Source organism: Macaca nemestrina, chromosome 18, assembly GCF_043159975.1.
Source record: "Macaca nemestrina isolate mMacNem1 chromosome 18, mMacNem.hap1, whole genome shotgun sequence".
Classification (NCBI taxonomy): Eukaryota; Metazoa; Chordata; class Mammalia; order Primates; family Cercopithecidae; genus Macaca; species Macaca nemestrina.
Genome location: NC_092142.1, coordinates 59,204,042 through 59,276,130, shown reverse-complemented (window position 1 = coordinate 59,276,130; position 72,089 = coordinate 59,204,042).

Sequence of the window (72,089 nt, the reverse complement as noted above, 5' to 3'; positions counted from 1 at the left end):
GAAAGAATTCAAGGGCAAGCTGGTGGTGTTAATCCGTAACTTGTATTGAAGCAGCAGAGTGTACAGCAGCGCACGGGTACTTACCACTCCTTGTTAAGCAGGACTACCCCATAGGCAGTGTGCCCACAGTAGCAACTCAGAGGGAGTTCTGTACTCCTATTTATACCCACATTTAATTACACGCAAATTAAGGAGTAGCTGACGCAGAAATTTCTAGAATAAGGATGGTAACTTCCAGGTTGTCAGGTCATTGCCATGAAAAGGGGTGGTAACTTCCAGGTGTTGCCATGGCAATGGTAAACTGATATGGCACACTGGTGGGCATATCTTGTGGGGCGGTGCTTCCACCCCTGACCTGTTTTAGCTACTCTTCAGTTTGGTCCAGTGTCCAGGCCCTACCTCTGGAGTCAAGTCCTGCCTCCTACCTCAAGATCATCATTAGATAACGAGTAAGAAAATACCAATGACGCTTTAGGATACGAGAGGGGCTATGTTAGCATCAGGTTATTAAAGAAAACAATATACAATATTAGGTGATCAAACAGGGAAATTCAGACCAGAAAACTGCATTTCTTACAGACACTAAAGAAGGAAAATTGTTCCAAAGTCACGATCTCTGTGTTTGCTGTATGACAGGTGTTGGTTCAATGGTCCTGAAGTCCATTTACTGGCAGAACAGCAGGCATGCTGGAAAAAGCAGTAATGTCTCCACCCCTCCACAAACCATGGCAAAGCTACTCACTAGTGACTCAAGGCCTATGAACACCCAGTGAGACTGGCAGAATCATGTATTGTAAATTGTTAAATTCAAGACTGTCCTATAGCGTGTTTTAGCCTCTGAGGCTCATTCTCTGAGGGATCCACTAAATCTAACAGCAGGGTGACAATTAGCACAATCTGTCATATGGAGACACCTGTTTATTAGGAATTGAACTAGAACTATCCATTTTACCTAGGCTACAGAATGGGAAGTAACTATTACAAAGTAATGGCTTCCAGCCGCTATTGCTGAGAGCCAGTTTTGGATTAGTGGTGAGGAACTAAAAAGGCCTTAAGTACTTTTACAAATCCCGCAAAATGTTCTCCTTAGTTAAGTATATAATGATGCATGAGGGCAGAGACCATTTGCCTACACCAGGCTTTCATCTTAGATGTGCATAGTCCTCGGTACCCTTAAAACTTGTAGACACTCATGTAAGAAATATTTGAAGTTATTTTCTCATGAAGTATAGCCACTTCATAGTACACATAGTTTCTTTTTGCTTTAAAAAATTTATTTGATCTGTACATTTAATGTGGTTCTATTCCTTATTATTGCCCCTCCATTTTATTCATTTATTTATTTGTTTCATTTTTTTTTTTAGAGATGAAATGTCACTCTGTTACCCAGGCTGGAGTGCAGTGACACAAACGAGCTACAGTGGGCTCAGGTGATCCTCCCACCTTAGCTTCCTAAGGTAGCTTCCTAAGTAGCTGGAACTACAGGTGTGTGGCGCAACATTCAGTTTTTGTTTTCTTTTGTTTTGTTTGTTACTTTTTTCTGTAGAGACAAGCTGTGCTGCCTAGGCTGGTCTTGAACTCCTGGCCCCAAGTGCTTCTCTTACACTGGCCTCCCTAAGCACTGGGATTACAAGCATGAGCTGCTGGGCTCAGCCCATTTTTTTAACTTTTAAATTTATACGAGTATCTATGGGTTTGAACACCTACTTCCCTTCACATAACCACCATCACAATCAGGATACAGAACAACTGCAACTTTCAAATAATTCCATCGTGCTGAACCTTCGTATTCAAATGTTCTCCTCACTTCAAACTGTGACAATACTTAACTGTTCTTTGTTCCTATAGCTTTGCCTATTTCTGGAATGTCACATAAATGAATTCATGCAGTTTGTAATCTTTTAAGTCTGACTTTCTTCACTTAGCATAATGCAGTTGAAATCTATCAGCATTGTGTATCAATAGCTCATTCTTCTTGATTACTGAGTAGTAACCTCATTGCATGGAGGAATGACAGTTTGTCATTAAAAGACATTTTGGTGGATTTCAGTTTGGTCTATAATGAATAATACCATTATAAACATTTCTATATAGAAGTTCACATTTTTTTTCTTGGATAAAGACCTAGGAGTAAGATTTTTGGGGTTATATAACTTTTGGATGTTTACTACTTGCTCTTATTTAGAGTTGACCATATGGTTAGATTCTGACTGTGTCTATACATAATCAATATATCAGTATTTTGTTATGAAGTATGTATTACATTCCAATAGTGCTAGGTACTGATGACTTAGAGATGAATAATGCATAGTATATTAAAAGAATGCACTTAGGTGTAAACAGTGTATTAGTTTTATAGGGCTGCTCTAACAAAGTACCACAAACTGAGTGGCTTATTGTTTCACAGTTCTGCAAGATGAAAAGTCCAAAATCAAGGTGTCAGAAGAACCATGCTCCCTCTAAGACTCCAGGTAGAATTCTTCCTTGTCTCTTCATAGCTTTCAGGGGTAGCCGTCAATCCTTGGTTCTCCTTGGCTTTCAGACATAGCACGTCAATCTCTGCCTCCCTCTTCATATGACTTTCTTCCCTTGTAGCTTCCATTGTCTTCTTTTATGGACAAAGATCATATTGGACTAAGGGCCCAGCCTTCTTAAGTATGACCTTAATCTGCAACAACATTATTTCTAACAAAGCTCACCTTCCAACATTGTGGAAGTTAGGATCTCAATATATCTTTTTGGCAGACACAATTCACCCCATAAAAAATAGTGACAATGACTTTCTTCATAGAATTGGAAAAAACTGCTTTAAAGTTAATACGGAACCAAAAAAGACCCCACATTTCTAAGACAATCCTAAGCCAAAGGAATAAAGCTGGAGGCATCACGCTACCTGTCTTCAAACTATAGTACAAGGCTACAGTAACCAAAACAGCATGGTACTGGTACCAAAACAGAGATATAGACCAATGGAACAGAACAGAGCCCTCAGAAATAATACCAAACATCTACAGCCATCTGATCTTTGACAAACCTGACAAAAACAAGAAATGGGGAAAGGATTCCCTATTTAATAAATGGTGCTGGGAAAATTGGCTAGCCATAAGTAGAAAGCTGAAACTGGATCCTTTCCTTACTCCTTATACGAAAATTAATTCAAGATGGATTAGAGACTTAAATGTTAGACCTAATATCATAAAAACCCTAGAAGAAAACCTAGGTAATACCATTCAGGACATAGGCATGGGCAAGGACTTCATGTCTAAAACACCAAAAGCAATGGCAACGAACACCAAAATTGACAAATGGGATCTAATTAAACTAAAGAGCTTCTGCACAGAAAAAGAAACTACCATCAGAGTGAACAGGCAAACTACAGAATGGGAGAAAATTTTAGCAATCTACTCATCTGACAAAGGGCTAATATCCAGAACCTACAAAGAACTCAATCAAATTTACAAGAAAAAAACAAACAACCCCATCAGAAACTGGGCAAAAGATATGAACAGACACTTCTCAAAAGAAGACATTCATACAGCCAACAGACACATGAAAAAATGCCCATCATCACTGGCCATCAGAGAGATGCAAATCAGAACCACAATGAGATACCATCTCACAGCAGTTAGAATGGCAATCATTAAAAAATCAGGAAACAACCGGTGCTGGAGAGGATGTGGAGAAATAGGAACACTTTTACACTGTTGGTGGGACTGTAAACTAGTTCAACCGTTGTGGAAAACAGTGTGGCAATTCCTCAAGGATCTAGAACTAGAAATACCATTTGACCCAGCCATCCCATTACTGAGTATATACCCAAAGGATTATAAGTCATGCTGCTATAAAGACACATGCACTTGTATGTTTATTGCGGCACTATTCACAATAGCAAAGACTTGGAATCAACCCAAATGTCCACCAGTGACAGACTGGATTAAGAAAATGTGGCACATATACACCATGGAATACTATGCAGCCATAAAAAAGGATGAGTTTGTGTCCTTTGTAGGGACATGGATGCAGCTGGAAACCATTATTCTCAGCAAGCTATCGCAAGAACAGAAAACCAAATACCACATGTTCTCACTCATAGATGGGAATTGAACAATAAGATCACTTGGACACAGGAAGGGGATCATCACACACCGGATCCTATTGTGGGGAGGGGTGAAGGGATAGCATTAGGAGATATACCTAATGTAAATGATGAGTTAATGGGTACAGCACACCAACATGGCACATGTATACATATGTAACAAACCTGTACGTTATGCACATGTACCCTAGAACTTAAAGTATAATTAAAAAAAAAAAGTGACAAAAATGTATTATGTGTTGACAGTTGGTCTGGCATTGCCCTAGGTATAGAGGATAGAATGGTCAGCAGATTAGGAAAAGCTCTGCGTTTTGTAGACTTTAGAGCCTATTAGGCAAGGCTGACTTTGATACAATTATTATAAAGAATCTGTTTATAAAAGTATAGTAATTATTTTTTTGAGACAGAGCTTTGCTCTGTCTCCCAGGCTGGAGTGCAATGGTGCAATCCTGGCTCATTGCAACCTCCTCCTTCCGGGTTCAAGTGATTCTTTTGCCTCAGCCTCCTGAGTAGCTGGGATTACAGGTGTGTGCCACCACACCCTGCTCATTTTTGTATTAGTAGAGACAGGGTTTCTCCATATTGGCCAGACTGGTCTCCAACTCCTGTCCTCAGGTGATCCGCCCTCTTTGGCCTCCCAAAATGCTGGGATTACAGGCGTGAGACACTGTGCCTGACCTTAAAAGTATAGCCTTCTTAAGAGGAGCACAAGATCCTCTGAGAATGTAAATAAGGGGCCCCAATTTGGTTCAGGGTTTAGAGAATGTTTTTTTTGCAGAAGTAACATTCAAGACAAACCAAGGACTAAACAACCTTAGACAACAAAAATGGAGGAAAGAGTACCCCACACAGAGAGAAAAGAACATAGAAAGGAGGATTGCAAGTTGGAGATAATATCATGTTCCAGGAATTCAGCATAAAAGTGTGAAAGAAAAGTGTCAGATATGGCAAGAGAAGCTGGCAGGTGTTTGATGACACAGAGCTTTGTAGACCTGCCTTGGATTTCAGACCATACTTTAAAGGCAATGTGAAGTCATTAAATGGTTTTATTTCAGAGGTTGGTATGATCATAAATGCATTCCCCATTCAGTTGAGAATAAACTGAAAAGAGAAAAATAAATTGAAATGAAGAAAATTAGAATATTTAAATGTTTAAAAGAAGATACAGTTGTCAATTTGACTAAAGTGGTATCAATGGAAGTAAAGAGATAAGGTGAAGATTGAGAAGTGTGTTAGGTGTTGCATCAATAAAAATTAGATCCAGGCTGGGCACGGTGGCTCACACCTGTAATACTAGCACTTTGGGAGGCTGAGGCAGGCAGATCACGAGGTCAGGAGTTCGAAACCAGCCTAACCAATATGGTGAAACCCCGTCTCTACTGAAAATACAAAAATTAGTCAGGCGTGGTCATGCGCACCTGTAATCCCAGCTATTCAGTAGGCTTAAGCAGGAGAATTGGTTGAACCCAGGAGGCAGAGGTTGCAGTAGTGAGCCAAGATTGCGCTATTGCACTCCAGCCCAGGAGACAGAGTGAGACTCCATCTTAAAAAAAAAAAAAATACATACAATATAAAGGTGAGGGGAACAGAGATGTCAAAGAAAGCCTTCGAATTTCCGGGGTGAGACCGTAGGTGAGCGAAAGTGCCTTTTACGGACTGAAGAACCACTTGCAGACATTCCATTTGGAGTGTGGGATGTGCCAGGAGTTCCATTTGTGACACACTGAGTTTTAAATATCTGGAAAATACTCAGATGCTTCTGTCAAGCTAGGAGGTGGATGTAAGACTCTACAGCTGGAAGAGGTGTCTGGGCTAGAGACATACATTTTTGAGTCATCAGCATATAGATAGTAATTTAACTTAAAGAATGGATGAAATTATCTAGGCAAGGAGGATAGAATTAAAAGAGCTAAAATTGAGCCCTGAGGAGTTCCATCATTAAAAGGTCAGGCAAAGAGGAAGTGCTGGGGAAGGAAACTGAAGGAAGCTGACATGTTTGCCATTAGATACAACCCTAGCACAAGGGCTGGGGGTGGGAGCAAATGGCCGACTCTGGATGCAAGGGGAACAATGAAGAAAAAAGGCAAAGCTGCAAAAAAGTTAAATTCAAAACATTTTGGCACGTTGGTTAGTTTGGTTGCAAAACAGAACGCAAGAATTGACTCAATAGCAGGGAAGCCTTTAACATTAGCGATGGTTCAGATCAAGGAAAGCTTTGGCTCAAACATCTGACTTTTTATCTAATCAGTATCACTTAAAGAAAATCATTTTAGAACAGTGTTAAATGAACTGCCCTGCAATCAATCCCGGAGGTGGGGGAGTTAATTCAGACTTTATTTTAATAGTGTACTTTATTTTAATAATGTAAAACTAGATCCTAGTGTAGAGACTCTTTTTAGGGACCAGTATCTTATGCTTTCTTCCTATGCAAGTGAATAGTTTCTATTTATTCCAAATGAAGCTGACTTATACCTGATAGTGTAAATATGGCCTTCCTTCTCCCAACTGTAACAACAGTTTCTTGAAAGGCAGTCTTGGGAAAAAAACAAAACAAAGTCCGGTTAAAGAATCTTTTTAAAAAGTAAATATTGCAATCAACTGGCGATTTGATTTCTGGCAGTCACACACACTTTCTAAGTCCCTAAAGTGTGATTTTCCTATTCCACTGAGCCAGTGTAGGCCACCATGGAAATCAGTCAAGAGCTGGAAGTGACTCAGTACCCAGCACAGTGACTGGAGACATTAGCTACAGTGTCAACCTAATTGTAATGTAATTCCAGTAATATATGCAGTTAGTGCTGAGCACAATTTAGGGTTCCCTGCCTAGAGTTTCAGGAAAGCCATGCTGTTATTGTAATGAATCCACTGCTTTGCTGCTCCAGTTTTAGTCCTTAGTTTTATTACTCAGGAAGAGCAACCCAGTTATTTCCAAAACTTCTCTAAAAGAAAGAAAGGTAATGATTCTGCATACCACTATTATATTACTTAGAAAAATGTTATAAATGTTAGCTATTACAAGCTATTTCATACCTCAAGACTGTACTTTTTGCATGGATTATATAATTTAATCTACTCAACAATCTTATGGGTAGGCACTATTGTTAACTGTTAGTTTAGAGAACTTGATCAGAGTCACACAACTAGTGAGTGGAGGTGGTAGCGTTCAGACTGCCCTCAGTCTGACCCCAGACTTTACATTATTGTTAGTATCCTGCAGTTTTACATTCACCTGTAGTTGCATGTTAATTTTCTCTCTCAATTGCAGTATCAGATTCTTCAGGAGTTCTGCTTTTATCAGATACTTTGCAGACTCATAAAATACTCAGTGTTCACATAGAGAAGGAAAAAAACATTAAGAAAAGAGAATGAAAAAGAGAAAGAAGAAAGAAAGAAAGAAAGAAAGAAGGAAGGAGAGGAGAGGAAGGAAGGAAGAGGAGGAGAGGAAGGAAGGAAGGGGAGGGGAGGAAGGAAGGAAATTAAGAAAGAAAGAAAGAAAGAAAGAAAGAAAGAAAGAAAGAAAGAAAGAAAGAAAGAAAGAAAGAAAGAAAGAAAGAAAGAAAGAAAGGAAAGAAAAAATAAAGAAAGAAAGAAAAGAAGGAAGGAAGGAAATTAAGAAAGAAAGAGAAAGGAAGGAAGAAAGGAAGGAAGGAAGGAGGGAGGGAGGGAAGAAAGAGAAAGAGAAAGAGAAAGAAAGAAAGAAAGAAAGAAAGAAAGAAAGAAAGAAAGAAAGAAAGAAAGAAAGAAAGAAAGAAAGAGAAAGAAAGAAAGAAAGAAAGAAAGAAAGAAAGAAAGAAAGAAAGAGAGGAGAGGAAGGAAGAGTCGCTACCACAAAATTGGGAATGGCTAAGCTAATGTTGAGAAATCTTTATCAAGTCTTTTTTTTTTGGTAAACAGTAAAACAAATCAAAACAAAGAATTCCAAGGTAGGAGCATTTTCATTTATTTGATTATAGATTTGTGTATTTACTAGAAAAAAATGATAGCAATATTAATTTTAAATGCCTGAGCTCTTAAAATACTGAATTAAACTAATTCTGGAATATTCATCTGTATGGGAAGTTTTGTGGTATGAAATACATAGCAAAGCTTCAAATCTGGTTCCACTCTTCTTAGCTGTGCAATCTTTCATAAGTTGTTTAAACTGAACCTCAAATTCAACTTCTACAATATGCATATAATATCATGAATTTAATAAAGTTTATGTGAGAATTCTACTTTATACAGTTTTGGGGAGAGCTCTACCTTATAAAGTTTTGGTCAGGATTCCACCTTACAAAGTTTTGCTGAGGTTGCCTGCAAGAGTTAGATGATTTGGGATTTTCACCAGGTTGAGGATGATTTCACGCTAGGATATCCCCAAATCATTCCCTGTATCCATCTTTGTTTATCTGGAAAATTCATGAAATTGATGCATGAAATTCCCTGTTCACTTTTGTTCATCTATTCCACACACTGAGGAATAGCCTTTCTCAGCAAAGACTGGAGATGACCCCTTCCTTACTACCACGAATTTGGAAATCAAACCCAACAGCAACTCAGAAAGGTAGGTATTGTGGTTCTTATTTTACACATGTAGACACTGAAATTCAGGTTCACACAGAAGACTCAGAATGTAACAAAACCAAAAATAATGGTGAATATTTATTATGCACTTGTATTGTGCAAAGTTTGTTTTTTTCTCCATCACATAGAACTTAACTCCTGGAATGATTATGAGAATTTCATTATTTTTCCCATTTTATAATAGTAAAGATTAAATGTTTGAGAAGTTAATAAACTTCCTTGGAAGCAAAGCTGACAAGAGATAAAGCAGAGACTTAAATTTAAGTCCTTTTAACTCTACAGTCATACCCTTGTCCAGTATGGAATGTCTTTTCTGTGGACAGACTTGAGAAATTTGGTGACAAGGACACATTTGAAATATTGCATATTTTCCACTGATGTTTGTCTACTTCTCTGACATCCTTAAGTCTATATTTTTAGGGCACTGATTAGTAAGAACATTAGTTACCTATTGCTATGTAATACCCCAAAACAAAAAGACGTAAAGCAAAATAATCATTTATCATGGTTTCAACGGGTTGGGAGCTTAAAAGTGGCTCAAAGTCTCTCATGAGGTCGCACTCCGGATGTTGGCTGGAGCTTCAGTCTCCGAATGCTTGACTGGGATGGGAAGACCTGCTTCCAAGGTAGCTTACTCACATGGATGGCAGTTTGGGGCTGTTTTTTTAGCAAGTTAATTCAGTTTCTTCCCACACTGGACTCTCTACATTCTGTTTGAGTGTCCTTATGACACCACAACTGTCTTTCCCCAGAGAAGGTAATCTAAGAGAGACAAAGGTTGGAATCACAATTACTATTTGGACCTGGCTTCAGAAATGACACTCAGTACTTCTCTTGGACATACAGGCCAGCCATATTTCCATGTGGGAGGAGAGGCATAAGGAGGTGAGGCTCATTAGTGTCCCTCTGGACTCTGGTGTAGGGGTCAAAGAAAAATTACCCCTTTGCCGTGTGAAAGTTCACTGAAAAGTCAACTCACAAAAGACAGTCTAATTGGAGAAAAGGGATACAAATTTATTTAGCGCATATGCACAAGAACCTTCAGAATGAAAACTCAAACATACAGGGAAAATTGCCTGTTTTAATGCTTAAGTTCAATAAAGTATGAACAGCTGTGAAGAAATATAATTGGACAAAAAGGGTCTGATCTAATGTTAATAGACTGACCGGGGAAACCCAGTGAGGTTGGCCTGTCTAGCCTCTTCTTGACCTCTCTGAGTATGCATTTCTTTCTTCTGCACATGGGGCAGGACCCTCTCTTGAATAGGGGTTCTTATGACCTCGGTCAAACAAGGTATAGGTCAGATAATTTCCTTATGGCCAGTTTCTACAGAGAAAAGTGGAGGAAAGTTAAGAGTAATGTTTTTAGGCTTTTTGACTGGCTGTGGGAAAAAGAGGTTCTGGTTTCTGTGACCTACCTTGGAGAAGAAGGATTCTTCTAGTTTTTATGGGTAGCTTTGGGTGAAAATAGGACTGAAAGAGGAAAGGAGGAGGGCAGAGAGAAATTGTTGCTTCTGAGGCTGCTACTGAGGCCCTCATTTTGGGGGTGTTGTTTTCTGAGTCCCAATATTGTCTACCATAGTAAGGGTCAAACCAGGAAAAAAGAGGAGGTTCAGTATAGACAATTTGTTTCATAGGTGGTAGAAGAGATAAGCCAACAAAGGAAAATGAGACAGTCCAGATATCAGCAACAAGAAACCACTACCATCATTCCATATGCTGGAGAGACAAAGGAAGGAAGAAGTGGAATCAGCAAAGCCCACAGCTTGGGTCCCATGATGCACACTGGAACCACAGTTCATTCTAGGGGAATCCGGAGATGCAGAGGAGGTACAGCTGCTGCTAGAGTTGTTTCTGGAAGCAGAAGACTAGGGAAAACTACTTATTTCTCCCTTCCTCTAGCCCTGCAGTCACCCTGTCTCTCTGGTTGAACCAACCAGAATCTATCTGATGCAGGATCCTTACAGCATTCAAGGTTCAGCTCATCTGCTGTGCCCAGCAGAGCAGGGGAAAGTTTGGGAACGAAACAAAGGTAAAATAGGTTCAGGACTGGTCCTGGATAAAACTAAGGAATAAAACATAATATATCTATTTTCTTTTGAAAAGAAAATCAAAAGCAAACTCTTCTTACACCGTCTTGTCTAATATAGCACTAATTGCAAGAATCATTCTATAAGAACCCCAAAAGTGAGATTTGTAGACTTCAACTTGTCTTAATGGATGTGGAGGTATGAATATCTGTCATAAGTCTAGACAGGAAGGGGGGTAACTGACATACCTCAAATATCACCCTCTCCCTAACACTTGTATTTTTCTTTCCTTTTACCCTCTTTTCAACTCATATCATTTATTATTTCCTGAAAACAAATATGTATCTGTTTATTGGTTGTTAATATGTCCCATGAGGAAGCCTGTCATTTTCACCACTCGGACCTGGATCAGCATCTGCAACATAGACAATGTTCAATAAATATTTACTCATTCATTCAAAAATAATTGCCATCTCTGAAATGTAAATGTATGGGCAGAAGGAGTAGGTACTTTTAACCAAAGACCGATGGAAATCAAAATATGAAAATACCAGCTTCCTCAGATAGGACAACTCTAAGGTCTCATTTATGTCTGTAGGATGAAGCTACACTTTTCAGGATTTTGTCTGAAATCATTCCCCTGCTTAGCTCCCTCCCTTCCCTAGCCTGTTTCTTCTAGTTTCTTACTGATTTCCTTTGGGAACAATTCCTTTAATAACTTATTTGCACATAAACCCTTGTCTTTGACTTCTGCTACATATGCTGTGATGACTTACAGTTAAGAAAATCAAGACAAGGCAGAGTAAACTGTCTTTACTAATTTACCTATCTCATAGGATGACTGGGTCAATCAAAAGAGATCAAATATGATAACCTTTGCATAGAAACTGGAGTATTTAGAAGTAGTAACTAGCTTTACTAACAGCTCCTCAGCAGCATACACTTAATATGGTGCTTTTATTTATGAGCTCTCTTTTGACCATCCTAAGACTCCTCCAAACTTGAGAACATGTTGCATTGTCATGGTTATTTTAGAGATAATGCTAATAAAGTTCAAAGGAAGAGAAGCAACTTAGATTCAGGACCAGTCCTGTTAATAGTTGTGCAAATTTTTTAACAGAGGTCCTTGGTCTCCAAGGTCATGTCTTTACTCACTAGGAGATTTTTAGTTCTTTTACTTGAACAGATCATTCTCTATTTTGAAAAGCATATATAGGATTACAAACTGAAAATGTGAGAGTTCTCCAGTGCACAGCCTCCATCTACCCAGCTTATCCACGATGGACCCCAGAAGGCTCTTCCAAATTCCTAAGGCACTCCTGGACCCAGCTTAAAACTATGTCACTTCATCATGCTCAAGAAACAGCTCTGGTAGTAGCCCTGTCATCTCACAGCACAATCTAAAGGAGCTCAGCAGCTCAGGATGAAAAACTCAATCACTTCCATCCATCACTAGTGAAAGGCAGGAAAACAATTGGATGGGTGTCCTGAGCACGTTGGTCTCCGCCAACTTGCTATATTAGATGTTATTACTAATGGAAGAAGGAGTGAGTAAATGCCCTACTGTGTATAATATCACCCGCATGAGTCTCGATAGATAAATTTAACTTTTGCAAACTTTATGGATTAGCCATCAAGAAACCTCCACCGTATTTGCAGACAGGTTTTCAATGCCACCCTGGATAGCTGGGCACTAATATAAGTAAAGCAAACACCTATGCTCAAAGGAAGAGCTGCAGTTGATCTTTAATGGTCCGGCCAGAGGAGACCTTCAGTTCAAAGGATGAAGAATGAGGTTCTATAGCATTTATGGTTTCCCTTTGCCAGGTACTTTCTATCTGTTATTGCAGGCAAGGCCTTCATTGATCGTTTCTTTCAGCTGTTATTTATTCTTTTCTTTTAGCCTCAGCAAAGGAGGAAGATGAAGGGTTCAGGTACTTTGTTATTCTCCAGTACTTCTAAACAATGTGGCACTTCCTAGATAAGAAAGCCAATAGTTATTTTCTTCAGCGCTGTCCACTACAGTTTGCTACCCTCGGGAAAGGAAGGGCTGCCCCTTGGGAGTAGAGAGATTAGAAAGGGCAGGAATTGAGAATATACCTAATTTATTTTTCTTCTTTCACTTCTTTTGGGATCTGTACTCTCTTGCACATCTGAACTTAAAGCCCTAAACTTACAGTTTCCAAAAATACAGCATGCTCCTTCACCTCCAAAACGATTCCCTCACTTTTAGTATATCCATCTCTTTCTTCTTTCCCTGCTCAATTTATTCCATCATAGGGCAGGACATCTTTGTAGCAGGATAATTGGAGAAGTGCCTTTGGCATCACAAAAGACCCATGTTCTAATGCCAGTTCTATCACTTTTTAGCAGTGTGACCTAGAGACAGGTTCATAACTTCCCTGTGCCTTAGCATGCCCTCTATAAAATAACAATAACAGTACTCACTTCCTAACATTGTTGGGAGAGATAAGACGATGCATGTAAAGAAGTTGTTTTATGGTAGACAATCAATATGTCAGTAAAGACAAATAATTATTTAATGTTATTTAAATGAAATTAATAGTAATGACAATAAAAATTCAGTGCTTCTTTCTTTCCCCCTAGGGCACCTTTCTTGATCTGGCAGTAATCTGATTTAGATGTCTTTCTCAGGCCTCACTTATACCCTATACTTACTATATTAGTTTGTTCTCACATTGCTATAAAGAAATACCCGAGACCGGGTGATGTATAAAGAAAAGAGGTTTAACTGGCACACGGTTCTGCAGGCTGTACAGGAAGCATGGTAACGTCTGCTTTTGGGGAGGCCTCAGGAAGCTTCTAATCATGATGCGAGTCAAAGTGGGAGTGAAATGTCTCACATGGCAGAGCAAGAGCAAGAGAGAGTGAGAGGGCGAGGTGCCACACACTTTTAAATGACCAGATCCCATGAGAACTCACTCACTATCACCAGGACAGTACCAAGGAGGATGGTGCTAAAGCATTCATGAGAAATCCACTTCCATGATCCAATTACCTCCCACCAGACCCCACCTCCAACACTGGGGATTACAATTTGACATAAGATTTGGTGGGGACACAGATCCAAACCATATCACTTGCCTACATTACAGAATTATGATGGTCAATTTATATATCTCTCTCTTCCTCTAGATTTTAGGTATCTAGAGGCAAGGCTTACACTAGATGATTTTGTGTGCTCAACACGTAACAAAGTACCTGCAACAGGGTAAAATAAATGATTAGTGACATTGCTTCCTTTGCTTTATTCTAACACATTCATCATTTCAATAAGCATTTAACATCTTGACTATGCTCTATGGATAGCTGGGCACTAATATAAGTAAAGCAAACACCTATGCTCAAGGGAAGAGCTGCAGTTGATCTTTAATGCTCTGGTCAGAGGAGACCTCTCTCTCTTAGACGTGTTGGAGACATAGGTATGCATTAGACAGAGGTGTTGGAGATGCAGGTATGCATTAGATTTGGACTCAATAATTCATTGTCCAGATGAAGAAAGACATTTATAAACCAATAGTTTCAATTCAATGCAGTGCATTGTATGATAGAGTGATGCCCAGAGAGCCAGAGGAATAGAAAGAGAACTTGATTGTGGCTGAGAGTGAAGAGGTACAAAGAAAAGAATCATGAAGGTCACCCAGTGGAGGAGATACTCAGATGGGATCTTGGAAGAAGAGAAGTTGTTAAGCAAGTAGACAATAGGGAAAGAGCTGATTCTTACAGGCAGAAACAAAAATGACCTCTGCAAAGGAAACAGAAGAGCAAAACGGCATAGAGAATTTAGGGCATATTACACAGTTTAATATCCCCCATCACCAATATCAAGGCAGTGGCAGGAGATGAGCCTTGAGAGGTGGGCAGAGAGAGGTGGGCAGAGGCCAGATCACAGAGACCTTGAGTATGATAACGGTAAAATGCCAAAAGCCTGGGAAGTACAATGGGATACATTTTTTAAACAACTCAGCCTACAGTCTTGACCGGCTATTTAATGTAAGAGGGTGACCTATATATTAAAATCCTCCTTTTAAAGTGGCATAGATAGTATTCAGCTGGGAGAGCAATTGAAGTGTTGGTATTCAAAGTGCAGTTCCCATCATGAAACACCTTACAGGTCGGAGTCACAAAGCGGAGGAAATAACAAAGTGCATGGATAGCAAATTGCCTCAGTAGGCAGAGAAAATGGAGCATGAAGTTGGAATTGTTGCTAACCTGTCACAAAGTACATGACTAGGAAGAAAACTTACCTACGGTGAGGTTACAGGAGAATGTCAGCACATAGCAATGAAAATGAAACTCACATGGTCAAACCTAGCATCCCCATGAACCTATAATTAAGGAAGTGTGAACTCCACAGTGTCTTTGTTTAATGTGTGGCATTCATTTATAATTAGAGACGTGAACTGAATCTTCAGATCTAATTGTTATGATGAATATACCTATGGTGAGATTTTCTTCTACATTACCTCCTCCTAAAATGTCTATTATGAGCCTATTAATGAGGATTAAAATGGGCATTTTGAAATATATTGTTTCTCTGCTCGAAAATGCATACTTAATTTAAAAATTATGTTCTTTAGCTTCAATTCATATTTATTCACCTTCAAGTTTTTTTCTAGGCAGTACTCTGATACCAAAAGATCTTAGAAAGAGTACGGGCAAAATTGGAGTCATATATAGTATACCTGTTTTACCAGCTGTTGTTGTTATTTTAAAATTCAGCCAATATTTGGCAACAAACTTTGAGATAACAGACACTGTGCTGTATACATTTTTATTCAATCTTGATTTACAGTAAAGTCATGACTTAAATCTTAGTATCCCTGAGAAATCTGAGGTCCAGAGAAATTAAGTAACTAGCTCATGCTACAAAGCTAGTTAGAGGTGGAAATGTAATTTGAACTTAGGTCTGCCTGGTTTGAAAAGCTATGCTTTCCGAATATATGGCATTAGATGTCACTGTGGCAGATCCAGAAGGCAAAATTGGAACAACTGGGACAAGATGAGACTTAGAAGCCCCATTCTGAGAACTGAGCCAAGAACACATCACCCAACAGAGTGACTTTGAGATAACCTTCAGTTAGCATGAAAATCTGAATATAAACCAGATTCTATGGTTGAGAACCACTGGTTCATCAAAGCCATCATTATCGCTGACCTGGACCACTGCAATTGCATGTAAATACATTCCTGCATTCACCCTTACTCTTCCATCCCAATACATTATCTACAGAAGCCACAGTGACCCTCTCCAAATATAAAACTAATTAGGTAAAATGTTCTTCATCATATTGTATTGTTCTTTTAATAGACTTTATTTTTTAGGGCAGTTTTAGGTGCACAGCAAAATCGAGTGGGAGGTTCAGGAAATTCCCATATATCCCCTCTCCATCACTTGTACAGCCTCCTCCACTATCAACATCCCAAATCAGAGTGGTTCATTTGTTACAACTGATTAACTTACGTTGACACATCATTACCACCCAAAGCCCATAGTTCATATAAGGATTCACTCTTGCTGCTGCATCTTCTATGGGTTTTGAGAAGTGTATAATGATGAGTCCACCATTATAGCATCATACCAAGTAGTTTCTTCACTCTAAAAATCCCCTGTGCTCCACCTATTCATCCCTCAGTCTCCTCTAACCCTTGACAACCACTGATGTGTTACTGCCATCATGATTTAATTTTGCCTTTTCCAGAATAACATGTCAGTGGAATAACACAGTATGAAGCCTTCTTTGTTGTTTTTTGTTTATTTCTTGTTTTTTTTTTTTTTTTTTTTTTTTCTTTTTGAGATGGAGTTTCTCTCTCTTGTTGCCCAGGCTGGAGTGCAATGGCACGATCTCAGCTCACGGCAACCTCTGCTTCCCAGGTTCAAGCAATTCTCCTGCCTCAGCCTCCTGAGTAGCTGGGATCACAGGCATGCACTACCACACTAGCTAATTTTGTATTTTTACTAGAGATGGGGTTTCTGCATGTTGGTCAGGCTGGTCTCAACCTCTTGTCCTCAGGTGATCCACCTGCCTTGGATCCCCGAATTGCTGGGATTACAGGCATGAGCCAGCGTGCCTGACCCTTTTTTTTTTTTTTTTGAGATGGAGTCTCAGTCTGTCTCCCAGGCTGGGATGCAGTGGCGCGATCTCAGCTCACTGCAACCTCTGCCTCCTGGGTTCAAGTGATTCTCCTGCCTCCGCCTCCCGAGTAGCTGGGACTACAGGCACGTGCCAACACACCCAGCCAGCTTTTTTATTTTTAGTCGAGACGGGGTTTCTCCATGTTGGCCATTTCTGGTCTTGAACTCCTAACCTCAGGTGATCCACCCGCCTCAGCCTCCCGAAGTGCTGGGATTACTGGCGTGAGCCACCGCGCCCGGCCTCATCGTTTTTAAACAGTCATTGCTTCATAGCTCTCAGTCAAAAGACCAGATTCTTAATTAGCAGAGATCCTGAGGTCCTGCTATAATCTAGCAGTCATCTCCCCTTTCCATTTGTGTAGCAGCCCCAGTGGCTTTCTTTCCGTTTCTTGGATGTACTTTGTTTCCTCCTGTCAGAAGGTCCTTGCACATGCTATTCCTGTGTTTTTTTTGTTTGTTTGTTTTGTTTTTTTTTTTGAGACGCAGTCTCACCCTGTTGCTCAGGATGGAGTGCAATGGCGCGATCTCAGCTCACTGCAAACTCCGTCTCCCAGGTTTAAGCGATTCTCCAGCCTCAGCCTCCCAAGTAGCTGGGATTACAAGCACTGGCCACCACGCCCAGCTAATTTTTTTTTTTTAAAGTAGAGACGGGGTTTCACCATGTCGCCCAGGCTGGTCTTGAACTCCTGACCTCAGGTGATCTCAGCCTTCCAAAGTGCTGGGATTACAGGTCTGAGCCACTGCGCCGGCCATATTCCTTCTGTCTTGAAAGCTAAGTCCTACTCAGTATTCAGAGCTAACTTAAGTTGTCTCACTCTCCAGGAGTCTTTTCCTCACCTCCCAGTCTAGGTCAGTTCCTTTGATATTCAATTTCATTTACTCTGTCTTCTTCTCCTCACTGCACTAATTTCAGTTTGTATCAGTGTCTTAGCAGCATATAATACGTTTGTTGTGGTTCTCGAATCGGATTATAAATCCCTATAAATTCAATCTCTATCCTGTTTACCAATATACCATAGGCCAATTAGAGAATCTGGTACATATTTGTGAAAAATAAATAAATGAATGATTAAAAAAAAAAATCTATGCCTAGAAAGGGAATTATAGCAAAAGAACAAGATCATTGGAACCAGATCTCAGTTGAATCATCTCTGGCACTAACTAGCTATGTGCCCTTGGATACCAGTATTTATGGATTTATTTTGTTCTACGAACTTTAATTCAGCTACAACTTTTGCAAGGTGCCAGGCCAAACAGAAAAGATACAACAATGAGCAAGACCCATGCAGTCCCTGACTCACCATGTCTACATAGTAGGGATTACAGGTTTTGTTTCTTTGTTTTCAACTGAATTTTTTTTTTTTTTTTTGAGACAGAGTCTGGCTCTGCCGCCCAGGCTGGAGTGCAGTGGCCGGATCTCAGCTCACTGCAAGCTCCGCCTCCCGGGTTCACGCCATTCTCCTGCCTCAGCCTCCCGAGTAGCTGGGACTACAGGCGTCCACCGCCACGCCCGGCTAATTTTTTTTTTTTTTTTTTTTTTTTGTATTTTTAGTAGAGACGGGGTTTCACCTTGTTGGCCAGGATGGTCTCGATCTCCTGATCTTGTGATCCGCCCGTCTCAGCCTCCCAAAGTGCTGGGATTACAGGCATGAGCCACCGCGCCCGGCCTCAACTGAAATTTTTAATGAGAAATCTTTGCATATACATACAGTTGTAAAAAATAATACAAGGGATTCTGTGTATACTTTTCCCAGTTCATGCCAATAGTAACATTTTACAAAACTATGGTAGAATATCACAACCGGAAAACTGACACTAATACCGAGGTACAGATTTTAAACAAATAATTGCAAGTGCAATAAACATTAAAAAAAGGGAGGGAGGTAGAGACGAGCTCAGGAGTTCGAGACCAGCCTGGGCAACATGGCGAAACCCTTTCTCTACTAAAATACCAAAAATGAGTCAGGCATGGCGACATGTGCTTGTAGTCCTAGCTACTTGGGAGGCTTAGGTGGGACAACTGCTTGAGCCTGGAAGGCAGAGGTTGCAGTGAACAGAGATTGTGTCACTGCACTCCAGCCTGGGTGACAGAGCAAGACTCTGTTTCCAAAAAAAAAAAAGTGGGAGGAAGTTCAAAAGTGGAAAAATTCCAGAACAGTAAAAGCAGAGAGACTAAAGTGCAGAGACAAATTCCTGAGTCTGGAGTGTTAGACTCATGCTAGCTCACAAAATAGATACATATATATATATATATATTTAAACAGAATCTCACTCTGTCACCCAGGCTGGAGTGCAGTGTCGTGATCTCAGTTCATTGCAACCTCCCTTGCCCAGGTTCAAGCAATTCTCCTGCCTCAGCCTCCCAAGTAGCTGGAATTACAGGTGCGCGCCACCACACCAGCTAATTTTTTGTATTTTTACTAGAGACATGGTTTCACCGTGTTAGTCAGGCTGGTGTCAAACTCCTGACTCCGGTGATCTGCCTGCTTCAGCCTCCCAAAGTGCTGGGATTACACACGTGAGCCACTGCACCTGGCTCATGTATTATATTTTAAAAAATCAATTGGGAATACTCATCAGAAATAATAAAAGAAAAAAAAAGAATAAAATGCTGCTAGATGCCGCAACATGGATGAACCACGAAAACATTGTGCTCTGGGAAAGAAGCCAGACCAAAAGAAGCACATATGATATAATTCCATTTATATGAAATATCCACAAAAGGCAAATCTATAGAGACAGAAAGTAAATTATTGGTTTTTAGGGACTATAGATGAGAATGAAGACTATCAATAAACCAGTATAAGGGACTTTGTTGAGATGATTCAAATCTAAAACTGGGTTATACTGATTGCAGACTACAACTCAGTAAATATGCTCCCAAATCCTCAAATTACACATTTGAAATTAGTGTACTTTATGGTAAGTAAACTATACCTCAATAAATTGGTTAAAAAATAAAAATTCATCTTATTAAAAAGAACTTAGTCAAGGGGGCACCTTTTTCGTGAAATATAAAGCATCATTTGTTTTACATTCCTTACCTTAAAAATGAAAATATTTTTTCTGCTTGCCTTAAGATATACCCAACTCCAGTTTTCCTTTTCTGAAAAACAATTTGTTTATTCCCATATCCTATAGGACACGGCTGCCTTGTTGAAACTGCTTTTCTTGGGCAATTTCCGAAACATAGATTTTCTGTTGTTTGTCCATTGACTTTTTAATTCCTAAGTTCTTGACAATAGGGACTCAATATGTGCTAAAGGTTTAAAAACACCAGATGAGACGAACAGAAAATCTTTGTTTGCTAAGTTTGAGTGAAATCTAATACAGGTGGGTGTGTGGCTAACATTTTTGCCACAAGATAGAACAAATGATTTTCATCGAACTTTCTCTCAAAAGCAGTTTAGGCAGATGCTGCATAGGTTTTGCTTCCATTTCTCAAGCACGAATGAGCAAGTGGGCTCAAGGCATCACAATATTACTCTCATGTCCTCTACACTACAGACAATAAGCCTTTTCCAAAGAAGAATAACAATGCAATTAAGAACAGTCACATCCTGCAAACTAGTGGTTCTCAAAGTGAGATTTTCAGAGATGTAGTAGCAGCGGCATCTGGGAATATAGAAATGTGAAGTATTTAGCTATACTCAAGACTTACTGAATCAGAAACTCTGGAGATGAGAGCCAGAAATCTATCTGCACATTCAAAAGCCATCCAGGGGATTCTGATCCATGCTAAAGTTTCAGAACTACTGCTATGATCACAAGAATTCAAACGTGGGTGTCAGCAGATCTGGATGTGATCCATGATACTAGACTGACATTGCAAGACACGTTTGTGTGTAATATATTTAACTTCCCTGAGCCTCAATTTTCTGTAGGTTAAATGGCAATGACAAAACCTGTATTAGTTTCCTAATGCTGTTATACTACCACAAATTTAGTGGTTTAAACAACATAGATTTATTACCTCACACTTTCCATAGGTCAGAAATTCAGGCAGAGTGTGGCTAAGCTAGTTTCTTTGCTTAGAATCTCACAGGGCCAAAATTAAAGTGTCTGCCCTCTAGGTACTTGTCTGGAGGCTTTTAGGGAAGAACACACTTTCAAGCTCACTCGCATGTTATTGGCAGATTTCAATTCCTTGTGATTGTTGAAGTGAGATCCAGGGTCCCTCTACCTTCTAATCCTTTTCATGCTTTGACCCAACAGAGCATCAAATCCTTCTCATGCTTTGAATCTCTCTGGATTAATCTTCTCCTTCTACGTTTGTCTTCTACAAGCCAAAGAGTGTTCTCTGCTTTTAAGAGATCATGTGATCATTAGTGCCTCTGCAATAATTCAGAATAATCTCTTTTGTTCTTAGGACATCTGATTAGTACCTTTAATTACATATGTAAATTCTTGTTTGCTTTTTTTTCTTTCTTTGAGACAGAGGAGTCTCACTTGGTCACCTAGGTTGGAGTGCAGTGGCTCAATCTTGGCTCACTGTAACCTCTGCCTCTTGGGTTCAAGCAATTCTCCTGCCTCAGCCTCCCTAGTAGCTGGGACTACAGGCATGCGCCACCATGCCCAGCTAATTTTTGTATTTTTAATAGAGACGGGGTATCACTATATTGGCCAGGCTCGTCTCGAACTCCTGAGCTCAGGCAATCCACCCTTCTCAGCCTCCCAAAATGCTGGGATTATAGATATGAGCCATTGTTTGCCTTTTATGATAATATAATTGCAGGTATAATAGTTCCTCAAATTCCCAGTGTGAAATCCTCTTGGGCCATAGCATTGCTTATCACAGAACCTATTCTTGTAGGTCCTAAAAGAATACCCCCAAAGGTATTGGAAGGGCTGAAGTATGGGAGTGTTATTAAGCATTAACTTCAGTGATTCCTGGAGAAAAGAGTGGGGATAGACAGAGATGTCTCGCTGGGTCACCCAGTCTGGAGTGCAGTGCGGTGATCTCAGCTCACTGCAACTTCCACCTCCCAGGTTCAAGTAATTCTCTTGCCTCAGCCTTGGGAGTAGCTGGGGATACAGGTATGCACCACCACGTCTGGCTAATTTTTGTATTTTTTAGTAGAGAAGGGGTTTCGCCATGTTGGCCAGGCCGGTCTCAAACTCCTGGCCTCAACTGATCCACCCACCTCAGCCTCTCAAAGTGCTGGGAATACAGGCGTGAGCCACCGCACGTGACTTTGTCTTTTCTTAAAGTACTACAAAGTAAGACCTCTCCAGGTGACTACTACATTTCACCTACTTCTTGGAGTTCTAGAACCATTTCTCTCTAGGTGTAGTCGAATGTGTAGATACTGATGGAGCCAATGTAGCTGAATAAAACATAGCACCATGGCAAAGGATAAAATGTATTGTTTAATTAAAGATAAAGGTCACAGGATAATATCATGAGTGAGTCTAGAGAGTGTAGAACTTGCTCTCTCAAGTTTCAGGGTTAGGTTCTTACTGGCCACTAACGAGAGGTGATTTGTTCTACCCTATCTCACATAAAAACTTTTATTGCACCTTAAAACACAACTTACTGATCATTGAAATAATTTAATCTGTAGTCTTCTTTTAAAACACTTTACAATCATATTTAATCCATGCAATATACATGCATGGATAAAATACTAAAAATAAAAGATAGAATAAAGGACATATTATGAAGTATAGCATTTTCCCTCCTTTTTCAACGTACCAATGAGATACAGCCATTCTACTGAGGGAATTTTGATTTTTCTTTTTTAACTCTTCCTTCTAGTTATTTTTTGCAAGTTTTTGTTTAACCCTTGAAGTATGATACTGTTATCAAGAGAAGATGAATTTATTTTTTCAATAATGGTAGGGTCTTATGCCCTTAATCCTTTTCAATTTCCTTGCAAATCATCTTCCTTTGGTCTTCATCCTCTAACTTTTTTTTTTTTTTTTTTTTTTTTTTTTTGGAGACAGAGTTTCGCTTTTGCAGCCTAGGCTGGAGTGCAATGGTGCGATCTCGGCTCACTGCAACCTCCGCCTCCCAGGTTCAAGTTATACTCCTGCCTTAGCCTCCCGAGTAGCTGGGATTACAGGCACCTACTTTTAGATGTATTTTCAAAACATGTTACCAATGAATGAATAGGTCTTTAAATTTTCTGCCAAATACAAAACCACACAATTGGAAATTGCCTCTACATTCCACTATTGGATGGATCTTTTGAAAAAGTTCATAGAGATTGCAATATTTATATAGTTGTGTATGTTTTATATAATGTTAGCAAAAATACACAAATAAATATTGAGTTTATATTTATTAAAGTGCCTTCAACTTTGAGGCAAATGTTAAAAAACTTATCCTTGGGATTGTCTTATTTTCCCAGCATTCTGCTTCAATATGTTCTTATTTCTGATTTGAACATTTATATTTCTCTTTGCATTGACACTGTGAAATATGTACCATTTTAACAAATATTTATTGAGCACTTACTATATGCTACAAGCTTTTCTAGGCATAAGGATATAGCCACGAAAGAAACAGACAAAATTCTTGACTTCATAGGGTTTACATTCAGCATCTAAAGATATCGAGGTGTGATGGGAAACACAAAACTTTTCTGGAATCTGTTGTCTCCTAACATTTCATTCAATTCTTCAGCTGACATCCAACATTGGGTTCCTATATAAAAGGTAATTAATGTCTCTGGGCTTTTACTTCCCTGGCTGGAAAGATCCTGGGACTATCTACTTCATTTATGTAAGCATCTCACAAACAGGAAATACAACAATATTGTAGATTTTAGGGTGTTTTTAGAAAGAATGAGAATTTTAAAAGTAATCTAAGCAAATCAAGATTATCTCAAAAGCTGAGTATCAGTATATATATATATACAGAGAGACAGAGAGAGAGGAGAGATAGAGAAACAGATTGATTTTATTACAGTCTAACACCAATTCACTTTAAAGATACTAAAAGTATCTTTACTAGATACTAGCCGGGCGCAGTGGCTCACGCCTGTAATTTCAGCACTTTGGGAGGTTGAGGCGGGCAGATCACCTGAGGTCAGGAGTTCGAGACCAGCCTGGCCAACATGCCAAAACTGCGTCTCTACTAAAAATACAAAAATTAGCCAGGTGTGGTGGCGGTCACCTGTAATACCAGCTACTTAGGAGGCTGAGGCAGGAGAATTGCTTAAACCCAGGAGGCACAGGTTGCAGTGAGCCAAAATTGTGCCACTACTCCAGCCTCGGTCATAGAGTGAGACTCTGTCTCAAAAACAAAACAAAACAAACAAACAAACAAACAAAAAACAGTTGCCACTAAAGAAGGCCTGCAAGGTATGAGGCAGCTTACAGACCATCTACTGTATTGATATGGCATGGTTGCTACAAGGAGATGTACCTGCAAATCTAGTTTTGGTTTGGATATTGGCAGTATTATGGAATGTCTCAAGGCAGGTTGCCTTTGGCAAGGACTTTCTTCTTTCTACTCTATTCAAAGAAAGGATGTTTTGAGGATGGTTGTATAATTTATAAATCCAAGCCAGTATCATTTGCTTTGGGTACTATTTCCAGATCTTTGCCAATCATTATAGCTAGTCAATCATATCTTACTCACATTGCTGTGCCTTTCAATTAGTGGGTATCTGATACAGAAGAAACCATGGAGTGAAAAAGTCTTGCTCTCTTGGGGCCCTGGATATGTGAGTAGGGATCAGAGTAGTCTAGCCAGTCTGTTTTCTAGATTGTTCTCTCTTACCTTACTGAATGAATGCCTCATTTTATAGAGGTCCAGAGAAGGAAGGTGACATTCTCAAAGCACATAAAAAAGATGGAAATCTGAGACTTGATGCTAGACAGCCATGGCTTTCCGAGCTCTCCTATACGATGCCACCAAAAGAGAAATAGCGAAAAATCCATTGGCTAATTATCACTTTTACTATTGATGAGCTTTGTTTGTCCTACACATTAAAGCCTTTGTAATTGCATCGTGTGATGATAATTTTAGGAGTCAACTTAAATGGATTAAGGATTGCTTAGAGAACTGGCAAAGCACTATTTCTTGGTGTCTGTGAGGGTGTTTCCAGAGGAGATTGGCGTTAGAGTCAGTGGACTGAGTGGGGAAGGCCAACAACCATGAATATGGGCAAGCACCATCCAATCAGCTGGGGCCTAATATAACAAAAAAGGGAGAGAAAAGGTCATCTTTTCTCTCTCTCCTGCTCTTTTACGTAAGAACTACAGGCTTTTATACCAGTTTCCCCCACCCCGGGCTCTCAGGTCTTCAGTCTCAAACTGAGCATTACACTATCGTCTTCCCTAGTTCTGAGGTTTTTAGACTCCAGCTAAGCCATGATACAAGCATCCCTGGGTCTCCAGTTTACAGATGGCCCACTGTGAGATTTGTCAGCTTCCATAATCATGTCAGCAATTCCCCTAATAAATTCCTTCTCATATTCTATCTCTATCTATATCATCTCCATCCATATCATCTGTGTCTCCATCTACACATCCAATTGATTCTGTCTCTATGGAGGACTGAACAATACACATTGTTCCCTATCAGTGCTTATTTATTATTCTCGCACTGATATATTTCCAGAATACCTACATATGCCAAGGTCGTAATTTGGGGAACTGATCCTGTGAAATAAAGAAAATGTGCTATTAGTTTGTCAGAAATGGTGAAGTGCAAATCCTTCATTTACTCTGAAAAGCTCCTCTTTTCAGCTTGCATTTAATATCAGAGAAGCATCCCATCAGAGCTTGAGATCCATATTGGTGATTGCATAGTTACATTGCGTGCTCTGCTCTGCTGTTTCTTGATTATAATTGAGTCACTTACACAAATCTGAGTAAAGGCAGGAAATCAGTCATTTGTGATGAATAATTCCTGCAAATTGAATGCAAAGCTACATTTTATAAATTCAGATTAGGTAATATTTCAGATTCTCAAGAAGAACCCTACAGGTATGTATATTATATGATCTCACTCAATAACACATTCATTACACACAATTACGTTGACTGCATGCCCCATTGTCTGGGACAGTCTTGGTTTATACCTCTTGTCCTATTTACTATTTGTCTTAGGCAAAAGTAACCCACTTGGGAAGGTAAATTATATGGTCATCCTGCACAACATACATATAATGTATATGCCTCTCAATAGGCAATGCAGCCCTTTAGAAATTGCATAGGTTTTAAAGTCAGTTGGTCCTGAGCGTAAATTTTAGCTCTGCCATCCATTAGTTAAGTAATCTTAGGAAAATTTCTAAACTCTCTGGGATTCTGCTTCCTCAAAGTGAAATGTAAAAATCTAGCTCGGATTTCCATATTAAGATCATTGTGAAGATTAATTAAATCCTGTGTGCACACAATGCCTGAAATATAACCTGGTATGTGGTTTTCAGTAAAAGTTACACATCTGTGTGTGCGTATATATGCATGTATATAACTTTAATGTTTTATGTATATATAAATATGTACTTACTTTTATAACTTTACTGATATATACACACACACATACACACACACACACACACACAATATCCCCTGTTTTGGGATTTGTCTTTTATTTTTGTTTATTTATTTTTAGATGGAGTTTCACTCTACCACTCAGGCTGGAGTACGATGGCCTCATCTTGGCTCACTGCAACCTCCGCCTCCTGGGTTCAAGTGATTTTCCTGCCTCAGCCTCCCTAGTAGCTAGGATTACAGACGCCCACCACCACACCCGGCTAATTTTTGTATTTTTAGTAGAGACAGGGTTTTGTCATCTTGGCCAGGCTGGTCTCGAACTCCTGACCTCAGGCGATCCACCGGCCTTGGCCTCCCAAAGTGCTGGGCATACAGGAGTGAACCACCACTCCCAGCCAGGATTTGTCATTTAAAAGAACTTACACTTACTTCAAAATGAATGCAGGCTGAATTCTGCCTACACACTCCCCCCTAAAAAAAACACCATGAAATTTGTCAAACTAGCTAGTTTTACAAGTAGAAAAAGATACATGTATGAAGTGAAATAATGGATAATGGTCAGGGAAGTTTTAGCTAACCAATGCTAAGGGATTGGTTTCCTTGAAACTTTTTTCTGCTAACTCTATCCCCTCATAATCCCAGCTTTGCTATTTATTTCCTTCTTCCTCTCTCTTTCTCCTTTCTCTTTCTATGATCCTTGAAGGAGGCAAAGCATGACTGCTTCTCCACACCCCTATGTCAGACATTGGTGGATTCACGAGATGCTGCAATTAGAAGTATTCCCAGCCTTCTATGGCATCTTCAGCTAGTCCCCCAGAAAGCACGATGTGTACTCTCATGCCTTTGATTTTCTCCTTTAATGATGAACAAAACTCGGCATCATTGAAGAGAGACTTGCAGAGATTTGTTGGACTTCACAGTCAAATCCATTAGCCCTTTGATGTTCCATCCTCCTCAGCAACTCCTTTCTCATTTTCTTCTGTGAAGTCAATAGCTCATTACTGTTTTCCATCTGCACTCAACCTCTCAGTTACTATCTACAATAATAATAATTGTATTCAAGTTTATTTCCAATCTGAAGATCCACTGATGTAGATAAATTGCAAATACCCATGCTGCTTTTTCTTTCATTTTCAACAGAAAGCACCACTTGAATGATACTTCAATAATACAGATTTTATAATCTTTCATAAATACTTTATCTAGGTAAAATGCTTGTGCTTCTGGAGGGTAAGACTATTGCAATTTTTAATGTATGTGTTTACAAAAGTCTTCAAAATAACTCCAGCTACTACTTACACAAAATCTTACTTTAAGTAAACTCATATTAGCTACTGTAATTTTCTCAGTTTATGTATTTGGAGTCAAAATGTTTAGATAAGATTCTTGTATTATTTTTTAGATAAGATCTACAATTGTATTAAAGATATAAAAATCCTCTCTGGAAAAAGGTTTGACAAAATTATGTGTACTATGATGTGTGTGTGTGTGTGTGTGTGTGTGTGTGTCTATAGAATATCCAAAGAATGAACCATTACTAGCCCACAAATCATTCTGTAATTGTCAATCCAATTTCTCCCTCCTTTTGCATCCTATAGAGGAAGATACCTAGATACAAATAATAAAATCGTGGGGAGGAAATTAAGAGAAAGAAGGCCAAAGCCTTAGAGTATAGGGTACAAAAGATCCAGCACTTAATGTAAAAAACTGCAGCGTATTCAGGAGGTAGATGAGGGCAATTTGGTGGCCAAATTGTTCACAGTGAAATAGCTGATCCTGTCCTTGACCACTGTATTGTCCCACAATTTCACAGTCAAATCATTATCAAATCATGTCATGTACACTTGCAAACTGTACACTAAGACCTTGGTTGAAGTTTTCATCCTTCCGTGTTTTCTGATTTGCTTAACTGCTTCTGTTCTTAGACTCGTATAGACTAGATGCAACAAGACATGCCGAGTGATCCTTTTAAGACAGGATGTTCAAAATGCTTTCATAGCTCTCTGTCTCTCAGAGTGGCAGTCAAGGCCTTAATGCATGGTAGGCCTCCAAGGAATATCGCCAGGTCTAGCAAATAAAAATACAGGATGCATAGTGGAAAACACAGAACACTTGTACTGAACTGTAGTAAAGTTTCTCTGTTCCTTTACATTTGCATGACTCAATGAGTTTCCATTTCCTGCAATGGAGGAGGCTGTCAGGTGAACAGGTTTGGACTGAGAGACATGCTCAAATATCGTCTCATCAGAGAGGCCTTTCCTAGCACTTACCATAGCACTTATTACCACCTGACAGATAATGATACAAACTGTTGACACGTCTCCCTCCATTAAAATGTGGAGCTTCACAGGGAATGTGATTTCCTACTGCCTTGTGACTAATACCTAGAATGTTGCTTGCTACAAAATAGGTGCCTAAAAACTCTTTAATGAACAAACGCTTTTCAAGAGACTCAAGTAAAAACAATGGAAGTATTAAAATTTTCAGTGCATTGTTCAAGGCTGCATCACTAGGAAAAGGCAGAGCTATGATCAGAAGCTATTAAATCTAGCCTCTTAACAACTATCTTACCTTTGTTATATATATATTTTTGTTTTGTTTTGTTTTGTTTTTTGAGACGGAGTCTCGCTCTGTCTCCAGGCTGGAGTGCAGTGGCACGATCTCGGCTCACAGAAACCTCCACTTCCCTGGTTCAAGTTATTTTCCTGCCTCAGTCTCCCGAGTAGCTGAGATTACAGGCACACGCCACCACACCCAGCTAATTTTTGTATTTTTAGTAGAGACGGGGTTTCACCATGTTGGCCAGGATGGTCTCGATCTCCTGACCTTGTGATCTGCCTGCCTCAGGCTCTCAAAGTGCCAGGATTACAGGCGTGAGCCACCGCGCCTGGCCTCCTTTGTTATATGTTTTAAGTGGGAAATAGAAATTTTTCACTCTTCTGTCTAGAATTTGTTTTTTATCCATTATTCATGATAAAACAGTATTTCTCTGGGACAGATAAAAAACTCATAAACTGAATTTTTTGTCCTTACCACTTGTATATGATGCTATTTACTTTATAGTCCTCAATTTTCTGATAATTTAAATTGATTAGAAAACAAGGAAGCAGTGATAATGGATATTGTGTTTAGGGTAACATTGACAACTCTCTAAAATCCAATCATAATGATTTACACTGTCTAATCTGATAACTGTACTCTTGCATGCTGTATCACCCCCCACTTGGCTGCTGAAAGCTCATCAGAATGGGAATGAGAACAAAAGGAGGAAAGAATTAGTATAAATCCATAATCATAATTCTAGAAAATATACTGTTCAACTTCTTTAGTACATATTATTTCAAAATATTCTAATACACAAGTAGAAATGAAATTTTTCATTTAGCAAATGTGGAAACTTAACTCATTTTAATTAATCTGTGTCTTATCTATAAATTAGAACATATATAGAACATATATATGTTTATTATAAATACTATAAATTAGTATTTATAATCAGTCAGCTATTTCTTTATACACTAACTCCATAAAGGAGCTTAATCAATGGTAAGGTAGCCTTTCCTACCTGGACATATCCCTGAGAGAGAAGTATGGAGCTCCCCCTTGACCACATGAATGTGATTAACATATCGTATTCCTTTTTGTTAACCATGTTGTGAACAAACGTGATGTAAGGGAGAAAAAATAATTCATACTTTTTATTTTATTGGAAAAGTTGCTGAGAAATGGAGAGTTTTCATAATCTCTGAAGGGCCACGCAAGATAAGGATCCTAATCTTTCTACTCTCTATTCTTAGCTATATTCTTTAGAGAACTGTAATTCAAGCAAGAGCCTATATAAAGAACACTCCCAAGGAGCTAAAAACATATTAAAAATTCAAACTAATTACATCTTGAAGGAGAAAAATATATTTTTGTTAAAAACATCCATAATCATTTATGTATATATAGATAGACGCATATATCTGTATCTATATATACACATATATACATTAGAAGATCTATTTATATCTTCTAATGCATGTGCAAGGAGTTGAGGGACCTAAGGGAAATAAGCCCAGTGGGAGAAGCCCACATATATAGTCTAAGCAAGTGGATATAACTGTGCAATGATGGTTTCTCATAGATGCTGTTGGTGTCCCTCTAGGATCACTTACACTTTAGTGTACCTATCATACAGGATTGTTTTAAAGTAATATAGATAAAACATTTTTTACAATTTTTGACGTGTCTCATGCTCAGTAATTGACACAGAAGTTAATGTTTATATTCTACTATACAGTAGAATCTCTGCAGTATGGAGTGTGAAGATACCATCTCCGATTTTTGGGAGGGTTCAAGGCCTAAATCCCACTGAGCCTCGGCCTCTGGCCTCAATCATGATGGTTTGTATAAAAGCCAAGTTTTACGATGTGAGGCAATGTAAATGAGATTTTTTTTGTTTGTTTTTTGAGACAGAGTTTCACTCTTGTTACCCAGGCTGGCGTGCAATGGCACAATCTCCTCACAGGTTCAAACAATTCTCCTGCATCAGCCTCCCGAGTAGCTGGGATTACAGGCATGCGCCACCATGCCTGGCTAATTTTTTTGTATTTTTAGTAGAGATGGGGTTTCTCCATGGCTGGTCTCTTGAACTCCCGACCTCAGGTGATCCACCCACCTTAGCCTCCCAAAGTGTTGGGATTACAGGCGTGAGCCACCGCACCCAGTCTGGCACACAGTTTCTTAACAAGACCTCTACCATATTTGGTTTACCAGCCAATTAATTGTGCAACATGCTTTGTTCTTTTAAAAAGCTCTTATCTGGTAAATTCAGTCTTTGAAAGACTGATTGATTATAGTCTTGAGTTCAAACAGTGGGAAATGCCACCACATTACCAAATTTCTATTTCGCTTGATAAAAATATGTAGGATTTTAATCTAAGCTAGTAGGCTTCAGATCTAGTAGGAGATCCCAGACAAAAGAAATCACATAGTAATGAGGGACTCACTTCCAAAAGGCAAGAGAAAAAATTAAAACTGATTCCAAAAGTGAAACTGAACAGGAGAATATATGTAAGAATCTTAGCTAGGTTACCTTGCTCTGATAATTTTTAAAAATATTTTTACTTAAAACCAAAGGACATGCTAAGTATTTTCAAGATGAAAAGGCTATTGGACATTGTATTAAAATAGTATTACCTTTGGTCACAATTCCAATATTAAGAGTGCCTATGAGAAAAAAAAAATTGCAAAATATGTTTTGGAATATTTGAAGTCAGAGGACACTGTGTTTCATCTTCACATTTTTAGTGCCTAGCCTAGTTGTTCTAGATCTTTTCCAATTGTCATTCCAGATTCCTTTTCTACTTTGACTCCTTGAATTCTCTGCCTTGGGCAGTGGATCTTCATAAACCACACTCACAGTTCACTTTACTCCCAGGTTCCTGTTACATTTGACTAATGAGGACCCCTACAGAGACCCAAGGAATTTATGGAGGACAGTCATGGCAGGATACTTAGTCCCCAGTTTTTCTCCCTAGGAGATCACCTTTAGCTTGCTGTGTTCTTGACCTAGAGTTACTGATTTCAAAGAGGCATCCTGCACTCTAGTATTTGTCAAACATCAACATGCATTCAAATCAACTTGGGAATTTATGAAAATATAGTTTTTATTCTGCCAGTCTAGGGTTGGACCTGAGATTGCTTCTTTTCCAGGTAGCTTCCAGGTGAAATCAATATTGCTAGTTTGTGAACCACATTTTGACTAGTAAGACTTTATGTGACTGGGTCCTTTTGATTTCCGATTTTGTCCTTTGTCACATCCTTTTTGACCCAGTTGCAGCATTACAGTTGCAATGAGCTTGTACTACGTTCTGCACTATCCCTTGTGGTCTCTTATACCACATGCAGGCCTTTTAAAATATTATCTTTGAAAAGAAACCAAACTTTCCTCAATTGGCTGGTTGGTACCTTCTGAAACACCTGTTCTTGGCACATATAGTAATTCAATAAATGGGACATCAATCTCTCTGTATTATAATTATATAGTGGAGGTGGAACTTTTTAAAACATATATTCTGCTATATTTGTGTCTGACAAAAATTCATAGTATGTAATTTGAAAGCGTGAAAGAATGACTTGAGTTTGAACAGTTAAAAGATTGGTGGTGATAATGTGGTTTGGCTGTGTCCCCACCCAACTCTCATCTTGAAGTCCCACATGTTGTGGGAGGGACCTGGTGGGAGGTAATTGAATCATGGAGGCAGGTCTCTCCCATGCTGTTCTCATGACAGTGAGTAAGTCTCACAAGATCTGATGGTTTTAAAAACTAGAGTTTCCCAGCACAAGCTCTCTTTTTGCCTGCTGTCATCCATGTAAAATGTGACTTGCTCCTCCTTGCCCTTCCACCATGACTGTGAGGCTTCCCCAGCCACTTGGAACTGTGAGTTCTCCATTAAACCTCTTTCTTTTTTAAATTGCCCAGTCTTGGATATGTCTTTATCAGCATCATGAAAACTGGCTAATACAGGTGACTTTAAAAGTAAATAGCTTTCTCTTATTTTCTTATGACATTCAGTATAATGGCAGAGAAAACTGATACTAAGGTAAAGGAGGCAGTTACATAATTGAAACAACTTAATTTAGAAAATATTTGACATTTTCCCTGGGCATGTGAACCAAACACTAGCAAATCACACAAGTTGGCATCAGACCAACAATTTGGGAAAGAACATGACATTCCAGCATGTAGTCATTATAAAGCTTTTATACAATATTCAAAAACAGCTGAACTGGAACATATGCTATCTAAGGGAATTCCTTTTCCTTCAAAGTATGTATTTAATTAACATTAACATTTGTGAAATTTGGAAATGCTGAAATACGTAAAAAGCATATTCTGTAATAAGTAAGCTTAGCTATCCAGATTAGTTTCATCTACTAGCAAATGTCCACCAATTACTTGGGTATAAAAAGTCAGAATGAAAAGACAGCTGGATTTATTCAGCAAGTTCACTGAAATTTTACTGCTTGCCTATTATCTGCCATGCTATACAACAGATTCTGTATTTATTTATTTATTTATTTATTTACTTATTTATTTATTTATTTTTGAGACAGAGTCTCATTCTGTCACCCAGGCTAGAATGCAATGGTGTGATCTTGGCTCACTGCAACATCCGCCTCCCAGGTTCAAGCGATTCTCCTGCCTCAGCCTCCTGAGTAGCTGGGATTCCAGGCATGTGCCACCATGCCCAGCTAATTTTTGTATTTTTAGTAGAGATGGAGTTTCACCATGTTGGTCAGGCTGGTCTTGAACGCCTGACCTCGTGATACGCCCACCTCGGACTCCCAAAGTGTCTGAATTTAAATTTTATATGACAGCTCCTGAGTTTAAGTCTCATCTTTATCATATAAGAACTAAGTAATCCCGAGAAACCAGAATTAATTTGTTGAAAGCATTTTCAGAAAGCTAGTATATGTGAAAACATCCTTAACCATAAAGCACGGGCTAAAATTAGACTTTTTATAAACATGTAATATGCATGAGATATTTTATGAACATGTCAAAAAGGATTATATTTAAACTAGCAGTATAAATAAACTTTTTATTCAGACATATATATCTTGATTCTTATTGATTCTTGCTTCCTGCTGTCTTTCATAGAGAAGACAAGGAACAATAGTTAAGGAATATATGATTTTTTAATGTCACCTTCAGAATCGGTATCATTCATTAAAAAAATAGTTCATTTTTGTCAAGCAGTTTTAGACTCACAGCAAAATTGAGCAGAAAGTTCAGTGTTTCCCTGTATCCTTTGTCTCCCCACTGGTATAACCTTTCCCGCTATCAACATTACACATTAGAGTGGCACATTTGTTATAGTCCATGAACTTACATTGAGGCTTTATTATCACTTGAAGTCTCTGGAGTCCATTAGGTTTCAGTCCTGGTGCTGTACATTCTATGGGTTTGGACCAAGGTATAATGACTGGTATCTACCATTATCATGCAGAATAGTTTTATGGCCCTAAAAATTTTCTGTGCTCTGCCTATTCCTCCCTCCCTCTTCTCTAATCTCTGGCAACCACTGATCTGTTTACTACCTTCATAGTTTTGTCTTTTTCATAATTTCATATAACTAAAATCATATAGTACGTAGGCTTTTCAGACTGCCTTCTTTTACATAGTAGTGTGCATTGAAAATTCCATCATGTCTTCTCATGGCTTGATAGCTCATTTTTTCTTTAGCAGAGAATAATATTCAATTGCCTGGATGTACTACAGCTTTTTTATCCATTCATCTACTGAAGGACATCTCTCCTGCTTCCAAGTTTTAGTCATGATGAATAAAGTTGTTATAATCATTCCTTTGCAGATTTTTGTGTGGACACTTGTTTTCAACTCATTTGCGTAAGAAGTGTGGTTGCCAGAATGTATGGTAAGAGTTCATTTAGTTTTCTAATAAACCACCACACTGTCTTCAAAAGTGATTGGACCATATTGCGTTCCCACCAGCAATGAATGAGATTTCCTGCTGATGAACATCCTCACCAGTAGCTGGTGTTAGCATTTCTAATTTTAGCCATTCTCATAGGTGTGAAGTGGTATCTCATTGTTTTATTTGCAGTTCTCTAATGGTCTATGCTGTTGAGCATCTTTTCATATGCTTATTTGCATCTGTATACCTTCTTTGGCGAGGTGTTTGCAGGTCTTTTGCTCATTTTTTAATTGGGTTAAGTTCTTTATATACTTTGAATAACAGTCCTTTATCAGATATGTGTTTTGCAAGTATTTTCTCCCAGTCTGTGGTCCTTATCTTCTCATTCTCTTGACAATGTCTTTTATAGAAAAGATATTTTTAATTTTAATAAAGTCCAGTTTATCAATCATTTCTTTTATGAATAATGTCTTTGGTGTTATATTTAAAAAGTCATCATCATAACCATGATAACCTGTATATTCTTCTGTTACATTCTAGGGGTTTTACAGTTTTTGATTTTGCACTTAGGTCTACGATCTGTTTTGAGTTCGTTTTTGTAAGGGGTGAAAGGTCTATGTCTAGATGCATTTTTATTGCATGTGGATGTCCATTTGTTCCAGCACCATTTGCTATGTTTCACCCAATTTTAGAGCTAGTAAAAGCTATTTGGGAGGAAAAAACCTAGGCAGCAAGTTGGACTTACACATATTTTTCTAATGCAACATGAAAATTACTCTACTCTACCTCCAAGAAAATAAGCTATTTAGGCCGGGAGAGGTGACTCACACCTGTAATCCCAGCACTTTGGGAGGCTGAGGCAGGCAGATCACTTGAGGTCAGGAGTTCAAAACCAGCCTGGTCCACATGGTGAAACCTCATCTCTACTGAAAATACAAAACAGTTTAGCTGGGCGTGGTGGCGCGCTTGTAATCCCAGCTACTTGGGAGGCTGAGGCAGGATAACTGCTTGAACCCAGGAGGAGGAGGTTGCAGTTGAGCCGAGATCATGCCACTGCACTCCAGCATGGCCCACACAGCAAGACTCCATCTCAAAAAAAAAAAAAAGAAAAAAAGAAAAAAGAAAAGAAGGTATTTAGGCAACAAACATTTAATGCATTCTCTTGAAGAAAAATTGAATGCAAATTGAATACAACAGAAAATGAATAAGAAGAGAGGGATCCCAGAATGATCCTTGTGGGCCACAATACAAAGCTATATCTATCCCACTGTGTCTGTGGTTGCTATGCTTGTGATAAAACTTTTATAAACTTGTATTGCCCATGGCATCTTCACTAAGGCAGATCACTGTGAAAAACGCCATAGAGACCTATTTAGTCAATGGTAGCCTGCTCAGCTCATTCCTCTCAGTACTAGTGCCTATATCCTATGGGTTGTGGGCCAAAGATAGCAAAAATTCCTTCCAGGGGTGCTATAAGATGGGGCTTCAATATAAATACTCAAAATGGAGATTGTTAAGGAGCAATGAAAATTTAGCAATGTGGTTTAGGTAAAGTAACAACACATATAATTGTGAGTAAAAATACTCAGTATTATAAAGATGAGCCATCTTCAATAGAGTTCTGTAGAAGTAGAGCCTGAGGAGAGACTATTTGTGAAAAGTATTCATAGAAGAAATGTTCTCACGATAATCCCACAAGAAAGTGAAGCAAGCAGGATAGAAAGGGGGAGTTAAGGAACTATATCATATCAGCTGGAATCTTGTCTCAGCTTATTCCATTGCAAGCTCTGAAGCTTAAATGACGCCATGGTTTTGAACTACATGGAAGTAAGGGGACTGAGTTGTTGTAGTGGGTCATTCCATTATTGGCTGCAGGCTGCCCCAGGGAAGGACATACGCTCTCAGGCACTTCCTAGTGAGGTGGCTCCCAAAGGCAATTCTCTACAGAAGAAAGAGTTATGAGGTGGCAGCCGAGAATGCACATTACAACTGGGGCATCCAAAGAGATTATAGCTTAGCAGCATCTATGAGAGGCCATCTTTGTACCAGTAGAATGAGTTGGTTCTCCAATGTTTATTTTGTCAAGCATAACCTCTCCATAATTCTGGTTGGTCACAATATGGGGAGAAATTTATAAGAGGAAGGCAGGTGAAACAAATTTCACTAGTCTTGCAGTTGTCCTAAAACCATAACATCATCTGTTGTTTCTACCAGCTTTCTAATTTCCCCTCTTCCTTGGCTACCTGTTCCATTGGTCTACATGGCTTTCAACGTGCAATACCAGACTCTCATCTCTGAGGGGCCTCAAGTCCTTGTTAGCATGTTCTCATCAGGCTGTAGCTACAGTAATTCCACACTTAAAGTTATATTTGGGCTTAGAAATATCAAGAGATGTCTCAGTGGATCACCTGACTGCAAAATCTATGCCTCCCTGCCAGCATTAAATGGCAGCAGAGCTACTTAAAGTGTTGTAACTCCTTTCTTTTTCTGCTCACCTTCTAGCCTAAAGTTCCCAGATGGTGGGCATGGCATTGAGTCAAGTGAGACTCTTGCTATATGTCTTGGTAGGGAAAGTCCCCATCTGGAACCCAGACCTCTGGGCCCACACAGCCTACGTATAGGGAAGGAGCAGAAAGCTCTAATACCTCAAGTGATAAGTGGAAGTGATGGTGGGAGTGGTCACTCTTATTCTCAAAACTTGTTTCTCATGCTTTTTTTTACATCTTAGGTACCTAACTCAATTTAAGGTATATACTGCATCTCAAAAGATACAGTACTTTCAGGGAATGTCACTCCCAAGTTGATTCCTCAGCAGCATATTTTAAAGACAATTCCCGTACTCTTTCAGGGCAGCAACTTCTGAATGCTATTGTTTGCAGCAAACATAGTGAATCTCGAAGTCATGCACCCAGGGATGCTCCTTTGTCTTAAAGTTGCAAAGTGTGTCCCTTGACCCAAAGTATACGGTATCCTGTGTCAGTAGGTCAGACACTCTTTGAGTCCTCAGGTAATGGTTAGGCACTGGGAGCAAAAAAGAAAAGCACATATAGAGAATGTGTCAATATCTGTTTGGGTAAGTTATCGCCCTTGTTAGAGAAGGAGTTTAATGTAATCAACTTTCCACCAAAGGGCTGGCTGTTCTTCTGGAAAGATGGGACTATATCAGGGGCACAGTGTAGGTCTTATTTGCTGACAGATGGAACACTCATCAGCAGCAGGAGCTAAATCACACTTGATGGCTGGGCGCAGTGGCTCACCCCTGTCATACCAGCACTTTGGGAGGCCGAGGCAGGAAGATCTCCTGAGGTCAGGAGTTCAAGACCAGTCTGGCCAACATGGTGAAACCCCATCTTTACTAAAAATGCAAAAATTAGCTGGGTGTGGTGGTGGGCACCTGTAATTCCAGCTACTGGGGAGGCTGAGGTAGGAGAATTGCTTGAACCCAGCAGATGGAGGTTGCAGTGAGCCAAGATTGCACCACTGCACTCTAGCCTGGGCAAGAGAGTGAGACATCATCAAAAAAAAAAAAAAAAAATCACACTTGATGAAAGGGGACTATGCTAGGATGCTTATCTCATAATTCATTGATCAAAGGTCACTGTGGCAACTGCATTCAAAAGTCTATTGCATAAGCATCGAGGTGGTCAAGAAAAGAGGTTTGCTAACTCAACTCTCTGAGTCATCCTATTCTTCTTATTCATTGTCTCTTTTGTAGTGGGGGCTCTCTGATAGGCACTAACATCTAATACGAGAGTCCGGCACTTTGAGCCAACTTCTTTAGGAATCTTCGATGCCTCTTCCTACAGTCTTCTTATCTCAATTTTTTAATCTTCCTATACAGTGGCGCTTTCTATATACGTAGCTAGTAGATTAGCATAAGTGGAGTGAAGGAGAGAGACAAAGAGAGTAGTTGAATTGTCCATTAGAAATAAGAGAGGCAAAGAGATGGCCAAGTCAATACAGAAAATAAACACCAACGTTTATGTTTTAACTTTATGTACAACAGGAACATATGAAGGTGTTGACACTTCTGGGGGAATAGCCTAGAAATGACTTAGGGAAAGATTACTCTGACACTGGTATTGGATTGGAAGACAAGGAGGCCAGTTGGTAGAGAGGGGGTGATAATGGTAGCAAATGCCCCAGTTCTGACATACAATGAAGTCTGTGAAAATGAAAAAATGATGAGTTTGATAGATATTAAAAAGGTTGAATCTAGAATTTGGTGATTGATTAAGATGTAAAGTTTAGTGGAGATTAAATTTTTAAAAGTTCAGGGAGTTTGGGCATTATCTGGTCTCTCAGGACAATAGGATAATTCTTTATTCAGCACGTTAAAAGCACCTAACAGAAAAATACAGACGGTGCTCACACCTGGTATTTAAAAGATCTTTCTTTCTATAATTATCACACTATGTATATTCTGTAATAATATTCTTCATAATTGGTACAGTATTGTTGCATTAGTTTTTGAAATGTGTGTTTTTGCTTCAAATACACTGAACCACAGCTTCAGCTGCTTTAATTTTTTCTTCCCTTCTGGAAGTTAATAATGCTCCTGAAAAAGCAATTAAACCGAAAAATAAAGCTTCATTTTGAAGAATAAGCAGCTTGCAACCTGGTTTAATGCTGAGACGGCACTAATAACACAGCACTTATGATCTAAGGGAGAAAATGAAAAGTCTTTATTATTTCCCCAAATGATGAAACAACCAGGGCCTAAAGACACAGTATCACCATTTATTGCACTAGATAACGTGCATTTTTGTAAATGAAATGCTTACTTCTGAGCATTATATCCTCCACTTTAGTGATTTGGCTAAATAGTTAATTTGATCTCAAAACATAAAGAGCTCTAATGTCATTTCAAGACTCAGAAGCCAACTAGAAAGGTGAGAGGAAAACAAAACTAAGCAGAGCCAATGAGGCAGGCTCTACTCGGAGGTACCTGATGGGGCATGAATACTCATTTGTTTGAACCCAGAGAAAATAATCTTCGTATTTTAAGATCAGGCTATTGTAAGAAAACCTTCTTTCTAATCCCAGCACTGCTTTCAACAAGGCGAAGGATTAGACAGCCAGGTTATTTCAGTAAAATAAAAGTAAAACTTGGCTTTTAAACGTGAGATTTAAGCCTTGCTTTCTCTATTCGCCTCGAGAAATTGGACCCACTCTTGTAGTTGGCATCCTGAGTGGTTTTAGCACAGGAAAAAAAAAAAAAAGCTTTTCACAGACAGCCCTTATGCTCCAGAAATGAGCACATCTTAATTCAATTTGACCCTACATTAGAAAACTGCTATCCTAAAGAGAAAACTTTGTATTTAAAGCAAAAGCCATTTTAAACAAATGATTTAAAGTTAATAAAATGCCTAGTATTTCAAAACTTTCAACACCACCACTAATGGTCACATGGTCACTATGCTCACCTCTTCTGATGGTGGTCAGCAGGTGATTAGGATGAAGATTGTGTCTTCTGAAAGAAAGCCATGTATCTCTCATTAGCATAGACACCCTTATGCCATGCAGCTTACACTGATTCTGAGAGCAGAGCAAAGTATATAACGCTTATTTTCTTTCCAGAAATAGATTCAAGCTCGATGTTAACAGAGGAGAAGGAATCTATGCCTTATTCTACTATCAACCCCAATTATTCCTCACTGGTTGCTGGAAAATTCTGTTGGCAGCCCTTATTTTATTTCAGGTATTTCTAAATCCCCTCTCTTCTCTCTCTAAATGGTTTTAGGTAACTTTTTTATCCAAATAATTTCAATTTCCTCAAAGAGCAAATTTTTTCAGTTTAACTTTTCTTGTAGTGAGGATCTGTTTTCAGCTTTTGTGTGTATGAGAAAGTATAGTTGACTTTACAACCCAAGCATTAGGAGTACCAACTCCTCCACCCTTGCAGTTGGAAATGCATGTACAACTTTTGATTCCCCCAAAACCTAACGACTAATAGCCTACTGTTGACTGGAAACCTTGTAGATAACATAAACAGTTGACTAACACATACACTACTACCTGCATATATTTTATACATTCATTACAAACCTAGCTTTTCTAAATTTTTTCAATATTTCTAAGCTACAAGGTTCATCTGTGATTTTTTTCAACTTGTACCTTAAATTCTGGGATACATGTGCAAAATGTGCAGGTTTGTTACATAGGTATACACGTGTCATGGTGGTTTGCTGCACCCATCAACCCGTCATCTACATTAGGTATTTCTCCTAATGCTATCCCTCCCCTAGTCCCTCCCACCCACAACAGGCCCCAGTGTGTGATGCTCCCCTCCCTGTGTCCATGTGTTCTCATTGTTCAACTCCCACTTATGAGTGAGAACATGCAGTGTTTGGTTTTCTGTTCCTGTGATAGTTTGCTGAGAATGATGGTTTCCACCTTCATCCATGTCCCTGCAAGGGACATGAACTCATCCTTTTTTATGGCTGCATAGTATTCCATGGTGTATATGTGCCACATTTTCTTTATCCATTCTATCATTGATGGGCATTTGGGTTGGTTCCAAGTCTTTGTTATTGTGAACAGTGCTGCAAGAAACATAAGTGTGCATGTGTCTTTATAGTAAAATGATTTATAATCTTTGAGGTATATACCCAGAAATGGGATGGCTGGGTCAAATGGCATTTCTGGTTCTAGATCCTTGAGGAATCGCCACATTGTCTTCCACAATGATTGAGTTAATTTACACTCCCACCAACAATGTAAAAGCATCCTATTTCTCCACATCGTCTCCAGTATATGTTGTTTCCTGACTTTTTAAAGATCACCATTCTAACTGGTGTGAAATGATATCTCATTGTGGTTTTGATTTCCTTTTCTCTAACAACCAGTGGTGATGAGGTTTTTTTTTTTCATGTTTGGTGGCCACACAAATGTCTTCTTTTGAGAAGTGTCTGTTCATGTCCTTCGCCTACTTTTTGATGGGGTTGGGTTTTTTTCTTGTAAATTTGTTTAAGTTCTTTGTAGAGTCTGAATATTAGCCCTTTGTCAGATGGATAGATCACAAAATTTTTCTCTTATTCTGTAGGTTGCCTGTTCATGCTGATGATACTTTGTGGGGTTTGTTGTTGTTGTTGTTGTTGTTTTGTTGTTGTTGTTTTGCTGTGGAGAAGTTCTTTAGTTTAATTAGATCCCATTTGTCTATTTTGGCTTTTGTTGCCATTGCTTTTGGTGTTTCAGTCATGAAGGCTTTGCACATGCCTATGTCCTGAATGGTATTGCCTAGGTTTTCTTCTAGGGTTTTTATGGTTTTAGGTCTTACATTTAAGTCTTTAATCCATCCTTAGTTAATTTTTGTATGAGGTGTAAAGAAAAGATCCAGTTTCAACTTTCTGCATATGGCGAGCCAGTTTTCCCAGCACCATTTGTTAAATAGGGAATCCTTTCCCCATTTCTTGTTTTTGTCAGGTTTGCCAAAAATCAGACGGTTGTAGATGTGTCACATCATTTCTGAGGCCTCTGTTCTGTCCCACTGGTCTATATCTCTGTTTTGGTACCAGTACCATGCTGTTTTGGTTACTGTAGCCTTGTGGTACAGTTTGAAGTCAGGTAGCGTGATGCTTCCAGCTTTGTTCTTTTTGCTTAGGATTGTCTTGGCTATGAGGGCTCTTTTGTGGTTCCATATGAACTTTAAAGTAGTTTTTTCCAATTCTGTGAAGAAAGTTAATGGTAGCTTGATGGGGACAGCATTGAATTTATAAATTACTTTGGGCAGTATGGCCATTTTCATGATATTGATTCTTCCTATCTATGAGTGTGGAATGTTTTTCCACTTGCTTGTGTCCTCTCTTATTTCCTTAGCAGTGGTTTTTCGTTCTCCTTGAAGATGTTATTCACATCCCTTCTAAGTTGTATTCCTAGGTATTTTATTCTCTTTGTAATAATTTTGAATGGGAGTTCACTCATGATTTGGCTCTCTGTTTGTCTATTATCTGTGTATAGGGATGCTTGTGAGTTTTGCACATTGATTTTGCATCCTGAGACTGCTGAAGTTGCTTATCAGCTTAAGGAGATTTTGGGCTGAGACGATGGGGTTTTCTAAATATACAGTCATGTCATCTGCAAACAGAGACAATTTGACTTCCTCTCTTCCTATTTGAATATCCTTTCTTTCTTTCTCTTGCCTAATTGCCCTGGTTTAAATGGTCACAAATCTCAAAAAAAGTTTCCAATATATTTATTGAAAAAAATTCATGTACAGGGTACTCACACAGTTAAAATCTATTTTGTTCAGGATCTGCTGTACTTATCTCATCTACAGTTTTGAAAGTAGACATGTCTTACAACTGCTGGAAAGACCAAAAGAACAAAAGTATGAAAAGTGGGAATAGCTGAAGAAGCAAAAGAAAAAAAAAAAGAAGAGGGAGACTGTTAATTCAAATACCACAGAGTTGCTACTGCCCCCAGACAGCAGTCTACAAGTTCTAGCCTTTCTTCCTTCTGTTCTATCCACTACCTTCTGTTTTCTAGTCATCTAACATACTTTGCAGACTTTTAGTCCCATCAATACAGAAGGGAGTCTATAAAAGAGTAAATATGAACCTGAGAGAAAAGTGTTCCCATCTGGCATAGATAAGAAACCTTTGTGGAGAGCTGCTTGGCAATAACAATGTTTTTAAAAAGTGCATGTTTGAATCTAAAAATTTATTTCTGAAATCTAAAGAAGAATAGTTCTGTGTATGCTCAGAGTTATGTATATGGATGGGCACTGCAAAATTTTTCTAACATTATCCTATTATGAAATAGGAAAAAACAGTCCACAAATGTCTGATAGTAGGGTCATGATTAAATAAATTCTAGTTTATATCCACAGTATGCAATTTTACACATAGATCTTCAAAATATATAGTAAAAGAAAAATATCATAGTAATATTTTTCAATATTTATTGACTATTATTGTTTTTCAATATTCATTTACTATTTTCAATACTTATTTCAATAACTATGTTGCTCCACGTTGGATAGAAGAAACCTCTCCAAAAAATTTTAATTATTTCATTTCCCTTTATTTCCAAATTGTAGGCAAATGAAGAAAACAAATGTGCCAAAGCTTTTTTGAAGTGGGCAGAGTAAATATCTTATGATAATAAAATCCCAAATAGCCATAATTTCAAGGATTCTTTATTAGATTTGATTCCAATTCAGTCACATAGATGTCCTTCAGTTTTCATTAGCTTCAACTATGAATACTTTTGTGCTCAGGAAAGACATGTCTATTTTGTTTTGTTTTGTTTCTTTTCAAACTAGGTGCCTGAATGTTGAATTTAGATAACAGACAATGGAATTGTTATAGTCATGATTATTATCATTAATATGTAGAATTTATTGTACACTAAATGATGTTCTAGTAATAGTAAGTTACATCATGGGATTACAATGTGAATTCTCACATTGACCTTTTCATGGTGAATGGACACTATAATATCCATTTCATAAAAGAAGAAAGTTGAAATGTGGAGGTGAAGTATCTTAGAATAAAACCCAGATAACTTGACTCCAGGACCCACGCATTAGCCACATCACAAAACTGTATTAAAATCAAAGTTTGTTTAAAGACATGAAGGAGATTCTGGTCATCTTAGGTGTCATCATGCTCATGGCTATTACTGGATGTCACTGTCTGATATGTTATACAGACCAATCACCTTTTTGACTTCTTTGCCAGGATGACATTGTCATCGTTTTCCCCTCAGGTGGCAATATTAGGTCATTTTGTCACCAATGAGAAGCCAGCAATTATTTTTTTAAAGCAGTGTCTTTTACAAGATACTACCCCAAATGCCCTACTTCAATCTACTTCTTAGTTAAAATGAATGCTACCCTAAGTGTCTGGATGGCGGGAGAGGACAAAGACGACTAAGATGGCGCATTTCCAGGTTCTTCATCACCAACTTACTGGCGCGTGGGAAAACGCAGCCCACGCCCGGGAAAAATGCAGACCAACTGCGCAGGCGCAACGTGATGTCCAAAGGAGGAGACCAAAACCTACCTAGCCGCGCCTATGGAACGCCCCCCTACATGCCCGTGTCCTGCCTACTGCCCTCCCACTCCCAAGCCCTAGACATAAAAAACAGCTCCCGGCAGATGTTGGGCGCGAACTGCCTCGGCCCCTCCTCATATGCGGACCTAGGAACCTTGCCCGAGAACGCCGGAGCGACTTCCTCGGCCTCCACTGCCAGAGACCGGTGAACCTCGCCCTTTCCTCCTTCACATTGGCTAGCTAATAAAGTTTTTTTTTTACCTTGCCTACTTGCCTCATCTCTGGCACCTGCTCCGGTGGTCGCATAAAACAAATCATTAAGCTTTTCAATCAAGTTTGAATTAAATGCATGTGAAGGACTCTGTGGGCTGGGGGATTGTGTGGGGGTGTCCTCATTTCACATTCTTTGCTTTTTCTGGTAGATAACCCCAGATAGCAACAGACCATGACTTGGGCTGCTAGTCATTTCCAAATCAATAGTTATCTGGAGAAATTCATTAGTTTCCAAAACAAACCAAAAAAAAGAAAAAAAAAAAAGCCAAGTGTCAAGTTGAACATGTTCATGCACTCATGAGAAAAGTAGAGCAGTAAATAAGACATAGAAAATCATAAATAGGTTAATCAAGAACTGTTAAAGCATGAATATGTAGCTTCTGAGAGAGCCCTCCAGCCCCCAGTTAAACATACTATATTTACTGAGATAATTCCCCTGTATCTGGGAATCCTGGTGGCTATTACTTCAACTGGAGAGGTAGAAAGTTGGTAGACTTAACTCTTCTCAAAGGAGAGGGGAAAAATAGGAAAGGAAGGTGGCTTTTTTCCATTGTTAAAAGGAGAGGGGTTTTTTTTCCTTTTTTTTTTTTTTTTTTTTTTAATTTTTTTGAGATGGAGTATAGTTCTTGTTGCTCAGGCTGGAGTGCAATGGCGTGGTCTCAGCTCACTGCTACCTCAGCCTCCTGAGTTCAAGAGACTCTCCTGCCTCAGCCTCACAAGTAGCTGGGATTACAGGAGTCCAGCACAACACCTGGTTAATTTTTGTATTTTTAGTAGAAACGAGGTTTCACCATGTTGGCCAGGCCGGTCTCGAACTCCTGACCTCAGGTGATTTGCTCGCCTTAGCCTCCCAAAGTGATGGGATTACAGGCATGAACCACTCCACCCAGCCTATTTTTTCCTTTTTTAATTTGTATTTTTATTTGCATAGAGCAGAAGTCTGAACTGTGGCTACCATATGAGACTATGAGTGCTATCATTGCTATTGCTTTCAAGGTGCCTCTGACAGGATTCCTATTTCAAACTCTAAAAGAATCTGTTATTGTAAAAATAAAAAAAAATTGTGTATATATATGTGTGTGTGTATATTATATATATATAAATATATATATATATAGACTGTGGTCTATGAAAAATAGGAGATTGATTGAGGACATTTAAGAGGTGGCAGGTAAGAAAACAATCCACTCATAGCTTAACCTGAAACCTCAATTATGTATAATGTACCTTAATTAGGAAAGATGAAACAATTGAAAGGAAACTGCAAGAACACATTTTTACCAAGACTGGTGACCTTTTAGCATACTTGAAGAATAATTATTCTTATTGTTTTAGCAAACCAAACGGAACACACTTTTTCAAATTGGGGCTTGCATTTAATCTCATCATTTAAGTGATTATTGCCTATTTGAAAATATGTGCATTAGCATTACCATTACCAAATCACCTTTTCTCCCCTCATTTCCTTGTTGAGCTTATGAATACAATTGTTTCAACATCTTTAGAAAATAAATATGCCTACAAGAGTTTTAAACTTGTGGTTTATTAAAATATAACACTTGCGTGTTGTAGAGGCCAAAGTTTCAATGTTAAGGTTCTTGTTCAGAAATTTTTCTACTGACAGATAATCAGCTTTTCTTACAAGATATCTCATGACATTACTGAAATGCATAATTCTGGTTTGATTGATTGAGACAGAGTCTTGCTCTATTGCCCAGGCTGGTGTGCAGTGTACAGCGGCTCACTGTAGTCTCTGCCTCCCAGGTCCAAGTGATTCTCCTGCCTCAGCCTCCCAAGTAGCTGGGAATACAGGAGCCCACCACCATGCCTGGTTAACTTTGGATTTTTAATGGGGATGGGGTTTCACCATGTTGGCCAGGCTGGTCTCAAACTCCACACCTTAGGTGATCCGCCTGCCTTGGGCTCCCAAAGTGCTGGGATTACAGGTGTGAGCCACCCCACCTGGCCTTAAATGTATAATTTTATAGTTCCTAGACACAGAGGAGATTCATTTACTAATCTTTGAAAATTCTTTTTTAAAGCAAAATGAACTAACTGAACTTCCTAATTTAATGCATTGCATTTAGTGTTAGGCTGATTCCAAAATGAAAAAAAAAGACAAAACTTGTATTTTCAGGCTTACATGAACCAACTTTTAAAGCAACATTGGGCATTTTTCTTTTCTATTTGGATAGATAATTTAAACATAATTTAGGTTTCTGGATTCATAATGGCATGAGAAAGCATTTGAATAAATGACTTTCCTTCATTGGAAATAGTAGAAAATACCACACGATAAAGAGAATCTCAAGTCAACATGTGACTACATTATGTGTAGGCAATTTATAACCAGTACAGTGGGGAAGAAATTGATATTTTCATTTAACAGATGATATTTCAAACACTCTAGATGGCACATTATTTGTTAAAGAGAAAAAAAAGAAAAACACTGTAAATTGACTTATATTACAGATTATGCCTGTCTATATTTGCCATCTATATTGCATGATTTAAATCGACATATGTCTTCTTTCATCTGTGAAAGGACTTATTACCTTGTCTTTTCTAGGCTCACTCTTTGAATTTTATTTATAGATAGTGAGCAGAATTTATGGAAGAGGCCATAAGTAAAAAATGCAATTATTTTGAGAGCGGTATCTGTTATCAAGTTGGTGCTAGAGATAGGATTAATAAAGTTTCTGATCCTTTCCAATGACTTTTAAGTAAACACTGAGATGTACCTAATTAATCACCACAATGTTATTTACTCTGTCAGTCAGTGTTTTAAAACTAACCATAGGACGCATATTAGATGTGGAAGGAATGTGTTAATTTTATTTAAAATGGGGAATACCTGGTATGGGAAATGCTTTTCACGATCTTACAATGAATCAGCCTACGCATGACTTTAGGATTATGGGGAGCTAGCAATAAAGAAATGGTTTTGCTATCTCTAAGCTTCCCAAGCCTCTACAAAATATAATTTTTTTAAAAAAGGAAAATTATATGCAATTATACACTTAGAGTCTGTTTTTAGTTTGTTTATTGTAAGCTTCATTAGCAAAGATTTCTGGGAAAGATCTATGTCTGGTAATTATATATGGAAATCCTGAAATACGAGAGACTTCACAGTGTGTAGTAGTTTCTTAGTGATTTTTTTACCCAGCTTGGAGAAACAGAAGTGGAGAAAGGAAAAATAATGTCATGTTCCTACCATTCGTTTTGATGTTATGAAACTCCCCAGTAGGGAGTCACTATTTTTATCTAATCTAATACAATATTCTAAGTGTTTACTTAATGATTGGTAACTCAAAAATTTGGCAATTCAACAATTTTCACTTCAGTATCTTTCTAAATTTTATATTCTAAGAATTCTAAAATGTCTTGTTTATCTGAGTGTTGTTATTTAAAAGAAATGTGGGAAGATTAGACAAGAAAGTCTTGACCTTACACTGTATGAGAACAACGCAGAAAACATTCCTATATTCTACATGTCTCTTGTCAAGACTTCAACAATTCATGAGACAATTCTACTATGAGTCAATTTCACTGCCACGTGTGCCATTTTTTCCCATTTGGGTGGCTGACATCTAATATAAATAACTACTTTTTAGTTGGTAAGTTTTCAGCAAAATAAATTATGTAAAGGAATCTGAGCATAAATTATTATTTTTCTATAAGATTTTGAAAAGTAAGTTGATTTTAGAAGTAGATATATTAATTCCTCATAAATCAATGTTAAAAAACCTAATCGACTTTGCATTATCAGGAGAAAAATATGCCACCATGACATAAATGCAAGCCCATTATTAGTTCAGATATAACACTTAACATTTAAAGGTGATTTATCCTAATTCAGCCACATCATATTCAGTTACCTTTTAAAAAGTTAGCTCAAATCAGGACTCTAATATATGTTCAGTATATAGTATAAAGAAAGTTTAAAATAAAGCCTTCTGAGAAATATTTAGTGCATATTAGCAGTAATAAACTCCTTAGTAACATCAAAGAGTGAGGATGAAGTGAAAGAAAAAGGCAGGACAAGAAAATAATTTAATTTACACTTTATACTTTTCATGATACGGCAAATATATACATGAAAATACTTTTATATATGTCTTTTTAAAAGCAAATGTTTGTATTAGAATTATTGTATATATTTGAAATGTTTTAGAATGACAGCCAGAATGTTATGACTACATGCAATAGTGTTTTTCTTCAGAACATCAAGATTGAGTAAATTTTAAATGCATAATTGTATTTCATCATTCAAATATGAAGGTTGAATAGTGAAAATACTTGGCTATATCTGTAACTTTATCCACATTAATGGTTCTTTCTGTTCACTTTCTGTAATATCTCCAATTTTCAAGCTCTATTTAAATTTCTTTCACAAAAACTTTTCATAATCACTCCCCAAAATATCTGCCAACTCTAACCTGATGTCTTCAATTTTATCCAATGAGTAAGAACTACAGGAAGAGAGAGGTTTCTCATTCTCAGATCTATTTTGTGCATATCCTCCATCTTTCTTTTTTTTCAAAAGTAGAAGCAGTGTTCTAACTTCTTTGTTATGTCACACAAAGCTGGGCATATTCTGAATGTTCGTTGAATAAACACATATTTAATAATTTCGTTGTTAGCATTTTTTTTTCATTTAGACCCACCTGTTTGTTTGTTTGTTTCTTCAACTTTTTTTCTAAGTTCAGGGGTACATGTGCAGGATGTGCAGGTTTTTTACACAGGTGGTGTGCCACAATGCCCTGCTACACAGATCATCCCATCACCTAAATATTAAGACAGCATCCATTAGCTATTCTTCGTGATGCTCCCCCTCCTCCCACTCAGCCCAATAGGCTTCAGTGTGTGTTGTTCCCCACTGTGTGTTCTCATCGTTCAGCTCCCAGTTATAAGCGAGAACAGGCAGTGTTTAGTTTTCTGTTCCTGTATTAGTTTGCTGAGGATAACAGCTTCCAGCTCCATCCATGTCCCTGCAAAAGATATGATCTTGTTCCTTTTTATGGCTGCATAGTCCTCCATGGTGTATATGTAGCAAATTTTCTTTATCCAGTCTATCACTGATGGACATTTGGGTTGATTCTATTAGACCCCCCTGTTTTCATAGAGATTATCTTTTGAATAGAACGGAGTCCTTATTTTAGGGTCCTGCAGAATGTCGTTGTTCTGGTTGCTTTTACATACTTTTAAATAGCCCCCATCAATGTGTGTGTGTGTGTGTGTGTGTGTGTGTGTGTGTGTGTGTTGACAGGAATTTTGAGGTTAAAATTGAAATGAAAACAAGTCCAGGTATATAACTACTCAATTACAAAATACAAAAATAGAAAAAATGAAACAAAAAAACCCACAAAGGAAACCAAATAAATACGTCTTTCAATCATTTTACATTATTTCCTCACAGCACTCATAACACTAACTTCATGACACTAAGATCTCCACATGGCCAATCCAGGGAGCCTCTTTCTTACTCTCTGTTCTTAGCCTTTTGAGAGCACTGGCATACAGCACCTCTCCTTTCCACATGAAAATCTTTCTCTTTTCCCAGCAACTCCCATCTCAGGTTTTTGACCATGACCTCCACTTCTGCTAATCTTCAAATATTCCAATGTGGAGAGCTTGCTCTGGAGTGGGGTAGAAGCCTCCACAGCCAAAATCGAATGGCGAGTGTGGAAAGCATCCCAGCAGTAGGCACTGAAATTATGCTCTCCCCCGTCACAGATGTCCACTGAGAAGACAGCTGTGGCAGACACAGTTTCTTCTGGATAATGAGACGCAACCAGGGCCAGTTTGGCAACCTATAAGCCATCTGTCTGTGCCACTGCTGGGTGCCTGCTTTTCTGAGCTTGTGGTGAAGTGGAGCCCTCTACACTCCAACTCCAGGCATATCTCCAGGCACTCACAATACCTGCCCACCCAGATTAGCACCTGAGCCACCCCACTCATCCTAAGAAAAGACCTTGGTGATGTCCTGTTTGCTTCACGTGCAGACATATCTGCAGGCATTAGAGCATGTTTCTGCCCAGATTAGCAATCTCAGCCTCTCTACTCTTCAGGTGCAGACAGCATGGTACAGCAGGGCCCTCTCTGGCCCCTCCACTTCCAGGCAGACCTCCAGGCCCTTGGAGGAATCCAGGCATTCTCCTGGATTAAGAGTTTAGGCCACTCCCCTTCATCCACTCTTCATGCAGAGAACTTGGGGCAGAGGAGGTTTCCTAGCTTCATGCCTAGGCACACCTCTGGATGCTTGATAGCTTCCCTCAGGACCACCCCCTTGCTGCTGTTGCTTGTGCCTGCAACAGTCCAGCCCTACCTATCCTGGTACCCTCCTCCAGGGCTGAGCAAGGAGCTCAGACCACTGTGCCTCTAAGAATCAATGCATTGCCTGAGGCAACAGAGAGCTTCTCCCACTAAACAATGATCAAGTATCTCCTCAGTTATGTTGGCTATGGCTGGCTCTTACCCATAAGAGCCTCCTACTGGCCCAGAGGTTGAAGGACACAACACAATAAAAAATCTGCTGACACAAGCACACAGCATGGGAGAATGGGACAAGCTTCCTGAGCCTGATGTCATCCCAGCCCCACAGGAGCCAGTGAGCCTATGGAAACACCCAGTACATCGCCGCTGCAACCAGCATTTGGGTAAGCCACTATACAAAGACTACCTATAACCAAGGAACTTATACAGACTCCTTGCCACTAAAAATACTTAGAATCAGAGATCTAACCTTCAACATGGCCTGACGCTGAGTGAGAGGGGAGCGCAGGCCACCAAAGACCCCCTTCAGTCAAAGGAAACAGGGAGGCATTATGAGCTGCTGAAGATGGCACCACCATAGGCCAAGAATAGACATGGGAAGGGTGGTCATCTCTCAACCCCTGGTTCCCCCGATGAGTGCACTATTGTGCACTTGGCAGTGGCTCTTTCCTTCAGGGCCTGGGGAGAGTGGGCTGAGAGAGACCACTTCTCAGGCTTTTACAGTGGCTCCACCCCACTGAAGGCAAATGCCCTCAGGAAGGGTGCTTTTCGTGCTTTTCTGTTACCTCCACTCTTGTCCCACCTGCTAACTTTTACTCTTTTGTGCCACTTATTGGACTGTAGTTTGAACTACACCACCAAACAAAATTACAACAGTGTTTCAGAAAGCCACACCAAGGAAACTCATACAGAGCCTTGCCACCCTAAAAGCACTCAGAAACAAAGCTAGTCAATCATAGACAATATAAATCACAGTCATTTCCACCTTGGAAAAAATAGTAAAAAATCAAGGAGCCCCATCCAACCAATATCAAATGCAGAAAACAAAACAAAACAAAACCAAAAAAACAGCTCTCTCAGATGAGAAGAAAACCAGAGCAAGAACTCTGAAAATACAAAAACCCAGGGTGTTTTGTCACCTCCAAAGAATCTCATCAGCTTTCAAGCAATGAATCCTAACCAGAATGAAATATCTGATAGGACAAACATAGAATTCAGAATATGGATGCAAAGAAACTCAATGAGATCCAAGAGAAAGTTGAAATCAGCACAAAGTAAACAGCAAAATGATCTACATTTTAAAAGATGACATATCTATATTTTAAAAGAGCCAATCAGAACTTCAAGAGTTAAAATATTTACTACAGGTATTTCAAAATACAGTTAGATGCCTTAACAACAGACTAAACCAAGAAGAAGAAAGAATTTCAGCAGTCAAAGTCCTTTGAATCAGCCACATTAGAAAATAACAAAGAAAAAAGAATAAAAAATAAATAAAGCCTTTAAGAAATGTGGGCACATATAAAGTGACCAAATACATGACTTATTGGCATTTCTGACAGATAAGAAGAGAAAATAATCAACTTGGAAAACATATTTGAGGATATAGTTCAGGAAAATTTCTACAATATCGCTAGAGAGGTCAGCATACAGATGGAGCAAATCCAGGGCATTCCTATGAGATACTCTACAAGGTGATCATTCCTAAGGCACATAGTCATCAGACTATACAAGGTCAAACCAAAAGAAAAAAAACATCTTAAAGGCAGCTATAGAAATGGTCATATTACGTATAAAGAGAAACCTGTCAGACTAACAGTGGATGTCTCAGCAGAAACCTTACAATCCAGAAGAGATTGGGGGCCCATTTTTAGCATGTTTTTTAAAAAGAAATGCTAGCCAGTAATTTAATTTCCTGACAAATTAAGCCTCATAAACTAAGAAGAAATAGTCTTTTTCAGAGAAGCAATGACTAAAGGAATTTGTCACTACCAGACCAGCCCTACAAGAGATGCTTAAGGAAGTTCTAAATATAGAAACAAAAGAATAATGCTGGATATCACAAAAGCACACACAAGAACATAACCCACAGACCCTATAAAGCAACTATGCAATTGAGACTACAAACCAAATAGCTAACAACACTATATCACAGAAATTAAACTTATCACATGTCAATATCAATATTAAACTATATCACATGTCAATATTAACCTTAAATGTAAATGGCCTAAATGTCCATTTTAAAAGACATAGAGTGGAAAATTGGATGAAAGTAAATAAGATCCATCCTTCCGATGTCTAAAAGGGATGCATCTCACATGTAACAGCACCCACTGACTCAAAGTAAGGGAATGGAGAAAAATCTATCATGAAAACAGAAAACAGAAAGAGCAGGGGCCATTAGCCTTTTATTAGATAAAATAGACTTTAAGCCAACAACAGTAAAAAATGACAATGAAGGGCATTACATAATAATAAAGAGTTCAATTGAAAAAGAAGCTTTAACTATTCTAAATACATACACAACCAATATTAGAGAACCCAGATTTATAAAACAATTACTTCCAGACCTAAGAAAATGCTTTGGCAGCCACACATTAATAGTGGGAGACTTGAAAACCCCAATATGGCATTATACAGATCGATAAGGCAGAAAACTAACAAAGAAATTCTGGACTTAAATTCAACACTTGACCAACTGGACTTAATATACATCTACAGAATATTCCACCCAGCAATCACAGAATATACATTTTTCTCATATGCACATGAAACATGCTCTAAGATTGACCACATTCTTGGCTATAAAGCAAGTCTCAATAAACTTAAAAAAAAAGTGAGAGCCTACCAACCATCTTTTCAGACCACGATGGAATAAAAACAGAAATCAATATCAAGAGGAACTCTTAAAACTACACAAATACATGAAAATTAGACAACTTGCTCCTCAGTGACTTTTGGGTACACATAAAATTAAGGCAGAAATCAAAACATTCTTGGAAATAAACAAAAACAGAGTCAGAACATACCAAAATTTCTGGGATACAGCTAAAACAGTGGCAAGAAGAAAGTTTATAGCACTAAATGCCTACAAGAAGATAGGTTTCAAATTAACAACCTAGTCTCACACCTAAAGGAACTAAGAATAACAAAAACAAATGAGCTAGGAGAAGAAAAGAAATAACTAAAATACGAGCAGAACTAAATAAAATTAAGAACTATATAAAGGGTCAATAAAATTAAAAGTTTGTTCTTTGAAAGCAAAAACAAGATTGATAGACCTCTAGCTACATTAATAAAAAAGAGAGAAGATCTAAATAAGTTGAATCAGAAATGCCAAAGGTAACATTACAAACAATCCCACAGATATACAAGAGATCCTCCAAGACTACTATGAACATCTCTATGCACACGCATTAGAAAATCTAGTGAAAATAGATAAATTCCTGGAAACAAAGCCTCCCAAGTTTGAACCAGAAAGAAAAAGTAATACTAAAAAAAATCAGTAACAGGTAACAAAATTCAGTCAGTAATACAAAAAAATCTAACAACAGGCCTTGGACCAGACAGATTCACAGCCAAATTCTAACAGACATACAAAGAAGAAATGGTACCAATTCTACTGACACTATTCCAAAAAAAAAAAAAAAAAAAAAAAATCAAGGAAGAAAGACTCCTCTCTAACTCAATCTGTGAAACCAATATCATTCTGATACAAAAACTGGGCAAAGACACAGCAACAACAACAACAAAAGAAATAAAGCAAAAAACTATAGGCCAATATATCTGATGAACATAGACACAAAAATCCTCAACAAAATACCAGCAAACTGCATCCAGCAGCACATCAAAAATTTAATTCACCATGATCAAATTCGACTTTATTCCTGGGATGGAATGATAGTTCAACAAACACAAATCTATTTTGTTGTTGACGTTGTTCTTATGAAAATAAAACATACCCCAGTGTATTCCAGGCAAATAAATGTCTTCCCATTGTTTCTGTATTGTCAGAAACAGAATGTCTAAAAGAAGAGCAAAATAGATCCTCCCTCTTCTGAAATGAAATGAGGTGACACCGAGAAATTTGTATCAAGGCACTTGAGGAGCCACAAAAGCTGGTTGATGGGTAGGCTTATTGCACTATTTAAAACCTTTTATTTTAATGTCCATCTGAGCACAAAATATGATTGCATTTTGCTAGTTTAATATAAATATCTCTGTTCACTAGTGAGGTTAAGTGCCTTTCTACATGGTTATTGCCCCTGACACTTTTTTGTATGATTTGCTGTGTGTATTTTGGCCATTTTTTTGTGTGTGGTGGGTTTTCTGTCTGTTTCTTTCTGATGGAAAGAAGATATATTCAAATGTTGGGTATCAATACTTTGTATCTTATGTATTGCTTGTCTTATGTATCATATTGCTTGTCCTTTAACATAATTTACATTGTTCAGTAACACAGATTGGTTTAACTGCTTTTGTAAAAATTATATTTATTATAAAAGGATACAACTCAGGAACAGTAAGATGGAAGAGGGGCATAAGGCAAGGTAGAGGGAAGAGCAATAGAGCTTCCATGCCTTCTCCATGTTTACCAAACTCCCAGTGCCCCCACAATTTCCCACACCTAGCAAGTCTCGAAATCCCACCCTTTTGGGTTTCTATGGAGGCTGTATTATGTAGGCATGACTGATAAATCATTGGTCATTGGTGATCAACACTACTTTTTAGCTCCTCTCCCCTCCCTGGAGGTCAGGGGATAGGGCTAAAATTTCAATCCTCTAATCACATGGTTGGTCTCCCTGGAAACCTGCCTCCCTCCTAAGGTTACCCAGGAGCTCTCAGCCATCAGTCATCTTCAGGTACAACAGGATCTTTATCATTTAGAAGATTCCATAAATTTTGGGAGCCATGTGGCAGAAAATGGGGGTAGAGACCACATGTGTATTTATTATGACACAGTCCAATCCTGGTTTCTGGCCACAGATCCCTTACAGGAAACTGGTCATAAACATCATAAGAAGTCGCATTTAGCTGTCAGCAATTTAGTAATTAGCCCAGTCCATCAATATGTCATATAAAATATCTCCAGGGTGAGGCTACCCAAGTTTACAGGTTTCTGTTAGAAATGTTATTATGTCCTGCAGTGCCACATGCCTACTCACTCACAGATCTAGGTGGCCACCCTGAACAAGCACATGAGAGCATCTACTTGTCACTTCCAACCACCTTCCGAATCTGGGAGTTGTTCCGATGGGCATTGACTGACATGTCTTACTTTAATGCACACCCTCCTCAAATTCCCACAGTAAATTACACAGGGCCTTCCCTCAAATGGGCACCCCTGTACTAGGTCAGGTTTCTATTGTTCTTTCGCCTGAATGTGTGGCCAGGTCACTGGTTCTGAATCACAAAAACCTAAAGATAAGGGCTCCTACTACTGTTCAGTTCTTCCATCACTGTCAGAAAAACAGCATATCATGTAGCCCACTGTGATAATTTGTTTTTATGTTCTTTAATCATAGTAGTGGCCTTCCAAACAAGATGTTGTCCATTCATTTTGGAACTGCCATCCCCAAGTTAATCAGCTCTTTGTTGGTTTGTTTACAGGACACTGTCCAAGTGACAATAGAATCCAGTAGCTCCTCACACAGTCCCAGAGTCAGCTCTAGGGGAAAGGCAGCCCCCTGCTTGTAAATATCTCCTCCTTGCAATTTCCCACACAGCATGATCCCCTATAAACCACCTCCCATTTTTTTTAATGAAACTTTCTTGGGCACTGCTATCCCCATTAGAATGTTTCTCTTACATCACCATGACAACGTGGGTATTTCAAGTTTCAAGATTATTTTATGTCCTTTAGTCTTTGCAGTAGTTTCAATTAACATCCAAAAGAAAGCTGACAATTGCCCCTTGAAAGGATATTTTTTAATACAAAGTCCCAGTAGTCATGGCTGGGAGGAACTCGCAGGCTTTTACCATGAGCACCAGTCTAGACTCCACATAGGACCTAGCACCAAGAATTTGTTCCTACCAATGTTACAGCTTCAATTCTATACAGTGTGGGATTGAGCCATCTTATTGGTTCCCATTTAGCATACCCAATTAATATTATTTATTTTTGGTTTTAATTGTAATCAAATCTCCTAGATGTTCTTTGAATATTACATCTTAAAAGATGGAAGACAGTGTAGCAATTCCTCAAAGACCTAGAACCATAAATACCATTTGACCCAGCAATTCCATTACTGGATACATACCTAAAAGATTGTAAATCATTCTACTATAAAGACACACGTATGTTTACTACAGCACTATTGACAATACTAAAGATTTGGAATGAACCCAAATGCCCATCAATGATAGACTGGATAAAGAAATGGTGACACATCTACACCATGGAATACTATGCAGCCATCAAAAAGAATGATAGGATGTCCTTTGCAGGGAAATGGATGAAGCTGGAAACCATCATTCTCAGCAAACTAACACTGGAACCGAAAACCAAACACCACATGTTCTCACTCTTAAGTGGGAGTTGAACAATGAGAACACATGGATGCAGGTAGGGAACATCACACACTGGGGCCTGTTGGGGGGTGAGGGGCAAGGGGTGGGAGAGCATTAGGACAAATACCTAAGGCATGCAGGGCTTAAAACCTAGATGTAGGGTTGATGGGTGCAGCAAACCACCATGGCACATGTATACCTATGTAACAAACCTGCACATTCTACACATGTATGTTATCGAAAACATAGGAGTAGGCTGGGCGCGGTGGCTCAAGCCTGTAATCCCAGCACTTTGGGAGGCCAAGACGGGCAGATCACGAGGTCAGGAGATCGAGACCATCCTGGTTAACACAGTGAAACCCCGTCTCTACTAAAAAATACAAAAAACTAGCCGGGCGAGGTGGTGGGTGGGCGCCTGTAGTCCCAGCTACTCGGGAGGCTGAGGCAGGAGACAGGCGTAAACCCGGGAGGCAGAGCTTGCAGTGAGCTGAGATCTGGCCACTGCACTCCAGCCTGCGTGACAGAGTGAGACTCCGTCTCAAAAAAAAATAAAAAAGAAAACATAGGAGTAAACCTTTATGACCTTGGGTTAGGCAATTACCTTAGCTATGACATCATCTTGGATATGTCATCTTGTGTTTGACAGAATTTCTTCTGGGGTTAATGAAATATTCTAAAATTGATTTTGATGATTGTACAACTCTGTGAATATACTAAAGAGTACTGACTTAAACAGTTTGAATTACCACCTACAATGGTATATGAAATACATCTCAATAAAGTTGTTAGTAATGATATTTTAAAGATTTAATTCATATTAAACAACCAGACATATAAAATTCTGGTTCATATCTTTAGTAAATATTGGGATATGGGGGAAATATACAGAAAATAGAGCAAAAATTCTGGCTAAATGAAAAATGAATGTGGGAGTATGCTGAGACAACAATGTATTGTGTAAAAAGACATCAGATAAATCAGCTAAATTTTCAACTTTATCCTTCTGTTTTTCATGGCATGGCAAGAGAGTTTATTCCCTCTAAACATTGTCATTCTCTCATTGTGAAACATATTGCTGTATCTCTTTAGTGACATAAACACAGAGCTCCAAAAACTTTACCTAAATAAGTAAACTGATTTCATCTTGCTGGTGGTAACAATTCCCTTCGATTTGCAAGTTAATCTGAACCACTCCTGTAAGAATAACCTTTTGTTATTAGGTGTGCCTACTGGGCCAGCTCTGTGGGCAAACCTTGTCTACCCACAGAAAATGAAGAGGAATGAATAAGTAGGGACAGAAGATTTCAATTTATTACCCAAGCTGCATCGCATGCCTTCAAATCTCTTTTAAAGTTACAGGTTATATATATATATTTTCATTTGGTTTAAGAACTCAAAGAGATTTCAATGAATATATGGTCATAATCTTGTAGCAGAAATACCTGGTAGTTCTACAAATTACATAGACCATTTGGAATATATTTTCTGCTTTGGTAATGAGTCCACTTATATGGTTGAAGTTATGCGTGTTAGTTCCACATTATAGATTATTTAATTTTACTTTCCACACTCCTCATTTTCTATAGAATGTTTTTTCCCAAATTATAATTTGTCAATAAATGCTGAAATTCTTAATTTATACTCACAGGGTTCCAGAGCTTATTAATAGAAATACACATTTGCATGATGCTATGTCAAAATATTTGGATCTGTAAACTCCCTCTATTATTGTGAAACTGAATTAATACAAAGTCAACTAATCAGAAATCTGGAAGAAGCTCTTTGGTATAATAGAATTAGCACAGGTTTTGGAATCAGGGAGACTGGTGTTAAAAAATGGGTTCAACCCTTTATTATCTGGGTGACACAAACAAAGCACTTAAATACCTTAAAGCCATACATTCATAATTTTTATAAAAGGGTCCTTATGCCTACCTTGGATGTTTTTTAGGAGATTAAATACAATAATAACAAGAAAGAAATTAGACTATGTCTTAAGTATAATAGACCCTCAGAAAATATTTTGTTCTCTTCTCCCTTTCTCTTGTGAGTTTAGAATACAGTATTTTTTGTTTGCATACAAAACGTACCTGCTAGAAGCTTGTGGTTCACTCTAGAAATGAAATGGAAACAAATGCACATAAAGACAAGCAAACATCAAACTGTGTTGTAAGTTTATGCGTGATTTGGAGATAATGATGAAGGGTTAAGTAGCAGTGGTTAGAATTAAATTCTTAAGAATTACTAACAAAGAGTAAGGAGGACTATACTATCTTTTAAGGAAAGGGAATACAGAGAAAATCAAGGATAAAATGTCGAGTTCTCAAAATACTGAGTTCAAGCAAAACGGTATCACAATTAGATGATTCCATTGACTATTTTGTGAGAGACAAAGAATGGAGACGTTGAATACGGAAGTGATTAAGAAAATAAATTAGGGAGAAAAGACAAGGATCATTTAAACATTTTGAGCCTGATTGTGAAGATGAATACAACATTGGAAAACCATGCAGAATGAAAAAGAGCTAGTTTTAGGATGCCAAGTTAGCTTGCTTGTCTTCTTAGATATCTCATTAAAAATGTGTAATATGAAGTGTGTCAGGTCAAAATCACATAGCCCAATTTTTTTTTTAATCTAGGTTCTCTCCTACTATTAGCTATATGCAGTTAGATACCTTTTTTAATGTCTCAGAAATTGATAATTTTTATATAAAGAGTGGAGATATACTTAATGAGAAAGTTTATTGTGAGAATTAGAATTAATTAATATAAATTACTTATAGTTTTGAGATCTTATTCTTATAGGCACATATTAATGGCAGAAATATCATTGTGAGGCTTTCAAAAACGTGCATTCCTTTCTTCTTTTAGGAAAAGGATGTGAATAGTATTTGAAAATACTAGTAAGTTTTAGCTTGGGTCACATAAGTTCTGCTATTTAAAGTTCTGTTTACAGTAGAGTCTGTTTTCAGGTAAGCTCTTGGTAAACTCCTTCATAGTTATATAGAAAGAGAGTTAATCATCCTCCTATAAGGCTACAGGGATCTTTTTATCTTTCAAACGTGTAAAGTCTCGTTTCAGTTACTCAGAGGATTCCAAAAATGGTTTCCCCCAGCCAAATCACCATGCTAAACCACCTCTTCTTGTTTGGCAGTTTCTCGTGAGAAACAACAACAAAAAAGTCCCTCAAATTGTTAAACAAGATAATTAGAAGCAGCTAGAACTGGGCTGATAATAGGCATGGGAATTTTTCAAGGGCTTCCATGTCAAAAATTTTATTTAATACAGGTCCAAGATTTGTGAAAAACCATACAAAGCGAAATGTTGCCTCTGTGGCTCCCTGAGGAGTTCAGTTCTTGGCCAACATGAATGGGCTGCATTGTGCACAGTCCATTGCTCCATTTCTAAGCAAAACATTGAAGCGGTTAGTGTCAGTCTGATTCTTATATCTTCACAGTTAGCAACTTAAAAAGAAGAAGAAAAAGAAATGGATTTCAAGCCTTTTAATGTTACACATTCAGAACTCTAGCCTGGGAATTTTATACTTAAATGTAAGAAAACTATGATAGTTAAAATATTATGTAAATCAGCTCTTCTCAAGGGGAACAAGAAAACATTTTATAATGGGAGCATGTGATTTCAGAATAATTTTTTTGTTTGAAGAAATACATTTATTTGTAATTGACAATTAACTCCAATTGCTCATTAGTACTTTTCAAAAATATTAAATGGATGAAGAAATGAAAAGTCCTAAAGTAACCTTTTGCTTTTACCATTGCACACACTGATCATTAAAAAAATGACTCAACTCTGCATTCACAAATATCTTGGTAAATACATGTGATGATGGATACATTTAACAACAACAAAATGTCCCCTAGAAAAAGGCTTTTGGGCAACAGATAGTCTAGAAAAACTTCAGTAGTTTTTTCTTTCTTTTGTGATCAGACATTTAAATGGTGTAACATTATCTTAACCATCTCTAAGAGAGACAGTGCATTGTGTTAAATGAGATACATTTAAACAAAATCCTCTGAGACACTACCATTCTTTAAAAACTTCACCCCATGCTATTTCCTACTATTCTTCCACCCTAAATATAGACCAGAAGATTAAGGTTCCCCTCTTTTTTTTTTTTTAGACAGAGTCTTGCTCTGTCGCCCAGGCTGGAGTGCAATGGCGGGATCTCGGCTCACTGCAACCTCCACCTCCTGGGTTCAAGCGATTCTCCTGCCTCAGCCTCCCAAGTAGCTGGGATTATAGGCACCCGCCCCTACGTCCGGTTAATTTTTGTATTTTTAGTAGAGACGGGGTTTCATCATGTTAGTCAGGCTGGTCTCGAACTCCTGACCTAAGGTGATGCAACGGCCTTGGCCTCCCAAAGTACTGGGATTACAGGCATGAGCCACCGCGCCCCGCCCAAAGTTATTATCTCAGATCTGTCTCTCACCCACTAAAAATGTCCTGACACATCATTTAGCAATACAGAGGCTTCATTTTACCAAGTTTAAAGATTCTTTGTACTTTTAAGCTACACAAATATCTCATACCTGCTGTACTGATGCTTATAAGAAAATGTATCCATGTTGGCCAAGTAATCTATTTCCTCTGCTTCTATAAACACAGGGAGACTTCCTTAGGAAGGCTATTACTTCGGACATGGTGAATAGGTTCCACAAAATTTAATGGGAAGTAAATACAACTAAAATGGATTTCCAATTCTGGTGAAGACACAGTTACGGATAGCCTACATATACTCCAACCATAAAACTACTATACTGATGGATAAATTATATGAAGCAGCTATTTGTAGTCATTGGACAACAGAAAGAAGGGAAATTCTGTACGTGATAAAAGCTCAACATCTACCTTATATTCTGTCTGGCTGAAGGCTTTTTCCAAACTTTGTCATAGGGGAGTAGTGGTCAAGCAGAGAACAATAGTCTCACTGGGCAGGAAAAAAAGAGATCAGAATTTGAAGCTGTTAAACAGAAATTTATGGGGACCGGAAGCAGCCACAAATATCTGCATAGTGCTTTTCTTCAGGCTTTGCTGAATACAAATTTGTACTTTCGAGGTGAGACTCTGGGAAGACTGGCAGAAAAGAACTTTTTTAATGAAGGTCAAATAGTGCAGGTGAAATGGGAAAAGTTCCCTTGTCCCCCTCGCAGGGCGTGTGATGGGGGAGTGGCTCGCTTCTTCGGTGCCCCCCTGCTCAAATCTCTAGGGTAGCATAAGACAGGCAGGTTGTGGAGCTCCAAACCCACGGCAGTGTCTAGGGGTGAATGTTTACAGCTGAAGCCCCAGTGGGTGTGTGTTACAGGATGCTCTTTTAGTTTAGCCATCCATAGGTGTCTTGTGTTAAAGTCAGCTCAATTAGACCCTTGCCTTATCGCAAGGACAGAAGGCTTTCTGTAACCTGGGGTTCTTCCCTTGGTATACTGAAAGAATCTGATCACATGTGGGCTTGGAGAATGAGTGCAAGATTTTATTGAGTGGAAGTAGCTCTCAGCAGATCAGGGAGCCAGAAGGAGTTTGTTTTGAGAGGTGAAGCCAGCTGGGCTTCTGGTCAGGTGGGGACTTGGAGAACTTTTCTGTCTAGCTAAAGGATTGTAAATGCACCAATCAGCGTTCTGTGTCTAGCTAAAGGTTTGTAAACGTACCAATCAGCACTCTGTGAAAATGGACCAATCAGCACTCTGTAAAATGGACCAATCAGCACTCTGTAAAATGGACCAATCAGCTCTCTGTAAATTAGACCAATCAGCAGGATGTGGGTGGGGCCAAATAAGGGAATTAAAAACAGCCCATCCAAGCCAGGAGCAGCAACCCAGTGGGGTCCCTTTCAACACTGAAGAAGCTTTGCTCTTTAGCTGTTCCCAACAAATCTTGCCACTGCTCACTCTTTGAGTCCATACTGCTTTTATGAGCTGTAATACTCACTGTGAAGGTCTGTAGCTTCACTCCTGAAGCCATCAAGACCATAGACCTTCACTCCTGAAGCCATCAAGACCACGAACCCACTGGGAGGAATGAACAACTCCAGATGTGCTGCCTTTGAGAGCTGTAACACTGACTGTGAAGGTCTGTGGCTTCACTCCTGAAGTCAGCAAGACCACAAAGCCACCAGAAGGAAGAAACTCCAGACACATCTGAACGTCTGAAGGAACAAACTCCAGACACACCATCTTTAAGAACATTAACACTCACCACAAGTATCCGCAGCTTCATTCTTGAAGTCAGCGAGACCAAGAACCCACCAGAAGGAACCAATTCCGGACACAGTTTCACCACACTCCATTACCTGAGTCTTCCCCAACAGCCCTGGCTAAACTCCGCCTCGTGACACCAGTTGATGGCCTGCCGGCATGCCCATGTGCTCCTATATGGGTGTGTTCCTCTTGACATCCAGCTGCCCCTGTGTTCCTCTGCTAATGTGCTTCTCTTGAAGTCCAGCCACCTATGTGTCTGCCTGCTAGGGTCTCGGGGTTTTTATAGGCAGAGGATGGAGGCGTGGTGGGCCAGGGTGGTCCTGGGAAATGCAACATTTGGGAGAGAAGTCAGGAGGGCCTGCCCTCACCTAGGTCTGTGGGCACAGGCCGAGGGGTGGAGCCCCAGCCAGGTACCATACCTTCCTCTTCCCAGCACTTCCCTGCTTCACCCTCCTCTGTATCACTGGGAATAATTGGAATTTATAATCAACCATATAAAGAGACATCACTGAACACCAAGTCATTCAAGTAAAATTCCAGAAAAGCCTTTCTTTATAAATAGAGCCGATGTAGCCTTAGAATAAGAGTAACTCTAGATGATTCCTACTAAGACTTAAAACTAGCTTGAGTATAATTAAGCTAATCAAACAGTAAGTGAAATGCTTGACAGAACAAAAGTGAAGGTTCTTGAAAAAGAAATCCAGATACACACAGTGCAGTTTAAAAATTTGTAACACGTACCCAGGAGAAAACAGTGAATAGAAACATACTGAGTCATTATGCTATTGTAGGAATTAGCAGAGTAGTGACTTAAAGCAGCTATGTGAATATGTTCAAAGATTCAACAGAAAAGATGGATATAATAATGTATAAAAAGATATCCATAAACTCAAGTCGAAGTAAAGGCAGGTGGAAATAAAAGAGTCTCCAAACTTTATAGAAATATTAACCTACAGATTTAAGAAACAAAACAAGCCCCAACCAGTATAAATAAACATATAAAAAAGGACAAACCTAAGCACATTACTGCTTACATTGCCGAAAACCAAAGAGATGAAATCATAAAACAACTCAATGAAGGAAGACAAAAACACCTTAGGGTCCATCGATAAGAATGGGTGATAATGTTTCATCAGAACAATGCAACAAGGAGCTACCAAATTTTAAATTGCTAAAAATAAAAAATTATTCTTTAGTTATTTGGTCAGAGAAAATGGCATTAACCATGTAAGCAAAATAAAAACATTTTTAGTTTAAGAGCTAACAGAGGCCGGGTATGGTGGCTCATGCCTGTAATCCTAACACTTTGGGAGGCTGAGGTGGGTGGATCACCTGAGGTCAGGAGTTCGAGACCAGCCTGGACAACATGGCAAAACCACGTCTCTACTAAAAATATAAAAATTAGCCAGGCATGGTGGCAGGCGCTTATAATTCCAGCTACTTGGGAGGCTGAGACAGGACAATCGCTTGAACCCCAGGGTTGGACGTTGCAGTGAGCCAATCGCACCACTGCACTCCAGCCTGGGCAAAAGAGTGAAACTCTGTCAAAAACAACAACAACAACAACAACAACAAAAAACTGACATAATTTGGCACCAATAAAAAGGAAGTTAAAAAAATATGCTAAAGTAAGTTTTTCAGCCTAAAGGAAACTAATAACTGGTATTATCATATTCACATAATTGAAAGAAGAGAAAGCAAACTGAGAATTTGTGTGCAAGTACTGTGGACTACTCTCTTCCCATTTAAAAGAATATTTACAAGGTAATTGTTTAAAACAAAATAACAGCAAAGTATTTGGGATGTATAATAAGTGTAATAGAGTAGAAAACAACTGACACAGAAAGGAAGATAATTGGAAATTGAGGCTTATTATTTTAAAATTCTTACATGTGAAGTGGTAAATTTACAACATAGTACACTGTAGATATTAACACTGAATATTATAATCCCTAGATGTGCAGCTGAAAGCTAAATAAAACTGAAAAAGTCAGGGGCCTTTTAGAAGGGGGAAGGTGGGAGGAGGGAGAAGATCAGGAAAAACAGCTAATGGGTACTAAGTTCAATACCTGGACAGTGAAATAATCTATAAAACGAACCCCTATGACACAGGTATACCTATGTAACAAACCTGCACTTGTACCCCTTAAAATAAAGGTTAAACAAAAAGATGAAGGTCAAGGAAAACAAAGTACTTAGTTAACCCCAAAAAAATTCAGAAGAAGGATAAAATAAGGACAGATGGGACAAAAATACTAAATTTAAAATCACATAATGGTAGACATAAACAAAAGCATATCATTAATTATATGAAAATTCAATGCAAGTCTAATGAAAGACAGAGATTCTCAGATTAAGTAAAAAAGGGAGACCCAACTAAATACTGTTCACAAGAGGTGCCCTTTATTCTACTAGTAAATAGTTAAAGGAAAGCAATGGAAATAGTAAGGAAAAGCAGGTACACTTATGTGCGTATCAAACAAAGTAGACCTCCAGAGGAAAGGCTTATTATCAGAGACAAGAAGGCATTTTGTAATGATAAAGGTCAATTCATCAAGAAGACAGACACTCCACCCTCAGTAATTGATAGAAAATGTAGACTAAAGTTCAATAAGGATTTAGCCATTCAAATATAACTAAGAATCTAGTTGATATTTATAGAATACTATGTACAACCAATATGAACATACATTTCACAAGAGCACATGGAACATTCACAATGATAGACCATATTTTGAAGCATAATACTAGTCTCATTGAATTTCAGAAGTTTGACATCATATAGTATGTATTCTAAGATAGAATTAAATTAGAAATTTTAAAAAAATTGGGAAATCAAGCAGCATGCTCATAAATAACTTATGGTTAAAACAAGAGTTAAAAATAATTAGAAAATACTTAGAATTTAATGACAATTAAAACATAGCATATAAAAATATGTAGGGTACCACTCTCATAGTGTACAGAGAAAAAATTATAGCATCACTTGCTTATATTAGGAGAGAAGAAAGGATATAACCAATTATACAAATGTCTATCATAAAAAAACCCATAAACATGATCTAATTCACTCAAAACAAATAAAAGCAAATAATAATGATTAGAGGGAAAATTGAAGAAACAGAAACAGTCAAACATAGAGGAAAAGCAATGAAACTAATTATTAGTGGTATAGAAATATTGTCTCCTTCTCCAAAATATAAAATAGATTAATATAAAATAAACTTAAGTAGCCCATAACTATAATGACCAAGGGTAAAAAAGATTTAAAAGAAGCACAGTTATCAGAAAAGAAAGAGGTAGCATCAGTACGTGTACTATCATTATAAACAAGTTGATGGTTATAAATTTGACAACTCATATAAAAAGACCATTCTTTGAAAAACACAATAGGCACAAGAAGAAACAGATAATTAAAATAACTCTATATTTGCTAAATCTATTATATTTTTGTAATTAACACTCTTCCCACAAAGAAGCCTTCAGGGACAGATGGCTTCACTGTTGAATTCTAGAAAACATTAATGGAAGAAATAGCATCAATCTTGAAGTCTTTTGGAAAATACTGGAGGCTGGAACTCTTTCTAATTCATTTTATAAGGTCTACATAACCTTGATAAGTAAACTAGACAAGGACCTAACACGAAAATAAAAACCCAAACCAGTATCCTCAGACACAAATAACAAAATATTTGTAACAATATATGAGAAGGAAAGAAGAAAATATAAGATGATAAAGTTGTGTTTATCCCTAAATGGAAGACTGGTTTAACATTTGAGAATCAATTAATGTAATTCACCACATTAACAAAATAAAGGAGAAAAACATATGATTATGTCAATAAATGCAGGAAAAGCATTGACAAAATTTTACATACATTCATGATAAAATTTCCCAACAAACTAGGGCGAAACAAAAGAACTTCCTTAGTTAGATAAGGCCCTTCGTGAAAATCCTACTAATATCATAATATTGAAAGACAAATAATTTCTTTCTAACGTCAGGAGTGAGGTAAGATGGGCTGCCCTGACCAGTGCTACTTAGCATTGTTCTGGATGTCCTACCCAGTGCAATAATAACAAGAAAAATAAAGAACATAAACATTAAAAGTATAAAGGTAAAAAAAGGCAACATAAAATGTTCTTTTCTGCACATGTAGAAATCTTAAAGAAATTCTAAAGTAATTACTAGAGCTAACAAGTGAATTAATGAACACCGCAGACTACAATGATGATATATCAGTGTTATTTATATGCACTAGCAATGAACAATTGGCAAATCAAATAAAATTGGCATATACAACAGCATAACAAATTATAAACCATGTAGTATTACTTTTAATTAAAAATGTACAAGGCCACTCTACAAAAAATTGCAATACTGGAGAAATTTTATAAAGAAATTTTATAAAAACTTAAAATGTTGGAGAGATATTCCATGTTAATGAATTGGAAGGCATAATATTATTAACGTGCCAGTCCAGTTCCTAACAAAATCCCAACAAAAATTGCTACAGAAATTAAAAATTCTTCCTTCCTTTATTTTGATTGTCTGCTTTCCTCCAGTATGAGGGTCTTCTAGTCAGAGTTGGGTGAAGATAAATACATATTTTGATGCATATTTGTCAAGTACTTTTCAAAACACTACTGCTATATCCATAAATTTGGGAAACTAACTAAAATTGCTCATGTATCTTTTCACTTAACCCTAAGAACGCTATGACACAGGTATTGTAATTCTTTCCATGTTGCAGGTGACAAAATTAAGGCTTGCACAAGCTATGCTACTGGCTCAAAGTTGCATAACACAGAAATAGAGAAGTCTGGATTCAAACTCAGTCATATCCAAAGCCAGAGTGTTGGCAGTAATAATTTCCCACATACTGCTAGCAGGACAAATGATCCATAGGCTTGCCACAACATCATGGAATTGTTATTACTAAGTCAACATTTTTTTTTCCATCAAGTCCAAGGAAATTCAGTTATAATAGAGGCATTTACCACAGTTACATTTTCATCATAACTAATGCCAGCTAATATTCTGTATAAAATTACTATCATGAATTAACTTTATGTCTGGAGAAAATGGGATTGTATGTAATTACTGATTTCCACTCACAATAAAATAAGCAAATTATCTTCCCCAACATAAATGCACCATAAATTGTTTTGAAGCATAATGAAGAAATGAATTTCTGAAAGAAATATGAGCCAAATCTGCCAAATTATTGTAAATGATAGCCCCTTTAAAATTAGAGCATGTAATTGCAATTGGAAAACATTATCCTCTGAATGGTTACATTATTATTTGGGTGGACCAATAATCCTCTTTGTTGATGTTCTATTTCTGGGGTATTGACAGATTTTACACATTTTCATATCAAAATGCCATCAAATTTATATATAGAATAATTTACTGTTTCCTATACGAGATTTGTCATAATGGAGTGTCATCCATGAGTGTAACATAATGACATTTTAATTGAAAGAAGATGCTTTGGCAAATAAAAAAGAAAGCTATTTTTCTTTGGATATTTCTGAGTTTGTTGACAATTTTCAGCTGAGTATATTTTCAATTCAAAAGATTGTTCTAACATATGGCCACACACATTTAATCTTCATGAGTGAAAATAACCTTTACTATATGACATTTTAAATCAAATAGAATAATCAGCCTAATTTCATTATAGTATTTTATAACAATTATCTATTGCATTTTGCATAAGAATGCAACATCTGCATCACAAAATGTCACAGATAATAAAGGTGTGATCATTTTTTTAACAATATCCTGTTATCTAATAGTGAGAATCATCTGTGTTATGTAGCCAATTCTAGCCAACCAGTAACACTCAATTAAAATATTTTCAAATCAAACTTTTATTGAATTCAGAGTATCTAATCAGTGAGTGATTTGAAAGAGTCAATGAATTAAGTAATGTGACCCCTTTTCCACATTGCATGCTCATTTAACTGAGAGACATGCATGCTAATTTTCTTGTAATTTTACTAGTATTTCTCCAGCATTCACTTCTCCAACTGTGACTTCTCTACAAAAAAGTGCATCTATTTACATGCACACATATAGCAAGCACTATGTTAAACACTTTGAAACACTCCATTAAGATGATTCCTCTAGGGATGTTGTTTTCAAAACTCACACATATCACAATATGTGATCATTCTTATAATAGTAAAAACATCATTCTAAGTGATTATTCCTAATAATAGGAAAATGAATACATGTATGGGAACCAATTTCATTTTGTAAAGACAAAAGAGACACTGGGGAAATTATTTACATATTAGTTTTTCTTTTCTTTTAAATTTGAATTATTTGGATACTGATTGCAAGATGAAATTTATCTTATGAATTTGGTAATAATTGCTAAGAATTTCCTATATTTTTTGTCATGATAATCTCATTCTTTGAGGCAGAGATACTAGATTTACTAATGAACTAAATTTTATTTTCCAAATTCCTATTTTACCTGGGATTCCCCCTTTTCAATCCCCACTATATAAACGTTTCTAAGCTTGGAAAAACTTGACTAATGAAGAATTTATTTTTACCTACTTATTTTCATCTTCAGCCTTCAAAATCTCTGAAAACTGCAACACCTAGAGGTAAGAAAAAATCGTGAGAAATAACACTTGGCTCTATTAGAATTTGGCAAAAACAAACTATTTGAGCTTCATTTTACTTATGTGTGAAACACGATCAGAATAGTATCTACCTTAGTGGAAAATCTAGATGACTGGTTGACAGAATATGTGTAAAACAACTGGCATGCTAATGGTTACTTCTACAAGTAAATTGTTTTGAAGCATAATGAAGGTCTGTGAGTCCAGGACTCATAACTCAGATGTAGTTTTGTGGGAACAAAAGACAGTTAAGTGCAATCTGGGCGCGGTGGCTCAAGTCTGTAATCCTAACACTTTGGGAGGCCGAGGCGGGTGGATCACTTGAGCTCAGGAGTTCAAGACCAGCCTGGCCAACATGGTGAAACCCTGTCTCTACCGAGAGAAAAAAAAAAAAAAAAAATAGGTAAGTGCATAGTGTGGTCCAGACTAGATTTCCTTCACAAAATTGTTTTTATAGGAACTTCTGCTATGAACTAGTTAGTTTCATCAAATATGGCATGGCATATTTGATGAAAATCATATATAAAAGAACAAATCTATGTGTAATGACCAGAACAACTAATTTTGTGGTTTTAAACAATAATTATTTCATAAGTATTATTTGAGCAACTGTGTGTGTGAGATACTACGCTGGAAACCAAGGATAACATTGACAAATAAGGCAGACATTCTTCTGAAATGTGTTGTTTCTGAAGCGTGGTTACCATCTTCCTTTCTTTTTCAGATTCCAAACAAGTGAATGATACTATGTATTATAACATGAATTATTTCAACTAGAAAAAAATTATTGCAACTTTGTGAACTAGATTTTTTAAATGGACTTCTAAGTACACTATAAATATGAATAGCACACTTTACAGCTCATTGTGAACCATATCCACTAAGTGTTTTGTAATAGATTTCACGATGGGACCTCTCTTCAGGAGGCATGTTTGGCTTTGTCTTGATCAAAAACTGGATAAAGATATGAAAGCCACATGCAGTTTGAATTTAAATCAAAACCAGGGCCAACATCCAAAATAACCTCAACAAGCTGTAGTGAAGAACAAAAATCAGCAGGAATAAATTTGACAGCTGAATGTTGTCTTGCTTTTATGTGTAATATCCCTCCTTATCACTGTACATGACCATCATGTGAAATGGCTACCTGACAACATTGCTTTGCATGAAGTCTAGAACTCTCGCTAACTCCACACTTGCCCCTGGTGGGGCTACAAACCAAGCTAGAACATTCTGATAATATCTGTGCCTATCATCTTGCTTGTTCTGCAATTTACTCACAATTTCATAGAATAAAAGAAGGTAGTTGTCCTGATTTCAAATCTTGGATCCACTATTACTACTTAATCAAACTATTCAGCAGTTAAAAATAAAATAAAATCATATCATTCGCAGCACCATGAGTGGACCTGGAGGTCAGTGTCTTAATGAAATAAGCCAGGAACAGAAAGAC